The sequence below is a fragment of the Melopsittacus undulatus genome, unplaced genomic scaffold (genome assembly GCF_012275295.1).
Source record: "Melopsittacus undulatus isolate bMelUnd1 unplaced genomic scaffold, bMelUnd1.mat.Z mat_scaffold_199_arrow_ctg1, whole genome shotgun sequence".
NCBI classification, from domain to species: domain Eukaryota; kingdom Metazoa; phylum Chordata; class Aves; order Psittaciformes; family Psittaculidae; genus Melopsittacus; species Melopsittacus undulatus.
In genome coordinates this window covers 16,712-86,586 of record NW_022994154.1, presented here as the reverse complement: position 1 = coordinate 86,586, position 69,875 = coordinate 16,712, and the positions used below count along the sequence as shown (strand labels likewise).

At 56.1% G+C, this 69,875-nt stretch overlaps 1 protein-coding gene across 4 annotated transcripts; it reads left to right on the top strand.

Annotated features, from left to right (window-relative positions):
* The first annotated feature begins 48,155 nt into the window (after window positions 1-48,155).
* On the top strand, window positions 48,156-53,542 carry LOC117438388 (ribosomal oxygenase 2-like). Of its 4 annotated transcripts, XR_004550741.1 has the most exons (5): window positions 48,156-48,343; window positions 51,310-51,385; window positions 52,560-52,676; window positions 53,324-53,384; window positions 53,510-53,542. XR_004550741.1 is itself a non-coding variant. In XM_034073927.1 (4 exons), exons 1-4 carry the CDS (start codon window positions 50,903-50,905, stop codon window positions 53,372-53,374), a joined length of 336 nt encoding a protein of 111 aa, XP_033929818.1. In that variant the 5' UTR covers window positions 50,869-50,902; the 3' UTR covers window positions 53,375-53,486. The 4 variants fall into 4 exon arrangements, 2 of the variants coding, with proteins under 2 accessions (XP_033929818.1, XP_033929817.1); XR_004550740.1 differs by lacking the exon at window positions 53,510-53,542 and having other exon boundaries at window positions 53,324-53,486; XM_034073927.1 differs by lacking the exons at window positions 48,156-48,343; window positions 53,510-53,542 and adding an exon at window positions 50,869-50,997 and having other exon boundaries at window positions 53,327-53,486.
* Window positions 53,543-69,875: the final 16,333 nt, after the last annotated feature.

The following is a 69,875-nucleotide window of genomic DNA, read 5'->3' as shown; positions in this document are numbered from 1 at the left end:
GCCCTCAGTCTGTCATTATGGCTGGGGTGCCCCCTGCCCGACATTAGGGTTAGGGTACCCACTTTCCGGCCTTAGGCTTATTGTCCCCCCTTTCCGACATTAGGGTTAGGGCCCCCCCCCCCCCCCATTCTCCGACATTAGGGCTAGGGGTGCCCTCTTCCCGACATTAGGGTTAGGGTGCCCTCAGTCTGACATTATGGCTGGGGTGCCCCCTGCCCGACATTAGGGTTAGGGTACCCACTTTCCGGCCTTAGGCTTATTGTCCCCCCTTTCCGACATTAGGGTTAGGGCCCCCCCCCCCCCCCTATCTCCGACATTAGGGCTAGGGGTGCCCTCTTCCCGACATTAGGGTTAGGGTGCCCTCAGTCTGACATTATGGCTGGGGTGCCCCCTGCCCGACATTAGGGTTAGGGTACCCACTTTCCGGCCTTAGGCTTATTGTCCCCCCTTTCCGACATTAGGGTTAGGGCCCCCCCCCCCCCCTATCTCCGACATTAGGGCTAGGGGTGCCCTCTTCCCGACATTAGGGTTAGGGTGCCCTCAGTCTGACATTATGGCTGGGGTGCCCCCTGCCCGACATTAGGGTTAGGGTACCCACTTTCCGGCCTTAGGCTTATTGTCCCCCCTTTCCGACATTAGGGTTAGGGCCCCCCCCCCCCCCCTATCTCCGACATTAGGGCTAGGGGTGCCCTCTTCCCGACATTAGGGTTAGGGTGCCCTCAGTCTGACATTATGGCTGGGGTGCCCCCTGCCCGACATTAGGGTTAGGGTACCCACTTTCCGGCCATTAGGCTTATTGTCCCCCCTTTCCGACATTAGGGTTAGGGCCCCCCCCCCCCCCCCCTCTCCGACATTAGGGCTAGGGGTGCCCTCTTCCCGACATTAGGGTTAGGGTGCCCTCAGTCTGACATTATGGCTGGGGTGCCCCCTGCCCGACATTAGGGTTAGGGTACCCACTTTCCGGCCATTAGGCTTATTGTCCCCCCTTTCCGACATTAGGGTTAGGGCCCCCCCCCCCCCCCTATCTCCGACATTAGGGCTAGGGGTGCCCTCTTCCCGACATTAGGGTTAGGGTGCCCTCAGTCTGACATTATGGCTGGGGTGCCCCCTGCCCGACATTAGGGTTAGGGTACCCACTTTCCGGCCTTAGGCTTATTGTCCCCCCTTTCCGACATTAGGGTTAGGGCCCCCCCCCCCCCCTATCTCCGACATTAGGGCTAGGGGTGCCCTCTTCCCGACATTAGGGTTAGGGTGCCCTCAGTCTGACATTATGGCTGGGGTGCCCCCTTCCCGACATTAGGGTTAGGGTACCCACTTTCCGGCCTTAGGCTTATTGTCCCCCCTTTCCGACATTAGGGTTTGGGCCCCCCCCCCCCCCCTATCTCCGACATTAGGGCTAGGGTGCCCTCTTCCCGACATTAGGGTTAGGGTGCCCTCAGTCTGACATTATGGCTGGGGTGCCCCCTGCCCGACATTAGGGTTAGGGTACCCACTTTCCGGCCTTTAGGCTTATTGTCCCCCCTTTCCGACATTAGGGTTCGGGCCCCCCCCCCCCCCTATCTCCGACATTAGGGCTAGGGGTGCCCTCTTCCCGACATTAGGGTTAGGGTGCCCTCAGTCTGACATTATGGCTGGGGTGCCCCCTGCCCGACATTAGGGTTAGGGTACCCACTTTCCGGCCATTAGGGCTTATTGTCCCCCCTTTCCGACATTAGGGTTAGGGCCCCCCCCCCCCCTATCTCCGACATTAGGGCTAGGGGTGCCCTCTTCCCGACATTAGGGTTAGGGTGCCCTCAGTCTGACATTATGGCTGGGGTGCCCCCTGCCCGACATTAGGGTTAGGGTACCCACTTTCCGGCCTTAGGCTTATTGTCCCCCCTTTCCGACATTAGGGTTCGGGCCCCCCCCCCCCCCTATCTCCGACATTAGGGCTAGGGGTGCCCTCTTCCCGACATTAGGGTTAGGGTGCCCTCAGTCTGACATTATGGCTGGGGTGCCCCCTGCCCGACATTAGGGTTAGGGTACCCACTTTCCGGCCTTAGGCTTATTGTCCCCCCTTTCCGACATTAGGGTTAGGGCCCCCCCCCCCCCCTATCTCCGACATTAGGGCTAGGGGTGCCCTCTTCCCGACATTAGGGTTAGGGTGCCCTCAGTCTGACATTATGGCTGGGGTGCCCCCTGCCCGACATTAGGGTTAGGGTACCCACTTTCCGGCCATTAGGCTTATTGTCCCCCCTTTCCGACATTAGGGTTAGGGCCCCCCCCCCCCCCTATCTCCGACATTAGGGCTAGGGGTGCCCTCTTCCCGACATTAGGGTTAGGGTGCCCTCAGTCTGACATTATGGCTGGGGTGCCCCCTGCCCGACATTAGGGTTAGGGTACCCACTTTCCGGCCTTAGGCTTATTGTCCCCCCTTTCCGACATTAGGGTTAGGGCCCCCCCCCCCCCCTATCTCCGACATTAGGGCTAGGGGTGCCCTCTTCCCGACATTAGGGTTAGGGTGCCCTCAGTCTGACATTATGGCTGGGGTGCCCCCTGCCCGACATTAGGGTTAGGGTACCCACTTTCCGGCCTTAGGCTTATTGTCCCCCCTTTCCGACATTAGGGTTAGGGCCCCCCCCCCCCCCTATCTCCGACATTAGGGCTAGGGGTGCCCTCTTCCCGACATTAGGGTTAGGGTGCCCTCAGTCTGACATTATGGCTGGGGTGCCCCCTGCCCGACATTAGGGTTAGGGTACCCACTTTCCGGCCTTAGGCTTATTGTCCCCCCTTTCCGACATTAGGGTTAGGGCCCCCCCCCCCCCCCTATTTCCGACATTAGGGCTAGGGGTGCCCTCTTCCCGACATTAGGGTTAGGGTGCCCTCAGTCTGACATTATGGCTGGGGTGCCCCCTGCCCGACATTAGGGTTAGGGTACCCACTTTCCGGCCTTAGGCTTATTGTCCCCCCTTTCCGACATTAGGGTTAGGGCCCCCCCCCCCCCCCTATTTCCGACATTAGGGCTAGGGGTGCCCTCTTCCCGACATTAGGGTTAGGGTGCCCTCAGTCTGACATTATGGCTGGGGTGCCCCCTGCCCGACATTAGGGTTAGGGTACCCACTTTCCGGCCATTAGGCTTATTGTCCCCCCTTTCCGACATTAGGGTTAGGGCCCCCCCCCCCCCTATCTCCGACATTAGGGCTAGGGGTGCCCTCTTCCCGACATTAGGGTTAGGGTGCCCTCAGTCTGACATTATGGCTGGGGTGCCCCCTGCCCGACATTAGGGTTAGGGTACCCACTTTCCGGCCATTAGGCTTATTGTCCCCCCTTTCCGACATTTGGGTTAGGGCCCCCCCCCCCCCCCTATCTCCGACATTAGGGCTAGGGGTGCCCTCTTCCCGACATTAGGGTTAGGGTGCCCTCAGTCTGACATTATGGCTGGGGTGCCCCCTGCCCGACATTAGGGTTAGGGTACCCACTTTCCGGCCATTAGGCTTATTGTCCCCCCTTTCCGACATTAGGGTTAGGGCCCCCCCCCCCCCCTATCTCCGACATTAGGGCTAGGGGTGCCCTCTTCCCGACATTAGGGTTAGGGTGCCCTCAGTCTGACATTATGGCTGGGGTGCCCCCTGCCCGACATTAGGGTTAGGGTACCCACTTTCCGGCCTTAAGGCTTATTGTCCCCCCTTTCCGACATTAGGGTTAGGGCCCCCCCCCCCCCCTATCTCCGACATTAGGGCTAGGGGTGCCCTCTTCCCGACATTAGGGTTAGGGTGCCCTCAGTCTGACATTATGGCTGGGGTGCCCCCTGCCCGACATTAGGGTTAGGGTACCCACTTTCCGGCCTTAGGCTTATTGTCCCCCCTTTCCGACATTAGGGTTAGGGCCCCCCCCCCCCCCCTATTCCGACATTAGGGCTAGGGTGCCCTCTTCCCGACATTAGGGTTAGGGTGCCCTCAGTCTGACATTATGGCTGGGGTGCCCCCTTCCCGACATTAGGGTTAGGGTACCCACTTTCCGGCCATTAGGGCTTATTGTCCCCCCTTTCCGACATTAGGGTTAGGGCCCCCCCCCCCCCCCGATCTTCCGACATTAGGGCTAGGGGTGCCCTCTTCCCGACATTAGGGTTAGGGTGCCCTCAGTCTGACATTATGGCTGGGGTGCCCCCTGCCCGACATTAGGGTTAGGGTACCCACTTTCCGGCCTTAGGCTTATTGTCCCCCCTTTCCGACATTAGGGTTAGGGCCCCCCCCCCCCCCCCCTATTTCCGACATTAGGGCTAGGGTGCCCTCTTCCCGACATTAGGGTTAGGGTGCCCTCAGTCTGACATTATGGCTGGGGTGCCCCCTGCCCGACATTAGGGTTAGGGTACCCACTTTCCGGCCTTAGGCTTATTGTCCCCCCTTTCCGACATTAGGGTTAGGGCCCCCCCCCCCCCCCTATTTCCGACATTAGGGCTAGGGGTGCCCTCTTCCCGACATTAGGGTTAGGGTGCCCTCAGTCTGACATTATGGCTGGGGTGCCCCCTGCCCGACATTAGGGTTAGGGTACCCACTTTCCGGCCTTAGGCTTATGGTCCCCCCTTTCCGACATTAGGGTTAGGGCCCCCCCCCCCATCTCCGACATTAGGGCTAGGGTGCCCTCTTCCCGACATTAGGGTTAGGGTGCCCTCAGTCTGACATTATGGCTGGGGTGCCCCCTTCCCGACATTAGGGTTAGGGTACCCACTTTCCGGCATTAGGGTTATTGTCCCCCCTTTCCGACATTAGGGTTAGGGCCCCCCCCCCCCCCTATCTCCGACATTAGGGCTAGGGTGCCCTCTTCCCGACATTAGGGTTAGGGTGCCCTCAGTCTGACATTATGGCTGGGGTGCCCCCTTCCCGACATTAGGGTTAGGGTACCCACTTTCCGGCCATTAGGGTTATTGTCCCCCCTTTCCGACATTAGGGTTAGGGCCCCCCCCCCCCCCTATCTCCGACATTAGGGCTAGGGTGCCCACTTCCCGACATTAGGGTTAGGGTGCCCTCAGTCTGACATTATGGCTGGGGTGCCCCCTTCCCGACATTAGGGTTAGGGTACCCACTTTCCGCCATTAGGGTTTTTGTCCCCCCTTTCCGACATTAGGGTTAGGGCCCCCCCCCCCCCCTATCTCCGACATTAGGGCTAGGGTGCCCTCTTCCCGCCATTAGGGTTAGGGTGCCCTCAGTCTGACATTATGGCTGGGGTGCCCCCTTCCCGACATTAGGGTTAGGGTACCCACTTTCCGGCATTAGGGTTATTGTCCCCCCTTTCCGACATTAGGGTTAGGGCCCCCCCCCCCCCTATTCCGACATTAGGGCTAGGGTGCCCTCTTCCCGACATTAGGGTTAGGGTGCCCTCAGTCTGACATTATGGCTGGGGTGCCCCCTTCCCGACATTAGGGTTAGGGTACCCACTTTCCGGCATTAGGCTTATGGTCCCCCCTTTCCGACATTAGGGTTAGGGCCCCCCCCCCCCCTATTCCGACATTAGGGCTAGGGTGCCCTCTTCCCGACATTAGGGTTAGGGTGCCCTCAGTCTGACATTATGGCTGGGGTGCCCCCTTCCCGACATTAGGGTTAGGGTACCCACTTTCCGGCATTAGGCTTATTGTCCCCCCTTTCCGACATTAGGGTTAGGGCCCCCCCCCCCTTCCCGACATTAGGGCTAGGGTGCCCTCTTCCCGACATTAGGGTTAGGGTGCCCTCAGTCTGACATTATGGCTGGGGTGCCCCCTTCCCGACATTAGGGTTAGGGTACCCACTTTCCGGCATTAGGGTTATTGTCCCCCCTTTCCGACATTAGGGTTAGGGCCCCCCCCCCCCCCTATCTCCGACATTAGGGCTAGGGTGCCCTCTTCCCGACATTAGGGTTAGGGTGCCCTCAGTCTGACATTATGGCTGGGGTGCCCCCTTCCCGACATTAGGGTTAGGGTACCCACTTTCCGGCATTAGGGTTATGGTCCCCCCTTTCCGACATTAGGGTTAGGGCCCCCCCCCCCCCCCCTATCTCCGACATTAGGGCTAGGGTGCCCTCTTCCCGACATTAGGGTTAGGGTGCCCTCAGTCTGACATTATGGCTGGGTGCCCCCTTCCCGACATTAGGGTTAGGGTACCCACTTTCCGGCCATTAGGGTTATTGGTCCCCCCTTTCCGACATTAGGGTTCGGGCCCCCCCCCCCCCCTATTCCGACATTAGGGCTAGGGTGCCCTCTTCCCGACATTAGGGTTAGGGTGCCCTCAGTCTGACATTATGGCTGGGGTGCCCCCTTCCCGACATTAGGGTTAGGGTACCCACTTTCCGGCATTAGGGTTATTGTCCCCCCTTTCCGACATTAGGGTTAGGGCCCCCCCCCCCCCTATCTCCGACATTAGGGCTAGGGTGCCCTCTTCCCGACATTAGGGTTAGGGTGCCCTCAGTCTGACATTATGGCTGGGGTGCCCCCTTCCCGACATTAGGGTTAGGGTACCCACTTTCCGGCATTAGGGTTATGGTCCCCCCTTTCCGACATTAGGGTTAGGGCCCCCCCCCCCCCTTCTCCGACATTAGGGCTAGGGGTGCCCTCTTCCCGACATTAGGGTTAGGGTGCCCTCAGTCTGACATTATGGCTGGGGTGCCCCCTTCCCGACATTAGGGTTAGGGTACCCACTTTCCGGCCATTAGGGCTTATGGTCCCCCCTTTCCGACATTAGGGTTAGGGCCCCCCCCCCCCCCCTTTCCGACATTAGGGCTAGGGTGCCCTCTTCCCGACATTAGGGTTAGGGTGCCCTCAGTCTGACATTATGGCTGGGGTGCCCCCCTTCCCGACATTAGGGTTAGGGTACCCACTTTCCGGCATTAGGGTTATTGTCCCCCCTTTCCGACATTAGGGTTAGGGCCCCCCCCCCCCCCTTCTCCGACATTAGGGCTAGGGGTGCCCTCTTCCCGACATTAGGGTTAGGGTGCCCTCAGTCTGACATTATGGCAGGGGGCCCCCTTCCCGACATTAGGGTTAGGGTACCCACTTTCCGCCATTAGGCTTATTGTCCCCCCTTTCCGACATTAGGGTTAGGGCCCCCCCCCCCCCTATCTCCGACATTAGGGCTAGGGGTGCCCTCTTCCCGACATTAGGGTTAGGGTGCCCTCAGTCTGACATTATGGCTGGGGTGCCCCCTTCCCGACATTAGGGTTAGGGTACCCACTTTCCGGCATTAGGGCTTATGGTCCCCCCTTTCCGACATTAGGGTTAGGGCCCCCCCCCCCCCCTTCTCCGACATTAGGGCTAGGGTGCCCTCTTCCCGACATTAGGGTTAGGGTGCCCTCAGTCTGACATTATGGCTGGGGTGCCCCCTTCCCGACATTAGGGTTAGGGTACCCACTTTCCGGCATTAGGGTTATTGTCCCCCCTTTCCGACATTAGGGTTAGGGCCCCCCCCCCCCCTTCTCCGACATTAGGGCTAGGGTGCCCTCTTCCCGACATAGGGTTAGGGTGCCCTCAGTCTGACATTATGGCTGGGGTGCCCCCTTCCCGATACATTAGGGTTAGGGTACCCACTTTCGGCATTAGGGTTAGGGTTCCCCCCTTTCCGACATTAGGGTTCGGCCCCCCCCCCCCTTTCCGACATTAGGGCTAGGGTGCCCTCTTCCCGACTTTAGGGTTAGGGTGCCCTCAGTCTGACATTATGGCTGGGGTGCCCCCCTTCCGACATTAGGGTTAGGGTACCCCACTTTCCGGCCATTAGGTTAGGGTCCCCCCCTTTCCGACATTAGGGTTAGGGCCCCCCCCCCCCCCCTATTCCGACATTTAGGGCTAGGGTGCCCTCTTCCCGACATTAGGGTTAGGGTGCCCTCAGTCCTGACATTATGGCTGGGGTGCCCCCTTCCCGACATTAGGGTTAGGGTACCCACTTTCCGGCCATTAGGGTTAGGGTCCCCCCCTTTCCGGACATTAGGGTTAGGGCCCCCCCCCCCCCTTTCCGACTTTAGGGCTAGGGTGCCCTCTTCCCGACATTAGGGTTAGGGTGCCCTCAGTCTGACATTATGGCTGGGGTGCCCCCTTCCCGACATTAGGGTTAGGGTACCCCACTTTCCCGGCATTAGGGTTAGGGTCCCCCCTTTCCGACATTAGGGTTAGGGCCCCCCCCCCCCCTTTCCGACATTAGGGCTAGGGTGCCCTCTTCCCGACATTAGGGTTAGGGTGCCCTCAGTCTGACATTATGGCTGGGGTGCCCCCTTCCCGACATTAGGGTTAGGGTACCCACTTTCCGGCATTAGGGTTAGGGTCCCCCCTTTCCGACATTAGGGTTAGGGCCCCCCCCCCCCCCCTTTCCCGACATTAGGGCTAGGGTGCCCTCTTCCCGACATTAGGGTTAGGGTGCCCTCAGTCTGACATTATGGCTGGGGTGCCCCCTTCCCGACATTAGGGTTAGGGTACCCACTTTCCGGCATTAGGGTTAGTGTCCCCCCTTTCCGACATTAGGGTTAGGGCCCCCCCCCCCCCATCTCCGACATTAGGGCTAGGGTGCCCTCTTCCCGACATTAGGGTTAGGGTGCCCTCAGTCTGACATTATGGCTGGGGTGCCCCCTTCCCGACATTAGGGTTAGGGTACCCACTTTCGGGATTTGGGTTAGGGTCCCCCCTTTCCGACATTAGGGTTAGGGCCCCCCCCCCCCCCCATTTCCGACATTAAGGGCTAGGGTGCCCTCTTCCCGACATTAGGGTTAGGGTGCCCTCAGTCTGACATTATGGCTGGGGTGCCCCCTTCCCGACATTAGGGTTAGGGTACCCACTTTCCGGCATTAGGCTTAGGGTCCCCCCTTTCCGACATTAGGGTTAGGGCCCCCCCCCCCCCCATTTCCGACATTAGGGCTAGGGTGCCCTCTTCCCGACATTAGGGTTAGGGTGCCCTCAGTCCTGACATTATGGCTGGGGTGCCCCCTTCCGACATTAGGGTTAGGGTACCCACTTTCCGGCATTAGGGTTAGGGTCCCCCCTTTCCGACATTAGGGTTAGGGCCCCCCCCCCCCTTTCCGACATTAGGGCTAGGGTGCCCTCTTCCCGACATTAGGGTTAGGGTGCCCTCAGTCTGACATTATGGCTGGGTGCCCCCTTCCCGACATTAGGGTTAGGGTACCCACTTTCCGGCATTAGGGTTAGGGTCCCCCCTTTCCGACATTAGGGTTAGGCCCCCCCCCCCCTTCTCCGACATTAGGGCTAGGGTGCCCTCTTCCCGACATTAGGGTTAGGGTGCCCTCAGTCTGACATTATGGCTGGGGTGCCCCCTTCCCGACATTAGGGTTAGGGTACCCACTTTCCGGCATTAGGGTTAGGGTCCCCCCTTTCCGACATTAGGGTTAGGGCCCCCCCCCCCCTTCCGACATTAGGGCTAGGGTGCCCTCTTCCCGACATTAGGGTTAGGGTGCCCTCAGTCTGACATTATGGCTGGGGTGCCCCCTTCCCGACACTAGGGTTAGGGTACCACTTTCCGGCATTAGGGTTAGGGTCCCCCCTTTCCGACATTAGGGTTAGGGCCCCCCCCCCCTTCCCCGACATTAGGGCTAGGGTGCCCTCTTCCCGACATTAGGGTTAGGGTGCCCTCAGTCTGACATTATGGCTGGGGTGCCCCCTTCCCGACATAGGGTTAGGGTACCCACTTTCCGGCATTAGGGTTAGGGTCCCCCCTTTCCGACATTAGGGTTAGGGCCCCCCCCCCCCTTCCCGACATTAGGGCTAGGGTGCCCTCTTCCCGACATTAGGGTTAGGGTGCCCTCAGTCTGACATTATGGCTGGGGTGCCCCCTTCCCGACATTAGGGTTAGGGTACCCACTTTCCGGCATTAGGGTTAGGGTCCCCCTTTCCGACATTAGGGTTAGGGCCCCCCCCCCCATCTCCGACATTAGGGCTAGGGTGCCCTCTTCCCGACATTAGGGTTAGGGTGCCCTCAGTCTGACATTATGGCTGGGGTGCCCCCTTCCCGACATTAGGGTTAGGGTACCCACTTTCCGGCATTAGGGTTAGGGTCCCCCCTTTCCGACATTAGGGTTAGGGCCCCCCCCCCCCCGTCCGACAATAGGGCTAGGGTGCCCTCTTCCCGACATTAGGGTTAGGGTGCCCTCAGTCTGACATTATGGCTGGGGTGCCCCCTTCCCGACATTAGGGTTAGGGTACCCACTTTCCGGCATTAGGGTTAGGGTCCCCCCTTTCCGACATTAGGGTTAGGGCCCCCCCCCCCCTTTCCGACATTAGGGCTTAGGGTGCCCTCTTCCCGACATTAGGGTTAGGGTGCCCTCAGTCTGACATTATGGCTGGGGTGCCCCCTTCCCGACATTAGGGTTAGGGTACCCACTTTCCGGCATTAGGGTTAGGGTCCCCCCTTTCCGACATTAGGGTTAGGGCCCCCCCCCCCCCCTTTCCGACATTAGGGCTAGGGTGCCCTCTTCCCGACATTAGGGTTAGGGTGCCCTCAGTCTGACATTATGGCTGGGGTGCCCCCTTCCCGACATTAGGGTTAGGGTACCCACTTTCCGGCATTAGGGTTAGGGTCCCCCTTTCCGACATTAGGGTTAGGGCCCCCCCCCCCCTTTCCGACATTAGGGCTAGGGTGCCCTCTTCCCGACATTAGGGTTAGGGTGCCCTCAGTCTGACATTATGGCTGGGGTGCCCCCTTCCCGACATTAGGGTTAGGGTACCCACTTTCCGGCATTAGGGTTAGGGTCCCCCCTTTCCGACATTAGGGTTAGGGCCCCCCCCCCCCCTTTCCGACATTAGGGCTAGGGTGCCCTCTTCCCGACATTAGGGTTAGGGTGCCCTCAGTCTGACATTATGGCTGGGGTGCCCCCTTCCCGACATTAGGGTTAGGGTACCCACTTTCCGGCATTAGGGTTAGGGTCCCCCCTTTCCGACATTAGGGTTTGGGCCCCCCCCCCCCCCTTTCCGACATTAGGGCTAGGGTGCCCTCTTCCCGACATTAGGGTTAGGGTGCCCTCAGTCTGACATTATGGCTGGGGTGCCCCCTTCCCGACATTAGGGTTAGGGTACCCACTTTCCGGCATTAGGGTTAGGGTCCCCCCTTTCCGACATTAGGGTTAGGGCCCCCCCCCCCCCTATTCTCCGACATTAGGGCTAGGGGTGCCCTCTTCCCGACATTAGGGTTAGGGTGCCCTCAGTCTGACATTATGGCTGGGGTGCCCCCTTCCCGACATTAGGGGTAGGGTACCCACTTTCCGGCATTAGGGTTATTGTCCCCCCTTTCCGACATTAGGGTTAGGGCCCCCCCCCCCCCATCTTCGACATTAGGGCTAGGGTGCCCTCTTCCCGACATTAGGGTTAGGGTGCCCTCAGTCTGACATTATGGCTGGGGTGCCCCCTTCCCGACATTAGGGTTAGGGTACCCACTTTCCGGCCATTAGGGTTATTGGTCCCCCCTTTCCGACATTAGGGTTAGGGGCCCCCCCCCCCCCTATCTCCGACATTAGGGCTAGGGTGCCCTCTTCCCGACATTAGGGTTAGGGTGCCCTCAGTCTGACATTATGGCTGGGGTGCCCCCTTCCCGACATTAGGGTTAGGGTACCCACTTTGCGGCCATTAGGGTTATTGTCCCCCCTTTCCGACATTAGGGTTAGGGCCCCCCCCCCCCCTTTCCCGACATTAGGGCTAGGGTGCCCTCTTCCCGACATTAGGGTTAGGGTGCCCTCAGTCTGACATTATGGCTGGGGTGCCCCCTTCCCGACATTAGGGTTAGGGTACCCACTTTCCGGCATTAGGGTTAGGGTCCCCCCTTTCCGACATTAGGGTTAGGGCCCCCCCCCCCCCTTCTCCGACATTAGGGCTAGGGTGCCCTCTTCCCGACATTAGGGTTAGGGTGCCCTCAGTCTGACATTATGGCTGGGGTGCCCCCTTCCCGACATTAGGGTTAGGGTACCCACTTTCCGGCATTAGGGTTAGGGTCCCCCCTTTCCGACATTAGGGTTAGGGCCCCCCCCCCCCTTCCCGACATTAGGGCTAGGGTGCCCTCTTCCCGACATTAGGGTTAGGGTGCCCTCAGTCTGACATTATGGCTGGGGTGCCCCCTTCCCGACATTAGGGTTAGGGTACCCACTTTCCGGCATTAGGGTTAGGGTCCCCCCTTTCCGACATTAGGGTTAGGGCCCCCCCCCCTTCCCGACATTAGGGCTAGGGTGCCCTCTTCCCGACATTAGGGTTAGGGTGCCCTCAGTCTGACATTATGGCTGGGGTGCCCCCTTCCCGACATTAGGGTTAGGGTACCCACTTTCCGGCATTAGGGTTAGGGTCCCCCCTTTCCGATATTAGGGTTAGGCCCCCCCCCCCCTTCCCGACATTAGGGCTAGGGTGCCCTCTTCCCGACATTAGGGTTAGGGTGCCCTCAGTCTGACATTATGGCTGGGTGCCCCTTCCAGACATTAGGGTTAGGGTACCCACTTTCCGGCATTAGGATTAGGGCCCCCCCCCCTTCCCGACATTAGGGCTAGGGTGCCCTCTTCCCGACATTAGGGTTAGGGTGCCCCTCAGTCTGACATTATGGCTGGGGTGCCCCCTTCCCGACATTAGGGTTAGGGTACCCACTTTCCGCCATTAGGGTTAGGGTCCCCCCCTTTCCGACATTAGGGTTAGGGCCCCCCCCCCCCCTTTCCGACATTAGGGCTAGGGTGCCCTCTTCCCGACATTAGGGTTAGGGTGCCCTCAGTCTGACATTATGGCTGGGGTGCCCCCTTCCCGACATTAGGGTTAGGGTACCCACTTTCCGCCATTAGGGTTAGGGTCCCCCCTTTCCGACATTAGGGTTAGGGCCCCCCCCCCCCTTTCCCGACATTAGGGCTAGGGTGCCCTCTTCCCGACATTAGGGTTAGGGTGCCCTCAGTCTGACATTATGGCTGGGGTGCCCCCTTCCCGACATTAGGGTTAGGGTACCCACTTTCCGGCATTAGGGTTAGGGTCCCCCCTTTCCGACATTAGGATTAGGGCCCCCCCCCCCCCTTCCCGACATTAGGGCTAGGGTGCCCTCTTCCCGACATTAGGGTTAGGGTGCCCTCAGTCTGACATTATGGCTGGGGTGCCCCCTTCCCGACATTAGGGTTAGGGTACCCACTTTCCGGCCTTAGGGTTATTGTCCCCCCTTTCCGACATTAGGGTTAGGGCCCCCCCCCCCCTTCCCGACATTAGGGCTAGGGTGCCCTCTTCCCGACATTAGGGTTAGGGTGCCCTCAGTCTGACATTATGGCTGGGGTGGCCCCCTTCCCGACATTACGGTTAGGGTACCCACTTTCCGGCATTAGGGTTAGGGCCCCCCCCCCTTCCCGACATTAGGGCTAGGGTGCCCTCTTCCCGACATTAGGGTTAGGGTCCCCCCTTTCCGACATTAGGGTTAGGGCCCCCCCCCCCCTTCCCGACATTAGGGCTAGGGTGCCCTCTTCCCGACATTAGGGTTAGGGTGCCCTCAGTCTGACATTATGGCTGGGGTGCCCCCTTCCCGACATTAGGGTTAGGGTACCCACTTTCCGGCATTAGGGTTAGGGTCCCCCCCTTTCCGACATTAGGGTTAGGGCCCCCCCCCCTTCCCGACATTAGGGCTAGGGTGCCCTCTTCCCGACATTAGGGTTAGGGTGCCCTCAGTCTGACATTATGGCTGGGGTGCCCCCATCCCGACATTAGGGTTAGGGTACCCACTTTCCGGCATTAGGGTTAGGGTCCCCCCTTTCCGACATTAGGGTTAGGGCCCCCCCCCCCTTCCCGACATTAGGGCTAGGGTGCCCTCTTCCCGACATTAGGGTTAGGGTGCCCTCAGTCTGACATTATGGCTGGGGTGCCCCCTTCCCGACATTAGGGTTAGGGTACCCACTTTCCGGCATTAGGGTTAGGGTCCCCCCTTTCCGACATTAGGGTTAGGGCCCCCCCCCCCCACTCCGACATTAGGGCTAGGGTGCCCTCTTCCCGACATTAGGGTTAGGGTGCCCTCAGTCTGACATTATGGCTGGGGTGCCCCCTTCCCGACATTAGGGTTAGGGTACCCACTTTCTGGCATTAGGGTTAGGGTCCCCCCTTTCCGACATTAGGGTTAGGGCCCCCCCCCCCCCCCTTCCGACATTAGGGATAGGGTGCCCTCTTCCCGACATTAGGGTTAGGGTGCCCTCAGTCTGACATTATGGCTGGGGTGCCCCCTTCCCGACACTAGGGTTAGGGTACCCACTTTCCGGCATTAGGGTTAGGGTCCCCCCTTTCCGACATTAGGGTTAGGGCCCCCCCCCCCCTTCCCAACATTAGGGCTAGGGTGCCCTCTTCCTGACATTAGGGTTAGGGTGCCCTCAGTCTGACATTATGGCTGGGGTGCCCCCTTCCCGACACTAGGGTTAGGGTACCCACTTTCCGGCATTAGGGTTAGGGTCCCCCAATTTCCGACATTAGGGTTAGGAGCCCCCCCCCCCCTTCCCGACATTAGGGCTAGGGTGCCCTCTTCCCGACATTAGGGTTAGGGTGCCCTCAGTCTGACATTATGGCTGGGGTGCCCCCTTCCCGACACTAGGGTTAGGGTACCCACTTTCCGGCATTAGGGTTAGGGTCCCCCCTTTCCGACATTAGGGTTAGGGCCCCCCCCCCCTTCCCGACATTAGGGCTAGGGTGCCCTCTTCCCGACATTAGGGTTAGGGTGACCTCAGTCTGACATTATGGCTGGGGTGCCCCCTTCCCGACATTAGGGTTAGGGTACCCACTTTCCGGCATTAGGGTTAGGGTCCCCCCCTTTCCGACATTAGGGTTAGGGCCCCCCCCCCCCTTCCCGACATTAGGGCTAGGGTGCCCTCTTCCCGACATTAGGGTTAGGGTGCCCTCAGTCTGACATTATGGCTGGGGTGCCCCCTTCCCGACATTAGGGTTAGGGTACCCACTTTCCGGCATTAGGGTTAGGGTCCCCCCTTTCCGACATTAGGGTTAGGCCCCCCCCCCCCCCTTCCGACATTAGGGCTAGGGTGCCCTCTTCCCGACATTAGGGTTAGGGTGCCCTCAGTCTGACATTATGGCTGGGGTGCCCCCTTCCCGACACTTAGGGTTAGGGTACCCACTTTCCGGCATTAGGGTTAGGGTCCCCCCTTTCCGACATTAGGGTTAGGGCCCCCCCCTCCCCCTTCCCAACATTAGGGCTAGGGTGCCCTCTTCCTGACATTAGGGTTAGGGTGCCCTCAGTCTGACATTATGGCTGGGGTGCCCCCTTCCCGACACTAGGGTTAGGGTACCCACTTTCCGGCATTAGGGTTAGGGTCCCCCAATTTCCGACATTAGGGTTAGGAGCCCCCCCCCCCCTTCCCGACATTAGGGCTAGGGTGCCCTCTTCCCGACATTAGGGTTAGGGTGCCCTCAGTCTGACATTATGGCTGGGGGGCCCCCTTCCCGACACTAGGGTTAGGGTACCCACTTTCCGGCATTAGGGTTAGGGTCCCCCCTTTCCGACATTAGGGTTAGGGCCCCCCCCCCCCTTCCCGACATTAGGGCTAGGGTGCCCTCTTCCCGACATTAGGGTTAGGGTGACCTCAGTCTGACATTATGGCTGGGGTGCCCCCTTCCCGACATTAGGGTTAGGGTACCCACTTTCCGGCATTAGGGTTAGGGTCCCCCCTTTCCGACATTAGGGTTAGGGCCCCCCCCCCCTTCCCGACATTAGGGCTAGGGTGCCCTCTTCCCGACATTAGGGTTAGGGTGCCCTCAGTCTGACATTATGGCTGGGGTGCCCCCTTCCCGACATTAGGGTTAGGGTACCCACTTTCCGGCATTAGGGTTAGGGTCCCCCCTTTCCGATATTAGGGTTAGGCCCCCCCCCCCCGTTCCCGACATTAGGGCTAGGGTGCCCTCTTCCCGACATTAGGGTTAGGGTGCCCTCAGTCTGACATTATGGCTGGGGTGCCCCCTTCCAGACATTAGGGTTAGGGTACCCACTTTCCGGCTTTAGGATTTGGGTCCCCCCTTCCCGACATTAGGGCTATTGTGCCCTCTTCCCGACATTAGGGTTAGGGTGCCCTCAGTCTGACATTATGGCTGGGGTGCCCCCTTCCCGACATTAGGGTTAGGGTACCCACTTTCCGGCATTAGGGTTAGGGTCCCCCCTTTCCGACATTAGGGTTAGGGCCCCCCCCCCCTTTCCGACATTAGGGCTAGGGTGCCCTCTTCCCGACATTAGGGTTAGGGTGCCCTCAGTCTGACATTATGGCTGGGGTGCCCCCTTCCCGACATTAGGGTTAGGGTACCCACTTTCCGGCATTAGGGTTAGGGTCCCCCCTTTCCGACATTAGGGTTAGGGCCCCCCCCCCCCCCTTTCCCGACATTAGGGCTAGGGTGCCCTCTTCCCGACATTAGGGTTAGGGTGCCCTCAGTCTGACATTATGGCTGGGGTGCCCCCTTCCCGACATTAGGGTTAGGGTACCCACTTTCCGGCATTAGGGTTAGGGTCCCCCCTTTCCGACATTAGGGTTAGGGCCCCCCCCCCCTTCCCGACATTAGGGCTAGGGTGCCCTCTTCCCGACATTAGGGTTAGGGTGCCCTCAGTCTGACATTATGGCTGGGGTGCCCCCTTCCCGACATTAGGGTTAGGGTACCCACTTTCAGGCATTAGGGTTATTGTCCCCCCTTTCCGACATTAGGGTTAGGGCCCCCCCCCCCCTTCCCGACATTAGGGCTAGGGTGCCCTCTTCCCGACATTAGGGTTAGGGTGCCCTCAGTCTGACATTATGGCTGGGGTGGCCCCTTCCCGACATTACGGTTAGGGTACCCACTTTCCGGCATTAGGGTTAGGGCCCCCCCCCCCTTCCCGACATTAGGGCTAGGGTGCCCTCTTCCCGACATTAGGGTTAGGGTCCCCCCTTTCCGACATTAGGGTTTGGGCCCCCCCCCCCCCTTCCCGACATTAGGGCTAGGGTGCCCTCTTCCCGACATTAGGGTTAGGGTGCCCTCAGTCTGACATTATGGCTGGGGTGCCCCCTTCCCGACATTAGGGTTAGGGTACCCACTTTCCGGCATTAGGGTTAGGGTCCCCCCTTTCCGACATTAGGGTTAGGGCCCCCCCCCCTTCCCGACATTAGGGCTAGGGTGCCCTCTTCCCGACTTTAGGGTTAGGGTGCCCTCAGTCTGACATTATGGCTGGGGTGCCCCCTTCCCGACATTAGGGTTAGGGTACCCACTTTCCGGCATAAGGGTTAGGGTCCCCCCTTTCCGACATTAGGGTTAGGGCCCCCCCCCCCCCTTCCCGACATTAGGGCTAGGGTGCCCTCTTCCCGACATTAGGGTTAGGGTGCCCTCAGTCTGACATTATGGCTGGGGTGCCCCCTTCCCGACATTAGGGTTAGGGTACCCACTTTCCGGCATTAGGGTTAGGGTCCCCCCTTTCCGACATAAGTGTTAGGGCCCCCCCCCCCCCGTCCCGACCTTAGGGCTAGGGTGCCCTCTTCCCGACATTAGGGTTAGGGTGCCCTCAGTCTGACATTATGGCTGGGGTGCCCCGTTCCCGACATTAGGGTTCGGGTACCCACTTTCCGGCATTAGGGTTAGGGTCTCCCCTTTCCGACATTAGGGTTAGGGCCCCCCCCCCCCTCCGACGTTAGGGATAGGGTGCCCTCTTCCCGACATTAGGGTTAGGGTGCCCTCAGTCTGACATTATGGCTGGGGTGCCCCCTTCCCGACACTAGGGTTAGGGTACCCACTTTCCGGCATTAGGGTTAGGGTCCCCCCTTTCCGACATTAGGGTTAGGGCCCCCCCCCCCCTTCCCAACATTAGGGCTAGTGTGCCCTCTTCCTGACATTAGGGTTAGGGTGCCCTCAGTCTGACATTATGGCTGGGGTGCCCCCTTCCCGACACTAGGGTTAGGGTACCCACTTTCCGGCATTAGGGTTAGGGTCCCCAATTTCCGACATTAGGGTTAGGAGCCCCCCCCCCCCTTCCCGACATTAGGGCTAGGGTGCCCTCTTCCCGACATTAGGGTTAGGGTGCCCTCAGTCTGACATTATGGCTGGGGTGCCCCCTTCCCGACACTAGGGTTAGGGTACCCACTTTCCGGCATTAGGGTTAGGGTCCCCCCTTTCCGACATTAGGGTTAGGGCCCCCCCCCCCCTTCCCGACATTAGGGCTAGGGTGCCCTCTTCCCGACATTAGGGTTAGGGTGACCTCAGTCTGACATTATGGCTGGGGTGCCCCCTTCCCGACATTAGGGTTAGGGTACCCACTTTCCGGCATTAGGGTTAGGGTCCCCCCTTTCCGACATTAGGGTTAGGGCCCCCCCCCCCCTTCCCGACATTAGGGCTAGGGTGCCCTCTTCCCGACATTAGGGTTAGGGTGCCCTCAGTCTGACATTATGGCTGGGGTGCCCCCTTCCCGACATTAGGGTTAGGGTACCCACTTTCCGGCATTAGGGTTAGGGTCCCCCCTTTCCGACATTAGGGTTAGGCCCCCCCCCCCCCCTCCGACGTTAGGGATAGGGTGCCCTCTTCCCGACATTAGGGTTAGGGTGCCCTCAGTCTGACATTATGGCTGGGGTGCCCCCTTCCCGACACTAGGGTTAGGGTACCCACTTTCCGGCATTAGGGTTAGGGTGCCCCCTTTCCGACATTAGGGTTAGGGTCCCCCTCCCCTTCCCAACATTAGGGCTAGGGTGCCCTCTTCCTGACATTAGGGTTAGGGTGACCTCAGTCTGACATTATGGCTGGGGTGCCCCCTTCCCGACACTAGGGTTAGGGTACCCACTTTCCGGCATTAGGGTTAGGGTCCCCAATTTCCGACATTAGGGTTAGGAGCCCCCCCCCCCTTCCCGACATTAGGGCTAGGGTGCCCTCTTCCCGACATTAGGGTTAGGGTGCCCTCAGTCTGACATTATGGCTGGGGTGCCCCCTTCCCGACACTAGGGTTAGGGTACCCACTTTCCGGCATTAGGGTTAGGGTCCCCCCTTTCCGACATTAGGGTTAGGGCCCCCCCCCCCTTCCCGACATTAGGGCTAGGGTGCCCTCTTCCCGACATTAGGGTTAGGGTGACCTCAGTCTGACATTATGGCTGGGGTGCCCCCTTCCCGACATTAGGGTTAGGGTACCCACTTTCCGGCATTAGGGTTAGGGTCCCCCCTTTCCGACATTAGGGTTAGGGCCCCCCCCCCCTTCCCGACATTAGGGCTAGGGTGCCCTCTTCCCGACATTAGGGTTAGGGTGCCCTCAGTCTGACATTATGGCTGGGGTGCCCCCTTCCCGACATTAGGGTTAGGGTACCCACTTTCCGGCATTAGGGTTAGGGTCCCCCCTTTCCGATATTAGGGTTAGGCCCCCCCCCCCCCTTCCCGACATTAGGGCTAGGGTGCCCTCTTCCCGACATTAGGGTTAGGGTGCCCTCAGTCTGACATTATGGCTGGGGTGCCCCCTTCCAGACATTAGGGTTAGGGTACCCACTTTCCGGCATTAGGATTAGGGCCCCCCCCCCCCCTTCCCGACATTAGGGCTAGGGTGCCCTCTTCCCGACATTAGGGTTAGGGTGCCCTCAGTCTGACATTATGGCTGGGGTGCCCCCTTCCCGACATTAGGGTTAGGGTACCCACTTTCCGGCATTAGGGTTAGGGTCCCCCCTTTCCGACATTAGGGTTAGGGCCCCCCCCCCCTTTCCGACATTAGGGCTAGGGTGCCCTCTTCCCGACATTAGGGTTAGGGTGCCCTCAGTCTGACATTATGGCTGGGGTGCCCCCTTCCCGACATTAGGGTTAGGGTACCCACTTTCCGGCATTTGGGTTAGGGTCCCCCCTTTCCGACATTAGGGTTAGGGCCCCCCCCCCCCTTTCCCGACATTAGGGCTAGGGTGCCCTCTTCCCGACATTAGGGTTAGGGTGCCCTCAGTCTGACATTATGGCTGGGGTGCCCCCTTCCCGACATTAGGGTTAGGGTACCCACTTTCCGGCATTAGGGTTAGGGTCCCCCCTTTCCGACATTAGGATTAGGGCCCCCCCCCCCTTCCCGACATTAGGGCTAGGGTGCCCTCTTCCCGACATTAGGGTTAGGGTGCCCTCAGTCTGACATTATGGCTGGGGTGCCCCCTTCCCGACATTAGGGTTAGGGTACCCACTTTCAGGCATTAGGGTTATTGTCCCCCCTTTCCGACATTAGGGTTAGGGCCCCCCCCCCCCTTCCCGCCCTTAGGGCTAGGGTGCCCTCTTCCCGACATTAGGGTTAGGGTGCCCTCAGTCTGACATTATGGCTGGGGTGGCCCCTTCCCGACATTACGGTTAGGGTACCCACTTTCCGGCATTAGGGTTAGGGCCCCCCCCCCTTCCCGACATTAGGGCTAGGGTGCCCTCTTCCCGACATTAGGGTTAGGGTCCCCCCTTTCCGACATTAGGGTTAGGGCCCCCCCCCCCTTCCCGACATTAGGGCTAGGGTGCCCTCTTCCCGACATTAGGGTTAGGGTGCCCTCAGTCTGACATTATGGCTGGGGTGCCCCCTTCCCGACATTAGGGTTAGGGTACCCACTTTCCGGCATTAGGGTTAGGGTCCCCCCTTTCCGACATTAGGGTTAGGGCCCCCCCCCCCTTCCCGACATTAGGGCTAGGGTGCCCTCTTCCCGACTTTAGGGTTAGGGTGCCCTCAGTCTGACATTATGGCTGGGGTGCCCCCTTCCCGACATTAGGGTTAGGGTACCCACTTTCCGGCATTAGGGTTAGGGTCCCCCCTTTCCGACATTAGGGTTAGGGCCCCCCCCCCCCTTCCCGACATTAGGGCTAGGGTGCCCTCTTCCCGACATTAGGGTTAGGGTGCCCTCAGTCTGACATTATGGCTGGGGTGCCCCCTTCCCGACATTAGGGTTAGGGTACCCACTTTCCGGCATTAGGGTTAGGGTCCCCCCTTTCCGACATAAGTGTTAGGGCCCCCCCCCCCCCTTCCCGACCTTAGGGCTAGGGTGCCCTCTTCCCGACATTAGGGTTAGGGTGCCCTCAGTCTGACATTATGGCTGGGGTGCCCCGTTCCCGACATTAGGGTTCGGGTACCCACTTTCCGGCATTAGGGTTAGCGTCTCCCCTTTCCGACATTAGGGTTAGGGCCCCCCCCCCCTTCCCGACATTAGGGCTAGGGTGCCCTCTTCCCGACATTAGGGTTAGGGTGCCCTCAGTCTGACATTATGGTTGGGGTGCCCCCTTCCCGCCATTAGGGTTAGGGTACCCACTTTCAGGCATTAGGGTTAGGGTCCCCGCTTTCCGACATTAGGGTTAGAGCCCCCCCCCCCCTTCCCGACATTAGGTCTAGGGTGCCCTCTTCCCGACATTAGGGTTAGGGTGCCCTCAGTCTGACATTATGGCTGGGGTGCCCCCTTCCCGACATTAGGGTTAGGGTACCCACTTTCCGGCATTAGGGTTAGGGTCCCCCCTTTCCGACATTAGGGTTAGGCCCCCCCCCCCCCCCTCCGACGTTAGGGATAGGGTGCCCTCTTCCCGACATTAGGGTTAGGGTGCCCTCAGTCTGACATTATGGCTGGGGTGCCCCCTTCCCGACACTAGGGTTAGGGTACCCACTTTCCGGCATTAGGGTTAGGGTCCCCCCTTTCCGACATTAGGGTTAGGGCCCCCCCCCCCCCTTCCCGACATTAGGGCTAGGGTGCCCTCTTCCTGACATTAGGGTTAGGGTGCCCTCAGTCTGACATTATGGCTGGGGTGCCCCCTTCCCGACACTAGGGTTAGGGTACCCACTTTCCGGCATTAGGGTTAGGGTCCCCCAATTTCCGACATTAGGGTTAGGAGCCCCCCCCCCCTTCCCGACATTAGGGCTAGGGTGCCCTCTTCCCGACATTAGGGTTAGGGTGCCCTCAGTCTGACATTATGGCTGGGGTGCCCCCTTCCCGACACTAGGGTTAGGGTACCCACTTTCCGGCATTAGGGTTAGGGTCCCCCCTTTCCGACATTAGGGTTAGGGCCCCCCCCCCCCTTCCCGACATTTGGGCTAGGGTGCCCTCTTCCCGACATTAGGGTTAGCGTGACCTCAGTCTGACATTATGGCTGGGGTGCCCCCTTCCCGACATTAGGGTTAGGGTACCCACTTTCCGGCATTAGGGTTAGGGTCCCCCCTTTCCGACATTAGGGTTAGGGCCCCCCCCCCCTCCCGACATTAGGGCTAGGGTGCCCTCTTCCCGACATTAGGGTTAGGGTGCCCTCAGTCTGACATTATGGCTGGGGTGCCCCCTTCCCGACACTAGGGTTAGGGTACCCACTTTCCGGCATTAGGGTTAGGGTCCCCCCTTTCCGACATTAGGGTTAGGGCCCCCCCCCCTTCCCGACATTAGGGCTAGGGTGCCCTCTTCCCGACATTAGGGTTAGGGTGACCTCAGTCTGACATTATGGCTGGGGTGCCCCCTTCCCGACATTAGGGTTAGGGTACCCACTTTCCGGCATTAGGGTTAGGGTCCCCCCTTTCCGATATTAGGGTTAGGCCCCCCCCCCCTTCCCGACATTAGGGCTAGGGTGCCCTCTTCCCGACATTAGGGTTAGGGTGCCCTCAGTCTGACATTATGGCTGGGGTGCCCCCTTCCAGACATTAGGGTTAGGGTACCCACTTTCCGGCATTAGGATTAGGGCCCCCCCCCCCCTTCCCGACATTAGGGCTAGGGTGCCCTCTTCCCGACATTAGGGTTAGGGTGCCCTCAGTCTGACATTATGGCTGGGGTACCCCCTTCCCGACATTAGGGTTAGGGTACCCACTTTCCGGCATTAGGGTTAGGGTCCCCCCTTTCCGACATTAGGGTTAGGGCCCCCCCCCCCCCTTTCCGACATTAGGGCTAGGGTGCCCTCTTCCCGACATTAGGGTTAGGGTGCCCTCAGTCTGACATTATGGCTGGGGTGCCCCCTTCCCGACATTAGGGTTAGGGTACCCACTTTCCGGCATTAGGGTTAGGGTCCCCCCTTTCCGACATTAGGGTTAGGGCCCCCCCCCCTTTCCCGACCTTAGGGCTAGGGTGCCCTCTTCCCGACATTAGGGTTAGGGTGCCCTCAGTCTGACATTATGGCTGGGGTGCCCCCTTCCCGACATTAGGGTTAGGGTACCCACTTTCCGGCATTAGGGTTAGGGTCCCCCCTTTCCGACATTAGGATTAGGGCCCCCCCCCCCTTCCCGACATTAGGGCTAGGGTGCCCTCTTCCCGACATTAGGGTTAGGGTGCCCTCAATCTGACATTATGGCTGGGGTGCCCCCTTCCCGACATTAGGGTTAGGGTACCCACTTTCAGGCATTAGGGTTATTGTCCCCCCTTTCCGACATTAGGGTTAGGGCCCCCCCCCCCTTCCCGACATTAGGGCTAGGGTGCCCTCTTCCCGACATTAGGGTTAGGGTGCCCTCAGTCTGACATTATGGCTGGGGTGGCCCCTTCCCGACATTACGGTTAGGGTACCCACTTTCCGGCATTAGGGTTAGGGCCCCCGCCCCTTCCCGACATTAGGGCTAGGGTGCCCTCTTCCCGACATTAGGGTTAGGGTCCCCCCTTTCCGACATTAGGGTTAGGGCAACCCCCCCCCCCTTCCCGACATTAGGGCTAGGGTGCCCTCTTCCCGACATTAGGGTTAGGGTGCCCTCAGTCTGACATTATGGCTGGGGTGCCCCCTTCCCGACATTAGGGTTAGGGTACCCACTTTCCGGCATTAGGGTTAGGGTCCCCCCTTTCCGACATTAGGGTTAGGGCCCCCCCCCCCTTCCCGACATTATGGCTAGGGTGCCCTCTTCCCGACATTAGGGTTAGGGTGCCCTCAGTCTGACATTATGGCTGGGGTGCCCCCTTCCCGACATTAGGGTTAGGGTACCCACTTTCCGGCATTAGGGTTAGGGTCCCCCCTTTCCGACATTAGGGTTAGGGCCCCCCCCCCCCTTCCCGACATTAGGGCTAGGGTGCCCTCTTCCCGACATTAGGGTTAGGGTGCCCTCAGTCTGACATTATGGCTGGGGTGCCCCCATCCCGACATTAGGGTTAGGGTACCCACTTTCCGGCATTAGGGTTAGGGTCCCCCCTTTCCGACATTAGGGTTAGGGCCCCCCCCCCCTTTCCGACATTAGGGCTAGGGTGCCCTCTTCCCGACATTAGGGTTAGGGTGCCCTCAGTCTGACATTATGGCTGGGGTGCCCCCTTCCCGACATTAGGGTTAGGGTACCCACTTTCCGGCATTAGGGTTAGGGTCCCCCCTTTCCGACATAAGTGTTAGGGCCCACCCCCCCTTCCCGACCTTAGGGCTAGGGTGCCCTCTTCCCGACATTAGGGTTAGGGTGCCCTCAGTCTGACATTATGGCTGGGGTGCCCCGTTCCCGACATTAGGGTTAGGGTACCCACTTTCCGGCATTAGGGTTAGGGTCTCCCCTTTCCGACATTAGGGTTAGGGCCCCCCCCCCCCCTTCCCGACATTAGGGCTAGGGTGCCCTCTTCCCGACATTAGGGTTAGGGTGCCCTCAGTCTGACATTATGGTTGGGGTGCCCCCTTCCCGCCATTAGGGTTAGGGTACCCACTTTCAGGCATTAGGGTTAGGGTCCCCGCTTTCCGACATTAGGGTTAGGGCCCCCCCCCCCTTCCCGACATTAGGTCTAGGGTGCCCTCTTCCCGACATTAGGGTTAGGGTGCCCTCAGTCTGACATTATGGCTGGGGTGCCCCCTTCCCGACATTAGGGTTAGGGTACCCACTTTCCGGCATTAGGGTTAGGGTCCCCCCTTTCCGACATTAGGGTTAGGACCCCCCCCCCCCTCCGACGTTAGGGATAGGGTGCCCTCTTCCCGACATTAGGGTTAGGGTGCCCTCAGTCTGACATTATGGCTGGGGTGCCCCCTTCCCGACACTAGGGTTAGGGTACCCACTTTCCGGCATTAGGGTTAGGGTCCCCCCTTTCCGACATTTGGGTTAGGGCCCCCCCCCCCCCCCAACATTAGGGCTAGGGTGCCCTCTTCCTGACATTAGGGTTAGGGTGCCCTCAGTCTGACATTATGGCTGGGGTGCCCCCTTCCCGACACTAGGGTTAGGGTACCCACTTTCCGGCATTAGGGTTAGGGTCCCCCCTTTCCGACATTAGGGTTAGGGCCCCCCCCCCCTTCCCGACATTAGGGCTAGGGTGCCCTCTTCCCGACATTAGGGTTAGCGTGACCTCAGTCTGACATTATGGCTGGGGTGCCCCCTTCCCGACATTAGGGTTAGGGTACCCACTTTCCGGCATTAGGGTTAGGGTCCCCCCTTTCCGACATTAGGGTTAGGGCCCCCCCCCCTTCCCGACATTAGGGCTAGGGTGCCCTCTTCCCGACATTAGGGTTAGGGTGCCCTCAGTCTGACATTATGGCTGGGGTGCCCCCTTCCCGACATTAGGGTTAGGGTACCCACTTTCCGGCATTAGGGTTAGGGTCCCCCCTTTCCGATATTAGGGTTAGGCCCCCCCCCCCCCTTCCCGACATTAGGGCTAGGGTGCCCTCTTCCCGACATTAGGGTTAGGGTGCCCTCAGTCTGACATTATGGCTGGGGTGCCCCCTTCCAGACATTAGGGTTAGGGTACCCACTTTCCGGCATTAGGATTAGGGCCCCCCCCCCCCCTTCCCGACATTAGGGCTAGGGTGCCCTCTTCCCGACATTAGGGTTAGGGTGCCCTCAGTCTGACATTATGGCTGGGGTGCCCCCTTCCCGACATTAGGGTTAGGGTACCCACTTTCCGGCATTAGGGTTAGGGTCCCCCCTTTCCGACATTAGGGTTAGGGCCCCCCCCCCCCTTTCCGACATTAGGGCTAGGGTGCCCTCTTCCCGACATTAGGGTTAGGGTGCCCTCAGTCTGACATTATGGCTGGGGTGCCCCCTTCCCGACATTAGGGTTAGGGTACCCACTTTCCGGCATTAGGGTTAGGGTCCCCCCTTTCCGACATTAGGGTTAGGGCCCCCCCCCCCTTTCCCGACATTAGGGCTAGGGTGCCCTCTTCCCGACATTAGGGTTAGGGTGCCCTCAGTCTGACATTATGGCTGGGGTGCCCCCTTCCCGACATTAGGGTTAGGGTACCCACTTTCCGGCATTAGGGTTAGGGTCCCCCATTTCCGACATTAGGATTAGGGCCCCCCCCCCTTCCCGACATTAGGGCTAGGGTGCCCTCTTCCCGACATTAGGGTTAGGGTGCCCTCAGTCTGACATTATGGCTGGGGTGCCCCCTTCCCGACATTAGGGTTAGGGTACCCACTTTCAGGCATTAGGGTTATTGTCCCCCCTTTCCGACATTAGGGTTAGGGCCCCCCCCCCCTTCCCGACATTAGGGCTAGGGTGCCCTCTTCCCGACATTAGGGTTAGGGTGCCCTCAGTCTGACATTATGGCTGGGGTGGCCCCTTCCCAACATTACGGTTAGGGTACCCACTTTCCGGCATTAGGGTTAGGGCCCCCCCCCCTTCCCGACATTAGGGCTAGGGTGCCCTCTTCCCGACATTAGGGTTAGGGTCCCCCCTTTCCGACATTAGGGTTAGGGCCCCCCCCCCCTTCCCGACATTAGGGCTAGGGTGCCCTCTTCCCGACATTAGGGTTAGGGTGCCCTCAGTCTGACATTATGGCTGGGGTGCCCCCATCCCGACATTAGGGTTAGGGTACCCACTTTCCGGCATGAGGGTTAGGGTCCCCCCTTTCCGACATTAGGGTTAGGGCCCCCCCCCCTTCCCGACATTAGGGCTAGGGTGCCCTCTTCCCGACATTAGGGTTAGGGTGCCCTCAGTCTGACATTATGGCTGGGGTGCCCCCTTCCCGACATTAGGGTTAGGGTACCCACTTTCCGGCATTAGGGTTTGGGTCCCCCCTTTCCGACATTAGGGTTAGGGCCCCCCCCCCCCTTCCCGACATTAGGGCTAGGGTGCCCTCTTCCCGACATTAGGGTTAGGGTGCCCTCAGTCTGACATTATGGCTGGGGTGCCCCCATCCCGACATTAGGGTTAGGGTACCCACTTTCCGGCATTAGGGTTAGGGTCCCCCCTTTCCGACATTAGGGTTAGGGCCCCCCCCCCCTTTCCGACATTAGGGCTAGGGTGCCCTCTTCCCGACATTAGGGTTAGGGTGCCCTCAGTCTGACATTATGGCTGGGGTGCCCCCTTCCCGACATTAGGGTTAGGGTACCCACTTTCCGGCATTAGGGTTAGGGTCCCCCCTTTCCGACATTAGGGTTAGGGCCCCCCCCCCCCTCTCCGACATTAGGGCTAGGGTGACCTCTTCCCGACATTAGGGTTAGGGTGCCCTCAGTCTGACATTATGGCTGGGGTGCCCCCTTCCCGACATTAGGGTTAGGGTACCCACTTTCCGGCATTAGGGTTAGGGTCCCCCCTTTCCGACATTAGGGTTAGGCCCCCCCCCCCCTCCGACGTTAGGGATAGGGTGCCCTCTTCCCGACATTAGGGTTAGGGTGCCCTCAGTCTGACATTATGGCTGGGGTGCCCCCTTCCCGACACTAGGGTTAGGGTACCCACTTTCCGGCATTAGGGTTAGGGTCCCCCCTTTCCGACATTAGGGTTAGGGCCCCCCCCCCCCTTCCCAACATTAGGGCTAGGGTGCCCTCTTCCTGACATTAGGGTTAGGGTGCCCTCAGTCTGACATTATGGCTGGGGTGCCCCCTTCCCGACATTAGGGTTAGGGTACCCACTTTCCGGCATTAGGGTTAGGGTCCCCAATTTCCGACATTAGGGTTAGGAGCCCCCCCCCCCTTCCCGTGATTAGGGCTAGGGTGCCCTCTTCCCGACATTAGGGTTAGGGTGCCCTCAGTCTGACATTATGGCTGGGGTGCCCCCTTCCCGACACTAGGGTTAGGGTACCCACTTTCCGGCATTAGGGTTAGGGTCCCCCCTTTCCGACATTAGGGTTAGGGCCCCCCCCCCTTTTCCCGACATTAGGGCTAGGGTGCCCTCTTCCCGACATTAGGGTTAGGGTGACCTCAGTCTGACATTATGGCTGGGGTGCCCCCTTCCCGACATTAGGGTTAGGGTACCCACTTTCCGGCATTAGGGTTAGGGTCCCCCCTTTCCGACATTAGGGTTAGGGCCCCCCCCCCCTTCCCGACATTAGGGCTGGGGTGCCCTCTTCCCGACATTAGGGTTAGGGTGCCCTCAGTCTGACATTATGGCTGGGGTGCCCCCTTCCCGACATTAGGGTTAGGGTACCCACTTTCCGGCATTAGGGTTAGGGTCCCCCCTTTCCGACATTAGGGTTAGGGCCCCCCCCCCTTCCCGACATTAGGGCTAGGGTGCCCTCTTCCCGACATTAGGGTTAGGGTGCCCTCAGTCTGACATTATGGCTGGGGTGCCCCCTTCCCGACATTAGGGTTAGGGTACCCACTTTCCGGCATTAGGGTTAGGGTCCCCCCTTTCCGATATTAGGGTTAGGCCCCCCCCCCCCCTTCCCGACATTAGGGCTAGGGTGCCCTCTTCCCGACATTAGGGTTAGGGTGCCCTCAGTCTGACATTATGGCTGGGGTGCCCCCTTCCAGACATTAGGGTTAGGGTACCCACTTTCCGGCATTAGGATTAGGGCCCCCCCCCCCCTTCCCGACATTAGGGCTAGGGTGCCCTCTTCCCGACATTAGGGTTAGGGTGCCCTCAGTCTGACATTATGGCTGGGGTGCCCCCTTCCCGACATTAGGGTTAGGGTACCCACTTTCCGCCATTAGGGTTAGGGTCCCCCCTTTCCGACATTAGGGTTAGGGCCCCCCCCCCCCTTTCCGACATTAGGGCTAGGGTGCCCTCTTCCCGACATTAGGGTTAGGGTGCCCTCAGTCTGACATTATGGCTGGGGTGCCCCCTTCCCGACATTAGGGTTAGGGTACCCACTTTCCGGCATTAGGGTTAGGGTCCCCCCTTTCCGACATTAGGGTTAGGGCCCCCCCCCCCTTTCCCGACATTAGGGCTAGGGTGCCCTCTTCCCGACATTAGGGTTAGGGTGCCCTCAGTCTGACATTATGGCTGGGGTGCCCCCTTCCCGACATTAGGGTTAGGGTACCCACTTTCCGGCATTAGGGTTAGGGTCCCCCATTTCCGACATTAGGATTAGGGCCCCCCCCCCTTCCCGACATTAGGGCTAGGGTGCCCTCTTCCCGACATTAGGGTTAGGGTGCCCTCAGTCTGACATTATGGCTGGGGTGCCCCCTTCCCGACATTAGGGTTAGGGTACCCACTTTCAGGCATTAGGGTTATTGTCCCCCCTTTCCGACATTAGGGTTAGGGCCCCCCCCCCCGTCCCGACATTAGGGGTAGGGTGCCCACATCCCGACATTAGGGGTAGGGTGCCCTCAGTCTGACATTATGGCTGGGGTGGCCCCTTCCCGACATTACGGTTAGGGTACCCACTTTCCGGCATTAGGGTTAGGGCCCCCCCCCCTTCCCGACATTAGGGCTAGGGTGCCCTCTTCCCGACATTAGGGTTAGGGTCCCCCCTTTCCGACATTAGGGTTAGGGCCCCCCCCCCCCTTCCCGACATTAGGGCTAGGGTGCCCTCTTCCCGACATTAGGGTTAGGGTGCCCTCAGTCTGACATTATGGCTGGGGTGCCCCCATCCCGACATTACGGTTAGGGTACCCACTTTCCGGCATGAGGGTTAGGGTCCCCCCTTTCCGACATTAGGGTTAGGGCCCCCCCCCCTTCCCGACATTAGGGCTAGGGTGCCCTCTTCCCGACATTAGGGTTAGGGTGCCCTCAGTCTGACATTATGGCTGGGGTGCCCCCTTCCCGACATTAGGGTTAGGGTACCCACTTTCCGGCATTAGGGTTAGGGTCCCCCCTTTCCGACATTAGGGTTAGGGCCCCCCCCCCCCTTCCCGACATTAGGGCTAGGGTGCCCTCTTCCCGACATTAGGGTTAGGGTGCCCTCAGTCTGACATTATGGCTGGGGTGCCCCCATCCCGACATTAGGGTTAGGGTACCCACTTTCCGGCATTAGGGTTAGGGTCCCCCCTTTCCGACATTAGGGTTAGGGCCCCCCCCCCCTTCCCGACATTAGGGCTAGGGTGCCCTCTTCCCGACATTAGGGTTAGGGTGCCCTCAGTCTGACATTATGGCTGGGGTGCCCCCTTCCCGACATTAGGGTTAGGGTACCCACTTTCCGGCATTAGGGTTAGGGTCCCCCCTTTCCGACATTAGGGTTAGGGCCCCCCCCCCCCTCTCCGACATTAGGGCTAGGGTGCCCTCTTCCCGACATTAGGGTTAGGGTGCCCTCAGTCTGACATTATGGCTGGGGTGCCCCCTTCCCGACATTAGGGTTAGGGTACCCACTTTCCGGCATTAGGGTTAGGGTCCCCCCTTTCCGACATTAGGGTTAGGCCCCCCCCCCCCCTCCGACGTTAGGGATAGGGTGCCCTCTTCCCGACATTAGGGTTAGGGTGCCCTCAGTCTGACATTATGGCTGGGGTGCCCCCTTCCCGACACTAGGGTTAGGGTACCCACTTTCCGGCATTAGGGTTAGGGTCCCCCCTTTCCGACATTAGGGTTAGGGCCCCCCCCCCCCTTCCCAACATTAGGGCTAGGGTGCCCTCTTCCTGACATTAGGGTTAGGGTGCCCTCAGTCTGACATTATGGCTGGGGTGCCCCCTTCCCGACACTAGGGTTAGGGTACCCACTTTCCGGCATTAGGGTTAGGGTCCCCAATTTCCGACATTAGGGTTAGGAGCCCCCCCCCCTTCCCGACATTAGGGCTAGGGTGCCCTCTTCCCGACATTAGGGTTAGGGTGCCCTCAGTCTGACATTATGGCTGGGGTGCCCCCTTCCCGACACTAGGGTTAGGGTACCCACTTTCCGGCATTAGGGTTAGGGTCCCCCCTTTCCGACATTAGGGTTAGGGCCCCCCCCCTTTTCCCGACATTAGGGCTAGGGTGCCCTCTTCCCGACATTAGGGTTAGGGTGACCTCAGTCTGACATTATGGCTGGGGTGCCCCCTTCCCGACATTAGGGTTAGGGTACCCACTTTCCGGCATTAGGGTTAGGGTCCCCCCTTTCCGACATTAGGGTTAGGGCCCCCCCCCCTTCCCGACATTAGGGCTAGGGTGCCCTCTTCCCGACATTAGGGTTAGGGTGCCCTCAGTCTGACATTATGGCTGGGGTGCCCCCTTCCCGACATTAGGGTTAGGGTACCCACTTTCCGGCATTAGGGTTAGGGTCCCCCCTTTCCGACATTAGGGTTAGGGCCCCCCCCCCCTTTCCGACATTAGGGCTAGGGTGCCCTCTTCCCGACATTAGGGTTAGGGTGCCCTCAGTCTGACATTATGGCTGGGGTGCCCCCTTCCCGATATTAGGGTTAGGGTACCCACTTTCCGGCATTAGATTTAGGGTCCCCCCTTTCCGACATTAGGGTTAGGGCCCCCCCCCCTTTCCCGACATTAGGGCTAGGGTGCCCTCTTCCCGACATTAGGGTTAGGGTGCCCTCAGTCTGACATTATGGCTGGGGTGCCCCCTTCCCGACATTAGGGTTAGGGTACCCACTTTCCGGCATTAGGGTTAGGGTCCCCCATTTCCGACATTAGGATTAGGGCCCCCCCCCCCTTCCCGACATTAGGGCTAGGGTGCCCTCTTCCCGACATTAGGGTTAGGGTGCCCTCAGTCTGACATTATGGCTGGGGTGCCCCCTTCCCGACATTAGGGTTAGGGTACCCACTTTCAGGCATTAGGGTTATTGTCCCCCCTTTCCGACATTAGGGTTAGGGCCCCCCCCCCCTTCCCGACATTAGGGCTAGGGTGCCCGCTTCCCGACATTAGGGTTAGGGTGCCCTCAGTCTGACATTATGGCTGGGGTGGCCCCTTCCCGACATTACGGTTAGGGTACCCACTTTCCGGCATTAGGGTTAGGGCCCCCCCCCCTTCCCGACATTAGGGCTAGGGTGCCCTCTTCCCGACATTAGGGTTAGGGTCCCCCCTTTCCGACATTAGGGTTAGGGCCCCCCCCCCCTTCCCGACATTAGGGCTAGGGTGCCCTCTTCCCGACATTAGGGTTAGGGTGCCCTCAGTCTGACATTATGGCTGGGGTGCCCCCATCCCGACATTAGGGTTAGGGTACCCACTTTCCGGCATTAGGGTTAGGGTCCCCCCTTTCCGACATTAGGGTTAGGGCCCCCCCCCCTTCCCGACATTAGGGCTAGGGTGCCCTCTTCCCGACATTAGGGTTAGGGTGCCCTCAGTCTGACATTATGGCTGGGGTGCCCCCTTCCCGACATTAGGGTTAGGGTACCCACTTTCCGGCATTAGGGTTAGGGTCCCCCCTTTCCGACATTAGGGTTAGGGCCCCCCCCCCCCGTCCCGACATTAGGGCTAGGGTGCCCTCTTCCCGACATTAGGGTTAGGGTGCCCTCAGTCTGACATTATGGCTGGGGTGCCCCCATCCCGACATTAGGGTTAGGGTACCCACTTTCCGGCATTAGGGTTAGGGTCCCCCCTTTCCGACATTAGGGTTAGGGCCCCCCCCCCCTTCCCGACATTAGGGCTAGGGTGCCCTCTTCCCGACATTAGGGTTAGGGTGCCCTCAGTCTGACATTATGGCTGGGGTGCCCCCTTCCCGACATTAGGGTTAGGGTACCCACTTTCCGGCATTAGGGTTAGGGTCCCCCCTTTCCGACATTAGGGTTAGGGCCCCCCCCCCCCTCCGACATTAGGGCTAGGGTGCCCTCTTCCCGACATTAGGGTTAGGGTGCCCTCAGTCTGACATTATGGCTGGGGTGCCCCCTTCCCGACATTAGGGTTAGGGTACCCACTTTCCGGCATTAGGGTTAGGGTCCCCCCTTTCCGACATTAGGGTTAGGCCCCCCCCCCCCTCCGACGTTAGGGATAGGGTGCCCTCTTCCCGACATTAGGGTTAGGGTGCCCTCAGTCTGACATTATGGCTGGGGTGCCCCCTTCCCGACACTAGGGTTAGGGTACCCACTTTCCGGCATTAGGGTTAGGGTCCCCCCTTTCCGACATTAGGGTTAGGGCCCCCCCCCCCCTTCCCAACATTAGGGCTAGGGTGCCCTCTTCCTGACATTAGGGTTAGGGTGCCCTCAGTCTGACATTATGGCTGGGGTGCCCCCTTCCCGACACTAGGGTTAGGGTACCCACTTTCCGGCATTAGGGTTAGGGTCCCCAATTTCCGACATTAGGGTTAGGAGCCCCCCCCCCCTTCCCGACATTAGGGCTAGGGTGCCCTCTTCCCGACATTAGGGTTAGGGTGCCCTCAGTCTGACATTATGGCTGGGGTGCCCCCTTCCCGACACTAGGGTTAGGGTACCCACTTTCCGGCATTAGGGTTAGGGTCCCCCCTTTCCGACATTAGGGTTAGGGCCCCCCCCCCTTTTCCCGACATTAGGGCTAGGGTGCCCTCTTCCCGACATTAGGGTTAGGGTGACCTCAGTCTGACATTATGGCTGGGGTGCCCCCTTCCCGACATTAGGGTTAGGGTACCCACTTTCCGGCATTAGGGTTAGGGTCCCCCCTTTCCGACATTAGGGTTAGGGCCCCCCCCCCCTTCCCGACATTAGGGCTAGGGTGCCCTCGTCCCGACATTAGGGTTAGGGTGCCCTCAGTCTGACATTATGGCTGGGGTGCCCCCTTCCCGACATTAGGGTTAGGGTACCCACTTTCCGGCATTAGGGTTAGGGTCCCCCCTTTCCGATATTAGGGTTAGGCCCCCCCCCCCCCCTTCCCGACATTAGGGCTAGGGTGCCCTCTTCCCGACATTAGGGTTAGGGTGCCCTCAGTCTGACATTATGGCTGGGGTGCCCCCTTCCAGACATTAGGGTTAGGGTACCCACTTTCCGGCATTAGGATTAGGGCCCCCGCCCCCCTTCCCGACATTAGGGCTAGGGTGCCCTCTTCCCGACATTAGGGTTAGGGTGCCCTCAGTCTGACATTATGGCTGGGGTGCCCCCTTCCCGACATTAGGGTTAGGGTACCCACCTTCCGGCATTAGGGTTAGGGTCCCCCCTTTCCGACATTAGGGTTAGGGCCCCCCCCCCCTTTCCGACATTAGGGCTAGGGTGCCCTCTTCCCGACATTAGGGTTAGGGTGCCCTCAGTCTGACATTATGGCTGGGGTGCCCCCTGCACGACATTAGGGTTAGGGTACCCACTTTCCGGCATTAGGGTTAGGGTCCCCCCTTTCCGACATTAGGGTTAGGGCCCCCCCCCCTTTCCCGACATTAGGGCTAGGGTGCCCTCTTCCCGACATTAGGGTTAGGGTGCCCTCAGTCTGACATTATGGCTGGTTTGCCCCCTTCCCGACATTAGGGTTAGGGTACCCACTTTCCGGCATTAGGGTTAGGGTCCCCCCTTTCCGACATTAGGATTAGGGCCCCCCCCCCTTCCCGACATTAGGGCTAGGGTGCCCTCTTCCCGACATTAGGGTTAGGGTGCCCTCAGTCTGACATTATGGCTGGGGTGCCCCCTTCCCGACATTAGGGTTAGGGTACCCACTTTCCGGCATTAGGGTTAGGGTCCCCCCTTTCCGACATTAGGGTTAGGGCCCCCCCCCCCTTTCCGACATTAGGGCTAGGGTGCCCTCTTCCCGACATTAGGGTTAGGGTGCCCTCAGTCTGACATTATGGCTGGGGTGCCCCCTTCCCGATATTAGGGTTAGGGTACCCACTTTCCGGCATTAGATTTAGGGTCCCCCCTTTCCGACATTAGGGTTAGGGCCCCCCCCCCCTTTCCCGACATTAGGGCTAGGGTGCCCTCTTCCCGACATTAGGGTTAGGGTGCCCTCAGTCTGACATTATGGCTGGGGTGCCCCCTTCCCGACATTAGGGTTAGGGTACCCACTTTCCGGCATTAGGGTTAGGGTCCCCCATTTCCGACATTAGGATTAGGGCCCCCCCCCCTTCCCGACATTAGGGCTAGGGTGCCCTCTTCCCGACATTAGGGTTAGGGTGCCCTCAGTCTGACATTATGGCTGGGGTGCCCCCTTCCCGACATTAGGGTTAGGGTACCCACTTTCAGGCATTAGGGTTATTGTCCCCCCTTTCCGACATTAGGGTTAGGGCCCCCCCCCCCTTCCCGACATTAGGGCTAGGGTGCCCTCTTCCCGACATTAGGGTTAGGGTGCCCTCAGTCTGACATTATGGCTGGGGTGGCCCCTTCCCGACATTACGGTTAGGGTACCCACTTTCCGGCATTAGGGTTAGGGCCCCCCCCCCTTTCCGACATTAGGGCTAGGGTGCCCTCTTCCCGACATTAGGGTTAGGGTCCCCCCTTTCCGACATTAGGGTTAGGGCCCCCCCCCCCCTTCCCGACATTAGGGCTAGGGTGCCCTCTTCCCGACATTAGGGTTAGGGTGCCCTCAGTCTGACATTATGGCTGGGGTGCCCCCATCCCGACATTAGGGTTAGGGTACCCACTTTCCGGCATGAGGGTTAGGGTCCCCCCTTTCCGACATTAGGGTTAGGGCCCCCCCCCCTTCCCGACATTAGGGCTAGGGTGCCCTCTTCCCGACATTAGGGTTAGGGTGCCCTCAGTCTGACATTATGGCTGGGGTGCCCCCTTCCCGACATTAGGGTTAGGGTACCCACTTTCCGGCATTAGGGTTAGGGTCCCCCCTTTCCGACATTAGGGTTAGGGCCCCCCCCCCCTTCCCGACATTAGGGCTAGGGTGCCCTCTTCCCGACATTAGGGTTAGGGTGCCCTCAGTCTGACATTATGGCTGGGGTGCCCCCATCCCGACATTAGGGTTAGGGTACCCACTTTCCGGCTTTAGGATTAGGGTCCCCCCCCCCCTTCCCGACATTAGGGCTATTGTGCCCTCTTCCCGACATTAGGGTTAGGGTGCCCTCAGTCTGACATTATGGCTGGGGTGCCCCCTTCCCGACATTAGGGTTAGGGTACCCACTTTCCGGCATTAGGGTTAGGGTCCCCCCTTTCCGACATTAGGGTTAGGCCCCCCCCCCCCGCCGACGTTAGGGATAGGGTGCCCTCTTCCCGACATTAGGGTTAGGGTGCCCTCAGTCTGACATTATGGCTGGGGTGCCCCCTTCCCGACACTAGGGTTAGGGTACCCACTTTCCGGCATTAGGGTTAGGGTCCCCCCTTTCCGACATTAGGGTTAGGGCCCCCCCCCCCTTCCCAACATTAGGGCTAGGGTGCCCTCTTCCTGACATTAGGGTTAGGGTGCCCTCAGTCTGACATTATGGCTGGGGTGCCCCCTTCCCGACACTAGGGTTAGGGTACCCACTTTCCGGCATTAGGGTTAGGGTCCCCCATTTCCGACATTAGGGTTAGGAGCCCCCCCCCCTTCCCGACATTAGGGCTAGGGTGCCCTCTTCCCGACATTAGGGTTAGGGTGCCCTCAGTCTGACATTATGGCTGGGGTGCCCCCTTCCCGACACTAGGGTTAGGGTACCCACTTTCCGGCATTAGGGTTAGGGTCCCCCCTTTCCGACATTAGGGTTAGGGCCCCCCCCCCTTTTCCCGACATTAGGGCTAGGGTGCCCTCTTCCCGACATTAGGGTTAGGGTGACCTCAGTCTGACATTATGGCTGGGGTGCCCCCTTCCCGACATTAGGGTTAGGGTACCCACTTTCCGGCATTAGGGTTAGGGTCCCCCCTTTCCGACATTAGGGTTAGGGCCCCCCCCCCCCTTCCCGACATTAGGGCTAGGGTGCCCTCTTCCCGACATTAGGGTTAGGGTGCCCTCAGTCTGACATTATGGCTGGGGTGCCCCCTTCCCGACATTAGGGTTAGGGTACCCACTTTCCGGCATTAGGGTTAGGGTCCCCCCTTTCCGATATTAGGGTTAGGCCCCCCCCCCCCCTTCCCGACATTAGGGCTAGGGTGCCCTCTTCCCGACATTAGGGTTAGGGTGCCCTCAGTCTGACACTATGGCTGGGGTGCCCCCTTCCAGACATTAGGGTTAGGGTACCCACTTTCCGGCATTAGGATTAGGGCCCCCGCCCCCCTTCCCGACATTAGGGCTAGGGTGCCCTCTTCCCGACATTAGGGTTAGGGTGCCCTCAGTCTGACATTATGGCTGGGGTGCCCCCTTCCCGACATTAGGGTTAGGGTACCCACCTTCCGGCATTAGGGTTAGGGTCCCCCCTTTCCGACATTAGGGTTAGGGCCCCCCCCCCCTTTCCGACATTAGGGCTAGGGTGCCCTCTTCCCGACATTAGGGTTAGGGTGCCCTCAGTCTGACATTATGGCTGGGGTGCCCCCTGCACGACATTAGGGTTAGGGTACCCACTTTCCGGCATTAGGGTTAGGGTCCCCCCTTTCCGACATTAGGGTTAGGGCCCCCCCCCCCTTTCCCGACATTAGGGCTAGGGTGCCCTCTTCCCGACATTAGGGTTAGGGTGCCCTCAGTCTGACATTATGGCTGGTTTGCCCCCTTCCCGACATTAGGGTTAGGGTACCCACTTTCCGGCATTAGGGTTAGGGTCCCCCCTTTCCGACATTAGGATTAGGGCCCCCCCCCCCTTCCCGACATTAGGGCTAGGGTGCCCTCTTCCCGACATTAGGGTTAGGGTGCCCTCAGTCTGACATTATGGCTGGGGTGCCCCCTTCCCGACATTAGGGTTAGGGTACCCACTTTCAGGCATTAGGGTTATTGTCCCCCCTTTCCGACATTAGGGTTAGGGCCCCCCCCCCCCTTCCCGACATTAGGGCTAGGGTGCCCTCTTCCCGACATTAGGGTTAGGGTGCCCTCAGTCTGACATTATGGCTGGGGTGGCCCCTTCCCGACATTACGGTTAGGGTACCCACTTTCCGGCATTAGGGTTAGGGCCCCCCCCCCTTCCCGACATTAGGGCTAGGGTGCCCTCTTCCCGACATTAGTGTTAGGGTCCCCCCTTTCCGACATTAGGGTTAGGGCCCCCCCCCCCGTCCCGACATTAGGGCTAGGGTGCCCTCTTCCCGACATTAGGGTTAGGGTGCCCTCAGTCTGACATTATGGCTGGGGTGCCCCCTTCCCGACATTAGGGTTAGGGTACCCACTTTCCGGCATTAGGGTTAGGGTCCCCCCTTTCCGACATTAGGGTTAGGGCCCCCCCCCTTCCCGACATTAGGGCTAGGGTACCCACTTTCCGGCATTAGGGTTAGGGTCCCCCCTTTCCGACATTAGGGTTAGGGCCCCCCCCCTTCCCGACATTAGGGCTAGGGTGCCCTCTTCCCGACATTAGGGTTAGGGTGCCCTCAGTCTGACATTATGGCTGGGGTGCCCCCTTCCAGACATTAGGGTTAGGGTACCCACTTTCCGGCATTAGGATTAGGGCCCCCCCCCCCCCTTCCCGACATTAGGGCTAGGGTGCCCTCTTCCCGACATTAGGGTTAGGGTGCCCTCAGTCTGACATTATGGCTGGGGTGCCCCCTTCCCGACATTAGGGTTAGGGTACCCACCTTCCGGCATTAGGGTTAGGGTCCCCCCTTTCCGACATTAGGGTTAGGGCCCCCCCCCCCTTTCCGACATTAGGGCTAGGGTGCCCTCTTCCCGACATTAGGGTTAGGGTGCCCTCAGTCTGACATTATGGCTGGGGTGCCCCCTTCCCGACATTAGGGTTAGGGTACCCACTTTCCGGCATTAGGGTTAGGGTCCCCCCTTTCCGACATTAGGGTTAGGGCCCCCCCCCCTTTCCCGACATTAGGGCTAGGGTGCCCTCTTCCCGACATTAGGGTTAGGGTGCCCTCAGTCTGACATTATGGCTGGTTTGCCCCCTTCCCGACATTAGGGTTAGGGTACCCACTTTCCGGCATTAGGGTTAGGGTCCCCCCTTTCCGACATTAGGATTAGGGCCCCCCCCCCTTCCCGACATTAGGGCTAGGGTGCCCTCTTCCCGACATTAGGGTTAGGGTGCCCTCAGTCTGACATTATGGCTGGGGTGCCCCCTTCCCGACATTAGGGTTAGGGTACCCACTTTCCGGCATTAGGGTTATTGTCCCCCCTTTCCGACATTAGGGTTAGGGCCCCCCCCCCCCTTCCCGACATTAGGGCTAGGGTGCCCTCTTCCCGACATTAGGGTTAGGGTGCCCTCAGTCTGACATTATGGCTGGGGTGGCCCCTTCCCGACATTACGGTTAGGGTACCCACTTTCCGGCATTAGGGTTAGGGCCCCCCCCCCTTCCCGACATTAGGGCTAGGGTGCCCTCTTCCCGACATTAGTGTTAGGGTCCCCCCTTTCCGACATTAGGGTTAGGGCCCCCCCCCCCTTCCCGACATTAGGGCTAGGGTGCCCTCTTCCCGACATTAGGGTTAGGGTGCCCTCAGTCTGACATTATGGCTGGGGTGCCCCCTTCCCGACATTAGGGTTAGGGTACCCACTTTCCGGCATTAGGGTTAGGGTCCCCCCTTTCCGACATTAGGGTTAGGGCCCCCCCCCCTTCCCGACATTAGGGCTAGGGTGCCCTCTTCCCGACATTAGGGTTAGGGTGCCCTCAGTCTGACATTATGGCTGGGGTGCCCCCTTCCCGACATTAGGGTTAGGGTACCCACTTTCCGGCATTAGGGTTAGGGTCCCCCCTTTCCGACATTAGGGTTAGGGCCCCCCCCCCCTTCCCGACATTAGGGCTAGGGTGCCCTCTTCCCGACATTAGGGTTAGGGTGCCCTCAGTCTGACATTATGGCTGGGGTGCCCCCATCCCGACATTAGGGTTAGGGTACCCACTTTCCGGCATTAGGGTTAGGGTCCCCCCTTTCCGACATTAGGGTTAGGGCCCCCCCCCCCCTTTCCGACATTAGGGCTAGGGTGCCCTCTTCCCGACATTAGGGTTAGGGTGCCCTCAGTCTGACATTATGGCTGGGGTGCCCCCTTCCCGACATTAGGGTTAGGGTAACCACTTTCCGGCATTAGGGTTAGGGTCCCCCCTTTCCGACATAAGTGTTAGGGCCCCCCCCCCCCTTCCCGACATTAGGGCTAGGGTGCCCTCTTCCCGACATTAGGGTTAGGGTGCCCTCAGTCTGACATTATGGCTGGGGTGCCCCGTTCCCGACATTAGGGTTAGGGTACCCACTTTCCGGCATTAGGGTTAGGGTCTCCCCTTTCCGACATTAGGGTTAGGGCCCCCCCCCCCCTTCCCGACATTAGGGCTAGGGTGCCCTCTTCCCGACATTAGGGTTAGGGTGCCCTCAGTCTGACATTATGGTTGGGGTGCCCCCTTCCCGCCATTAGGGTTAGGGTACCCACTTTCAGGCATTATGGTTAGGGTCCCCGCTTTCCGACATTAGGGTTAGGGCCCCCCCCCCCCTTCCCGACATTAGGTCTAGGGTGCCCTCTTCCCGACATTAGGGTTAGGGTGCCCTCAGTCTGACATTATGGCTGGGGTGCCCCCTTCCCGACATTAGGGTTAGGGTACCCACTTTCCGGCATTAGGGTTAGGGTCCCCCCTTTCCGACATTAGGGTTAGGGCCCCCCCCCCCTTCCCAACATTAGGGCTAGGGTGCCCTCTTCCCGACATTAGGGTTAGGGTGCCCTCAGTCTGACATTATGGCTGGGGTGCCCCCTTCCCGACATTAGGGTTAGGGTACCCACTTTCCGGCATTAGGGTTAGGGTCCCCCCTTTCCGACATTAGGGTTAGGGCCCCCCCCCCCTTCCCGACATTAGGGCTAGGGTGCCCTCTTCCCGACATTAGGGTTAGGGTGCCCTCAGTCTGACATTATGGCTGGGGTGCCCCCTTCCCGACATTAGGGTTAGGGTACCCACTTTCCGGCATTAGGGTTAGGGTCCCCCCTTTCCGACATTAGGATTAGGGCCCCCCCCCCCCTTCCCGACATTAGGGCTAGGGTGCCCTCTTCCCGACATTAGGGTTAGGGTGCCCTCAGTCTGACATTATGGCTGGGGTGCCCCCTTCCCGACATTAGGGTTAGGGTACCCACTTTCAGGCATTAGGGTTATTGTCCCCCCTTTCCGACATTAGGGTTAGGGCCCCCCCCCCCTTCCCGACATTAGGGCTAGGGTGCCCTCTTCCCGACATTAGGGTTAGGGTGCCCTCAGTCTGACATTATGGCTGGGGTGGCCCCTTCCCGACATTACGGTTAGGGTACCCACTTTCCGGCATTTGGGTTAGGGTCCCCCCTTTCCGACATTAGGGTTAGGGCCCCCCCCCCCTTCCCGACATTAGGGCTAGGGTGCCCTCTTCCCGACATTAGGGTTAGGGTGCCCTCAGTCTGACATTATGGCTGGGGTGCCCCCTTCCCGCCATTAGGGTTAGGGTACCCACTTTCCGGGATTAGGGTTAGGGTCCCCCCTTCCCGACATTAGGGCTAGGGTGCCCTCTTCCCGACATTAGGGTTAGGGTGCCCTCAGTCTGACATTATGGCTGGGGTGCCCCCTTCCCGACATTAGGGTTAGGGTACCCACTTTCCGGCATTAGGGTTAGGGTCCCCCCTTTCCGACATTAGGGTTAGGGCCCCCCCCCCCTTCCCGACATTAGGGCTAGGGTGCCCTCTTCCCGACATTAGGGTTAGGGTGCCCTCAGTCTGACATTATGGCTGGGGTGCCCCGTTCCCGACATTAGGGTTAGGGTACCCACTTTCCGGCATTAGGGTTAGGGTCTCCCCTTTCCGACATTAGGGTTAGGGCCCCCCCCCCCCTTCCCGACATTAGGGCTAGGGTGCCCTCTTCCCGACATTAGGGTTAGGGTGCCCTCAGTCTGACATTATGGCTGGGGTGCCCCCTTCCCGACATTAGGGTTAGGGTACCCACTTTCCGGCATTAGGGTTAGGGTCCCCGCTTTCCGACATTAGGGTTAGGGCCCCCCCCCCCCTTCCCGACATTAGGGCTAGGGTGCCCTCTTCCCGACATTAGGGTTAGGGTGCCCTCAGTCTGACATTATGGCTAGGGTGCCCCCTTCCCGACATTAGGGTTAGGGTACCCACTTTCCGGCATTAGGGTTAGGGTCCCCCCTTTCCGACATTAGGGTTAGGGCCCCCCCCCCCTTCCCGACATTAGGGCTAGGGTGCCCTCTTCCCGACATTAGGGTTAGGGTGCCCTCAGTCTGACATTATGGCTGGGGTCCCCCCTTCCTGACATTAGGGTTAGGGTACCCACTTTCCGGCATTAGGGTTAGGGTCCCCCCCCCCTTCCCGACATTAGGGTTAGGCCCCCCCCCCCCGTTCCGACATTAGGGCTAGGGTGCCCTCTTCCCGACATTAGGGTGAGGGTGCCCTCAGTCTGACATTATGGCTGGGGTGCCCCGTTCCCGACATTAGGGTTAGGGTACCCACTTTCCGGCATTAGGGTTAGGGTCTCCCCTTTCCGACATTAGGGTTAGGGCCCCCCCCCCCCTTCCCGACATTAGGGCTAGTGTGCCCTCTTCCCGACATTAGGGTTAGGGTGCCCTCAGTCTGACATTATGGCTGGGGTGCCCCCTTCCCGACATTAGGGTTAGGGTACCCACTTTCCGGCATTAGGGTTAGGCCCCCCCCCCCTTTCCGACATTAGGGCTAGGGTGCCCTCTTCCCGACATTAGGGTGAGGGTGCCTCAGTCTGACATTATGGCTGGGGTGCCCCCTTCCCGACATTAGGGTTAGGGTACCCACTTTCCGGCATTAGGGTTAGGGTCCCCCCTTTCCGACATTAGGGTTAGGGCCCCCCCCCCCACCCGACATTAGGGCTAGGGTGCCCTCTTCCCGACATTAGGGTTAGGGTGCCCTCAGTCTGACATTATGGCTGGGGTGCCCCCTTCCCGACATTAGGGTTAGGGTACCCACTTTCCGGCATTAGGGTTAGGGTGCACTCTTCCCGACATTAGGGTTAGGGTACCCACTTTCCGACATTAGGGTTAGGGTGCACTCTTCCCGACATTAGGGTTAGGGTGCCCTCAGTCTGACATTATGGCTGGGGTGCCCCCTTCCCGACATTAGGGTTAGGGTACCCACTTTCCGGCATTAGGGTTAGGGTGCACTCTTCCCGACATTAGGGTTAGGGTACCCACTTTCCGACATTAGGGTTAGGGTGCACTCTTCGCGACATTAGGGTTAGGGTACCCACTTTGGGTTAGGGTTAGGGTTAGGGAAAGCGGCTGGGGGCCACTGTCCGGTTCTACCGTGTGTCCTTCGGGGGGCAATCCGCGGCAAACCCGGTCGGGAAAGCGGAGGTGCGGCGCCGAGAGACGACTGATGCTGCCATCGTGTGGCCAATGTTCGGTACTGCACACGGTGACGAAAGGCGGCTGCGCGGGTGGCGCCTCAGCCAATCAGAGGAGTGGGGGGGCGCCGCCCACGAGGGGCGTGGCTAGCAGCTTGTCACGTGCACAGCAGCCAATCAGAGGAGTGGGGGGGCGCCGCCGGAGCCGGGCAGGACTAAGAGTGATTGACAAGCGCCGCAGCCAGTCAGAGGAGTGGGGAGGCCCGTGTAGAAGCCGAACGGAAGCGGGGCGGGACTAAGAGTGACTGACAGGCGTCCCAGCCAATCGGGGTGTGGAGGGGTGCCGCCGAGCCGGGGCGGGACCGTACCGGACCGAGCCGAGGTGAATCATGGCAGGTAATGGGACTCGGCGGAGGCACACTGGGGGGAATGGCAGCTGTCGGCTCCCCGGGGACCCCATGGAAGCCACTCTGGTCCCTCCGGTCGGCTCCGTCCCCCTCAGGCGGCTTCGGCTCCGCTCGGTTCCCTTCGGGCGGCTTCGCGCTCTTGTGGTGCACTTCGTAGTTTTGGCCACAGGAGGGCGGCAGCTCCCGTTGCTCTGAGCCACCCCTTTGCTTCCCCTCCCGCATCTCCGGCACCTGCAGTACCGAGCTTTGGACACAGGATGGCAGCAGCGAGCAGTGCCCCGAGCTACGCCGTGCCCCCCCCCCACCTCCAGCTCCTGCAGTACCGACGCTTAGACACGAGGTGGCAGCACACGCTGCAGAAGCAACGGCCTGAGAGCAACGGCCGCTCCCCTCCCCGTTGACAGCCTCCGGGGACCCCAGCTGCTGAGTGGTGACAGTTTGCAATATTGGGGCTGGGGCAAAGTTGCTCAGGGAACTTTTATTCGAGTCTCTTTCAGACTTTTATTGCTTTGTGGGGATTTATAATCACATTCTTCTCTTTTGCTTTTTATTTTCTTTACGCGTTTTATTTATTTCCTTTTTCATTCATGTTTTTTCCAGCTGTCCTTGTCTTTTATTCTCTTTCAGTAACGTTTTTTAGGCGTCCCATACCTAAAATGAGGTAAGAAATGGGCAAACATGGGTTAGAAAATTAAAAAAATGGTTCAAAACACCTTACAAATGGTCCAAAGTGGAACACAAGTGGCCCAAAATGGATTAAAACAAGCAAGAAATGGGTAAAAATGGGTTAGAAGTGGGCAAAAATGGCTTACAATGCAGGAGATGTGGATAAATTTGGGACAGAAACAGCCACAGACTGGTCAGAAATAGCCCCAAAAAAAGATTTAAAGGGGTTAGAAAAGGGAAAGATGGGTTAGAAATTGCCAAAAACGGCTTAAAACTGGTAAGAAATGGGCAAAACTGGGATAGAAATGGCCATGAATTGTTTAGAAATACACTAAAATGGCTTAAATAGGGTAGAAATGGGGGAAAATGGCTTAAACCAGGTTCAGAAATGGGCAAAAATGTGTTTGAAGTGGCAAAAAAATTGGTTAGAAGAAAAAATAGTTTAGAAATGGACAAAATGGCTTAAACCAGGTTAGAATTGGACACATAAGGGTTGCAAATGGCTAAAAATGGGTTTAAATCTAGTTAGAAGTGGCCAAAATTGTGTTAGAAATGGTCAAAAATGGCTTAAAGCTGCTGACAAATGGGAAAAAATGGGTTAGAAAAATAAAAAAGTTGCTTAAACAGAGTGAGAAAAGGGCCAAAAAAAGAGGGAAATTTTAAGAAATGGCTTTAAAAGGGTTAGAAGTCACCAAACAAGTGGTCATAAATTAGTTAGAAACAGCCATGTTACGGCATCTTCTTGGAATCAGGGGCTAAGTACACACCTCATACATACAGGAGTTAAACCAAGCTAGGAAAGGGCAAGACCAGGCTAGAAATGGGTAGGAAATGGACCAAAATGATTTGGAAACTGCCAGAATGGCTTCAGAAGAATTAGAAATGGGCATCAAGAGGTTAGAAATAGCCTGAAGCAGATTAGAAATAGGCAGGAGCAGCCTAAAACAGGACAGAAATGGCCATAAATACTTAAGTAACCAAAAATAGCTTAAAACTAGTCAGGAATGGGATGAAGTAAAATGGAAATGCCTGTTAATTGTTTAGAATTAGTCTTACTGAGGCTTACCTGAACCTAGCGACCGTTTCTCACTGTGCAGCTTCTCAGACAGCCAACATGCAAGATCCATTCCCTGGGCATGATGCTCCAGCTTCTCAGCTGTTGGGACTCTGCTCTGGGAGGGGCCGTTTCTGCCTGACCTGGATACTGCTGGTTCTCTTTCTCCCTGCCATCTGGGCTTGCTTCTTCCCCGTGCTCTTCTTTATCTATCTCTGCCACGGATTCTGCTGCTTCCTGCTCTCACAGCCAAGCAGTGGAGAAAAGAGAACAGTGAGGGATTTTTTAATGGACAAATCCCATGCAAGCATTTCACAGGAGAGACAATCCCCTACAAAGATTCTTACCTATGAAACCCAACAGCCGCAGCCACTGCAGCCATTAGCGAGGGCCTGTGCTTGAGCTGCCTCTGCATCTGGAATAGGAAGCATTTATGAAGAAACCTGATGGCTTTACTGGAGCTAAGCAGTTGTCCAAAGACGGGAGAAAGCAGGAGAGCAACAGCAGCAACTGAAGTCCTTAACAGAAAGGCTGGGATGAGCTGGCCTCCCCCAGGGCTCAGCCCAGCAAGGTCTGTGTGCAGAACAAAAGGAGGGCAATGCACCCTTCCCCCTTCTCATTTCTCCGAGAATCCCAGTCTCCAGATCCTTCAGCACCTTAAAGCTACAGTCAACAGTCTCATTTCCCAACTAAGTACAAGATTAGATCAGAAAAAAAAAGCAGGGAACGCCTTGGCTGCTTTAGAAACGGCTATTTCAACACTGGCCCCTTTCCCTCCCAATGCAGGTACAGTGTGAATTACGGACCTCCAGGTAACCGCCCCCCCCCCCCCCCGTGCCTTCACTCCCCTCAGTACTGAGCACCGAGAGGCTTCCCGTGCCGAGCGGCCAGCAGGCAGGAGAGGCCCCTCTGCGCACGCCCAAGGCACGGCCGGGCAGCCGGGCCCGCTCCCCTCCCCGGTAAGCCCGGCCCCGCGGTGGGCTCGGCTGTCACCTGCTGCTGCCGGGACCCGGACCTGGACCCGGACCCTGCCCGCCGCCATGCTGCTCCCGGGGGCTGCGCCTGCCACACCAAAACGGCGCGGAGGGACCGGAGCCGGCGGGCGGCCACCGGACTGCGGACGCATGGAGCCGCGCTTGCTACAGCCCGCCGGAAACCGGCGGGCACCACGTGACACCAGCCACTTCCGGGGACAGGGAGCACCACGGCTCATGCGCGGAGGCAGGGCTGCAGTACCTAACCTGGACACAAGATGGCAACAGCAAGCGGCGCCCACAGCCGAAACGCCCCCCCCCACCCTCCCAGCCCCCCGATCATTGTCATGTCATCCTTATGGGATCACTGTGGGGGCGGCAAGAGTGTCTGCCGGCTGCTCTGCATCTCTGCCACAGAGCCTTGCTTCAAGCCTCTGCAGATTAGAAATAGGCAAGAGCAGCTTAAAACAGGCCAGAAATGACCACAAATATTGAAGAAGGAGCCAAAACCAGCTTAAAACTAGTAAGGAATGGGCAGAATAAGATGGAAAAGCCTCTCCATTGTTTACAATTTGCCAAAAGAATCTAAAAAAGGTTTAGAAATGGAGAAGAGTAAGATAAAAAATGACCATACAGGAGTTAAACCAAGCTAGGAAAGGGCAAGAACAGGTTAGAAATGGGTAGCCTGAAGCAGATTAGAAATAGGCAAGAGCAGCTTAAAACAGGACAGAAAAGACCATAAATATCTAAGAGGTAACCAAAACCAGTTTAAAACTAGTAAGGAATGGGTAGAATAAAAATTCTGTCTTAAATTTCTATTCAGATCTGAATGGAAAGTGAACACCTTACTTCATTGTAGGGTGAAATTAATGTGGAATAAACAGTACAGGGGCTATTAGGAACTGCCCATTCAGAATGGTGTGTGCCTTCCTGAGGGTTGTGTTTATGTACCCACTCTTCCAAAGTCTCCCATAGCTGAACAGAATCATAAAGTCTCCAAGAGGATTTACTGAATCACACACAAATGAAGTGGTTGCGTGGTTGTGTCTTCTCATGCACAGAACATTCATTTGATAGAATGTCTCTGGGGCTAGGTGAGGAAGAAGACCAACCAGCTAACAGATGGAACAAAACCCCATCACAACACTGCAATCACACCTCACTCTGTGGGCCCTGTGGATAGAACTAGAATTTTCCATTGCTCTCAGGTGCCTCGTTAAGGCACTGAGGGCATTAGTAAGCCTTAATGACCCTAAACAGCCTCACCTGTGCACCAGACCACACCCAGGAGCCCTATTTAAACCGAGCTCTGTGCCTCAGTTTTCTTTAGAACTCTGTTGGAGGAATGCTCTTCAGCTCTGTCCCTGCCTGTGAAGATTCTTAATCTGGACTTCAGATTGACTGCCCGGCTTGATCTTCTCTATGATTATAGAGCAGCTTGGCCATTGCTGGACCTGATGGTGATTTGTGGACTGGATTGCTGCTTGTTCACAAGCCTGATAGACTCCTGGCTGGACTTGGCTGCTGCTGGACCTTCTCTTCTTGGATACCTTGAAATTGGGCCTAGGCTGGCAGAGGTCTCTTCTCCTGCTGTGGGAGCCCAGAGGTGGCCTGGTCTGCTCTTGTTTCCTGAGGGCCATGGAGATCCCTGCAAGGTTTGTGGGCAGTGTGGAGGACACGGCTTTGAGGGTGAGCCTGTGCTACGGCACCAGAGGGGCCTCCTGCCAGGGAGCCGGGAGTGCTGTGTGCTCTGCCTCACCAACTGCCTCATCCACAGAGAACAGCTGGGCTTCTCTGGGCCTTTTGCACGGATTCCTTTGCCTTGAGCAAAATATTTGGCTGCTGAGTTATGAACTAACTCTTTAGACCTGTTTGAGGCACTACAGTGAAGAGCTGCAGGTAAAGGCCTGCAGTCTGAGGAGCAAATTATGTTTGTTTTCCAAGTGCCATGAAGTGCTGCCCCAGAAGTACCACTGCAAGGCAAAGTATGTGGGGCTGGTGTGCCCTTTCTCTGCTATATGTGTGATTGGAGTTGGAAATGGCTTTTAATTGCAATGTTTCATATCGAGCTTGTGGGGGTAGTCTTGCTGAGGCTGACACAACTCCCAGTTTGACTGAGTTAACTGGCTAATTGGAGAGACATGGGAAGATGTACATCGAAAGAGAGTAAGAGGCTTCTGAAACAGGAGGTGGAGAAAGAGAACTCCGTTCAAAATCCATTACCAGGAGCTTCAGCCAGCCTCAAGCAGTCATCTGTAATGCAGCTAAACCAAGGTAAGTGTTGAGCCTTACTGCTTTTACTGATAAGACTTTACTTTTTAAAGCAGTGTGCTGAACATGTTTAAGCGTTTCTATGTATATTTGCAAACATAACTTCTATTGATGTGTCTCAAATGCATTTGGAAGCTAGTTTGTGTGTTTGTGTGCTCTAGTGCTCCTCAGGGTTGCTACAAGTACCAGGTGCTAAAAGCCCTTCAGAATAAGACTAAGCAGGAGCTGCAAGGATATTAAAAGCAAACATTCAGATACTAATCAAACTTCCTACATGTCTCAATAACTGAACAAGTACTATTGTGTGTGCACAGCTACGCAATAGTGCACTTTCTGGGTTTGGCTAGGAAAAGATGTCTTAGCATGGTGTTTGCTCTCTCAGGTAAATTAAAGGCCTGCTAGAGCTGATTGAACCAGTGATGCAGGTGTTGGTCCATCTTATTCAGCCTGGTGAGGTTTCTGTTACTTTGCTTCAGGGCAGTGAGTGAATCATTTTGTCTGGGAGGCTGCAGCTGTGTCTAACCCTGTTTCTATGCTGGTTGGGGAAGGAATGCCTTATGGAAAGGAAGTATACCTGTGTGGTGGTAATGATTACATTGCTGAAGAGATGTTTAAGGCTATACAGCAGTGGTGCTAGATTTAATGCATTGAGACCCTTTGTTATATGTATATGATGTAGTTAAAAAGTATGTCTTGTGATTATTTGTATATGTACAGTTGTATAAAGTTAGTCCTTGTTACAATAGCCTATTTTGTGCTTCTGCATTGGCTCTAGATAACTTGGACCTTCTATCGAATTGATTTTGGCCCAGGTTCACAGGGTTAGTCATAAAACTGAGTTCTTCATAGGACTGGGGCTCCTGAGATATTTTTGAGTCTTTGTGCCCTCTAAGTGAGCATAACCTGCACACAGCATGGTATTCTCAGCTTCTAGAAACAAGTGCTAGAGGATTAGCCTATTAAGTTATGGGGAGAGAGAGGAAAACAGTACCAAGTACTAGCTCTTGTTACATTTGGTTCTAACTGTGCATGTCATTAGAAATTAGAAATAACAAAAAGCTTTTTTTTTTTTTTTTTTCCCCTGCCAAGATGGTCAGAAGCAGAGAGCAATTTTCTTGGATTTAGTACTTGTCAGACTTTTACCCAATTCAGTATTTGATCCTTTCTTAACCCATGGAGGGGAGCTGAGCAGTTTTGTTGGCATTCAGCTTCTGAGCTGCTCTTTTCTTCATCAGGAGAAAACCTTTAAATCACTCACAGACTAATAGAAAATAAACAAACACAGGGTTTAATTTTTATACTTAACTGCTCCACATCTCACTTGAAAAGTTCATGATCATGTTTTAAGAGACTTGCTCATCTCTGGGGGGTGGCCATTTTCCTCCCTGCATGGAGAAGTTCCCTTAGGGTGAAAAGAGGGGAAATTTTAATGGGTTACAGAATGATCTTTCTAAATTCTTGATTACTTTCAATTTTGGGTATGTAATATCTACTGGAGTTCTTAATCAATTGGTGTTTCTAGGTCTTTATTGAAGCTAGAGAGCTGAGTTAGTTTTTTTGTGCGATGTCATGCTAACTGTTGGGTGATGGCTTTTCATAGACATGTTTGAGTCAGCTGTCTGCATAGTGGCTGCCTAGTTTCTCCCATAGGGCAATGCAATGAAGTGTAGTATGTTCTAGAAAGCCTACATGTAGGATGTATGGATTTTGATGGCTGCTGCAGGAGAGGAGTATTTGTTGTTATTGTGGAAATTTGTTGCTGGGTTTTATACTTGCTTGAGTTTGGTGTGTTTTCATCTGGAAAAAGCAGGTTGTATGCTTGGAACAAGAATTTAGCAAAGCTGGAGAGACAGAAGTGCAAATGCTAAATGAAAAAAGCAGAACCTGATGGGTGGTACCTGTTAAATAATGTTCTGTACTGGTGCCAATCAGGGCAGTGTAATGATCAGGGCTTCTATGCATGAGCTTCCTAGGATGTAACATGCTCTATCTGTGCTCTCCTGGCAATATGCTCTACTTTGCTCTTAAAGTCTTCAATTTTTACATGAGTACTTTTTTGACTTTTTTTACCCCATTGAAGTGGATGATTAAATAAAAGCTGTTGTCACTTATCACCAGTCTTAACCTCTCAACACCCTTGTGGTAATAGCACTACTATAAGACTTAATCCTCTTGTTTCATGCCAGCTTCGTGTTGGAGGAGTTACTGTCCCAGAGTCTGTACTCAGTTTATACCAGAGCACAGAGCTCTAAGCTACTAGTAGTAGTCACAGAAACTGAAATCATGAACACTTCCCAGTGATGCTTAATCAAATCTGTGTTAAGGAAGCTGTGGTAGAAAAATGTTTGAGAGCAAAATTTAACAGTGATGGTTTCTGAGGTGTATGGGTAGGTTTAAGTTTTGGTTACTGTAAAATGAAATACATAAACCCATGTATCTATCAGCCTTTCTATAAGGAGTGTAATTAGATCCTTGCCTAGTTAATTGAAGTACCTGTGTGCCAAAGCTTTGTTGTGAAACTGGGAGAAGGTTCTTCCTGTGTGTCAGGCAGTGGCCTTTAACATGGAACTTGCCATTTTAGTATGGAAATTGGAGGCAGCAATCTTAAATTTGCTTTCAGATGACATTTATGAGCTAAACTCAATCATTTATTTGTGGTAAGCTGACACTGAGAGAACTTGTCTTTAGACTAGAGTGGATACTTGGGAAACTTTTTTTCCATTAGAATACCTCTATTTATCGGATGGGTTTACATGGGGAACCTGGAAAATTGCTTCAGAAGTACAAATCACTGGAATTATGGTCATTTTGTGCATATCTTCTCACTTGAACATCATATCTATAAGATATTGATTATAATAGGGGACCTGGTTATTTATAAATGTATAGCCACATTTTAAGGGATTTTAAGGTTTATTTCTTTCTTGAAGAAGCAAAGAACTTTTATTTTTGTGTAATTTTGCATGTAGCCTGACCTTGGAAGATCAAAAAAGAAGAGGCTGCATGTCAAGAGAAGAGAGAAGAGGTGGCGTGTGTAACGGCGAGGTGAGGAGCGGCGTCGGGCAGAAGAGGGGGCATGAGAAAGGCACCCTGGGCAAAGGGAATCCCTGTGGGCACAGGGCGAGGTCACGTAAGAGCATGATGGCACCTTTGGGGGGCCCTGAGGAGCGTTGTGTGCTGGGCGACCTCCCTGTAAGCAGGGCTCAGGTCTTTGCTACTCTTGGTTTTGGCCTTTGGCCGTCTTGCTCCTTTGGCTGCCCGGAGAGCGTGGCAACCCTGTAAGGAGGGTGAGAGCCAGCGTCTCCGCACCCGAGGGGGAAATAGAGCTCTCTTGGACCCCCAGGCCACCCTGTAAGCAGGGGAGGGCCATTTCCCTGTCCCTCTCCTCTGCCCCAGCAGCTCTCTGCCTGCTGGTGGCCTACCCAGCCTGACCCCCTGTTGTCAGGGCGTGTCACAGCATCTGGCCCTTGGCCTGTTGAAGCTCTCCGGCTTCCATGCAGCCCTGGGCATGGTCTGAGGCTCTCCTCTCTTGCTTGGTGAGTAGGGTGACTCCCCGGACAGTGGCTGCACAGAGACCGTCTCCCTTTTTGGGACGTTTTGGTTTGTGTTTGTCTTGTCCTTGTCTATCAATGTGAGGGAGTGAGTGAGCTTGTCCTTTAGGCACCTGTTAAAATTGCTGCAGCTTAGCTTAAGCCTCCCTGGAAGGAGAGCAGGTCTCTGTGCAGTAACAGGGGCGTCTTCCCTAAGTCCACGAGCGGAGGGATGGTCTGGACTCGCCCCTTCTTTCCAAAGACGGCGCCAAGCCACTTAGTCGTGGTGCAGGCAATGCGACCTGCCTGTAGTCAGGATCTGGGTCTCTGCCTGCATGGCTGCCTGTGCTGCTGGTGGCCTGGCAGCGTGACCCCCTGTTGTCAGGGCGTGTCACAGTATTTTCCCCTTTGTGCCTGGAAGCCGGAGAGCTTCAATACGCCGTCACCATAATGAGAACAAACCAGACCTTGTCAAGCCCCAGTCCATTCCCTCTGTACCACTGACCTGGAGCTAGTGAGAATGCATGTACAGTTTAGAGTGAGCTACTGCGTGGGGCTGCAGAGTGGTAATGGAAGGGCTAAAGGCATGAAGCAGATTTGGGATTGGAGCACTGTGTTTCCAGCTTTGACATCAGTTTTCTGTTTTACTTCAGTGCAACTATTTTAGTAATTATTTTTTTTCTTATTAGTTCCTGTCCTTCACCTCTTGGGGAGTTTACTTACTGGATGCACTTCCTGGCCTTGTGTTTGACGCAGCAAAAGAAGATGTGGCACTGTGGACGAGCATACTGAGGAAGCTGCTTCTGGTAAGTAGGTGGAAGTAGAGAGAATAACAGTGCATTCAGCTGGAACTTCAGCACTGAGGCAAGCATGTATCTTGCTGATCTGCTTTGAAAGCTCAGGGCAAAGGCACTACCTTGTCCAGCAGCATAATCACTTCTTTTGAAGTCATTGACTTTTCAGAGGTTTGCTCCATCTGAAGCATTGTCTGCTTTTTTGCACTGCCTTTCTTTGGTATCACAGTGTCCTTGGATAGGTTGCTTCCTTATAAATGTAATGGTGTTTGCTTTGGAACAGTCAGACAAGCTTAGCTCCTGTTGGGCCAAGCTCTTGAATCTTTAAAAGTCAGCTAAGCTGTAAATTGTTCTGCGATTTCCTTGCGATAGTCTGGTTGTGCTGCCGGTCAGCACACAGAAAGAACAGGTCCCTTTTTCAGCTACACTAGCAAGTCTTTTAGCACAGCAGGGAGCTGTGGAGCAGGAGAAAATGAACGTCGGGTTTGGTGTGTGAATAGCTCTTGGGGAATGGGTAGAAGAAAGGGTTGTGTTGGGAGTAAATGTTAGGCTCTGCAAAGCTGAGAAATGTCCAGGTTTTTGCTGCGATACTGAACCTCTTTCTCTTTAGGCTAATCTATTTAGCTTGAATTCATGTGGGTAACTCTGTGCATGTTTAGCAGGTGGATGTAGCTGACTCAAGGGGAAAGCTGAGCAACCTTGGATACTGAGCTCTAATTGGTGAGTCTAGAGGTTACTACTGTTTACAAAGCTAATGTTTATAACTTGTTTGTTCTTGTATTTGTAAAATTGCATTTGTGTATTTTGTAATACTGTATTTGTAAAAACACCGTGGGAAACTACAGCCTTGGCAGAGATCATTCTCTGCACGAAAACATGGGAAATTACAGAAGCATAACAAGACAATTGACCTTGCTTATGCCTGCCAAGAATCTTCTTGTCCAGCAACAAGGCTCAGGGTATTGGGATCGCTCACTGCGTGGCCTTGGCTCTGCAAGAATTGCACGAGTGCGGACTTGTAGAAATGCTTTTTGTTGTGTTAATAAAAAAATGGAGAGGGTGAGGGTGGATGAGAGGGACTATTGATTTTGTACTTGTATGGGTTGTTTCTGTACCCCTATGATGTTTTCCTCCCTGACTGTAACTTGTTAGAATAGTTGCCTTAACTGAAAAAGGAGAGGGTGAGGCTGGATGGGAGGGACTATTGATCTTGTATGGTGCCGCGGCCAGGTGGAGGGGAGAAAACACCGATACGATGTAGGTTCACAAAATGCTCCGTTTATTGATTACAAAGCTGCTCTTAATATACTGTCTTACACGTGATCACGCATTACTTGATTGGCTGCTTCACTTTGCCCACGAGGGATACACGCTCCCCTTTACCTCTCCTGATTGGTTTCACGCCTTCGCTTCAGCTTAGCGTTACATCATGCTTCTGCAATTACTGGCATCCTGTTATTGCATTCCTGTTTTGCTGATCTTGACACTTCTTCTTCTTTTAACCTGGGGTCATAAGTTCACTTTCTCACAGGTTGCTGTAGGCCTCTTCAAGCGCCCATGCTCGACCCCCAACATCTCCCCCTCTTTTTTCAAATAAGGCGTTTGTCATCTGCTGCATGCGTTGCATAATACATTGTAACAGACAAGGTCCAAAAAACAAAATTAACAACATAATCATTATTGGTCCGCTAAACATCATGATTAAACTCCTTAACCAACTACTTATTCCTAACGATTTTAACCAAGAGTCTATAGGATTTGTTTCTACAGTAAGTTCTTTCATATTTTCTTTAAGTTCAAACAAATTCTTGTGAATAGATTCAGAATGATCAGAAAGATTCATACAACACATGCCCAGAAGCATTCTAATGCAAAGGGGATGTGAAGCAGCTGCAGAAGTAAACTGTACAGTGTTAACAGTCAAGGAGTTACACTCCCCCCCCTTTTTTTTTTTTTTTTTTGATCAGACAAAAAGCCATTTATTGCAAAGCTTTAACTCCTTATATACTATTGCTTACACACACCTACAGCAATTTGGCATATCATGATTGGATACTTGTCGTGAAGACCCTTAGTGACTAACATATAATTGGTTAAACACAGGTGTGAGAACTTGACCTCGAATGCTTGCCAACAGTCCACAGTTCTCATAACTCAGTGAATTACAGCTTCTTCTTATCTTGCTTGCTTAGGCTTCCTCGGGCCTCCCATGGCCTTGCTGTATCCCTCAGAGTTATTCAGAGCTCATGTACCAAATATTCATTTTCCTGTGAGAACACTGTCTCCACATCTCCCCCTTTTTAGTTTTACGAAAAGTTTTTGACAATTTATTGTGTCTGCTCTATCACTGCTTGACTTGTGTAATATAACAACCCACTACTCTAGGTAGCATTATTTCAGTAAGATTAGTCTGATTTGAAGTCACTTGAACCTTTATAACATGTGGCATATCAGTGAATCCTACACACCATGTAACAGGTTGGAATAGTTGGGATTTAACAGATATGCTCAGTATACTTTTCCATTACCCATGGTCACACATAATGGCACAGATATTACAAAGATTTTACAAAGATTTCTACCATTGCTGTTTCTTTATGTGGTTGAGTTCTGCGGCTTGGTATGTTTTGCTGGCAGCCAGTATGGTCCTGTTGATAGCTGTACACAGCTGGGCCTACCCTTTTTCTCCTGGATGGCTCTCTGATAACAGCGGAGGCCATCCCTCACATCAAGGTCTGGCATGACATGTGTCTCCACTGCTCTACGCCTGCTGGGTTGCAGCCAGCAGCGAAGCTAAAGGTTCTTCTTGGTGGCAATCACAGAGGCCAACCCAGTCTTGCCCTTGACTGTGGTAGCAGGCATTTGGTCAATCTCTGTCCTTGCACCTTGTTGTCAATGCAGAGTTTCACCTGCTTCACCCACTAACAAGTCACTACTACAGCAAAGCACACACAGATTTACATTAGCAGAGTAACTATCACAGAGTGCATCAGCATGTTGAAGATGCTAATGGCAGCGAGGGACTAACCAAAGAAACTTCTTACCAGTGGAGTTCTCCCACCCTCTTAATTTGTTCCATTACTTGCTTTATAACAGTACCATCATCTTAGAATCTTTCTAGCTTTTGCCTTAGTATTTTCTAGCAGCTACTGCAAATTTGCTTTCTTTAACATCTCTTTTACAAGTGACAAATCCATACAATACAACGTATAGTTTCTTATTAGCAACTGGCTAGTAAATACAGGTGGTTTTATACACAAAATCACAACCTCTAATAATAGCTACTTTACAAGCATGCATATTCAAGCTGTTAATTTTCAGTTGCCCTCAAGTGATTTTTTTTGTTGTTGTTTTTTTTTTTGTTGTTGTTGGTTTTTTTTTTCAAAGTTGCTCACCCTGCTTTGCACAGCTAAAACCACCGGCCTATCGGCAACTGCGCTTTTGCATTAACCTTTTCTTGCCCGAAAGGTTAAACTGCTACCTGTTAAAACTTTTACATGAACCTGACAACAAAAAATATACAGAACACTGTCTGCCCTCATCACACACACACACAGACACACACACACACACATATGGGATCCCGCAAGCACACTCCACACAACTACAATATTTGAAACACAAAATCCAGACAATCATTGTTCCCACTACACAGTCCCACATACAGGACGTGGCACAAGGACCCTGTAAAGACTATCAGGAAACCAGCTCCGAGAAGCATCATCACAGTGCAAGGTGGCAGGCTCAACCTTAGCGGGCGTCCCCACAGAGGCTCTGCCTCCCTCACATCGCATGAGGCTTGGGCTTTTTTACTGACCAAAATGCACACTCGTTCCTACACAGGTGGCCAGCCTATGTTGGAGGAAGTTGCCAGCAATATCTATAAAGGTTTCCAAGGGTAGATAGAAACGTGGACATACTTATATTTACCAACTTCTAGTACATGAGTGTCACAGAGAGACTGTATCAAAGGAGTAGTATACGGGGTCCCAACTCCACGGTCTTACACATTCTGCCCGATACCCCTGATAAGAGCATACAAGAGACCATCCCATCTTGGGTGGGAAGCACACACACCATGGGAAACCGTGCAATACATCCACATCCCCCACCCATCTCACTTCTCCCTTTACAGCTACCCATTTATCATGAGGATATGGGGGATATAAATCAGGCTTCTTTTCCGGATGAATAGGCTCCAGGTCAAAAGCACCATCCAGGTCAGCATCGGCATTATCAGGCATCAGAATCTCAGGAGCAGCAACAGCAAACTGATAAACGTGCACAGGCTCCATCTCGGGGTCAATAGGGCTCAGGTCGAAAGGATCGTCTTCATCCCCGTCCTCAGTCTTCGCTGCTGCAGCGGCAACCAGTGGAGGTTCGGGGGGGGGAGGGGGGGGGGGCACGCTGATCTCCATGATCTCATTTTTTTTTTTACTTTAACATCTCTAAAACAGTTCTCCAAATGACTAACAAACTTTTCACAGCATCATTGCCTTTCGTGGCTGCATTCCACAGCTTAACTCCTGCCCCATTCCACAAGGATATCTCAAATCCGGTAGACTCATAAATCTCTGGGTAACGTGTCTTCAACCATTTCAACATTAACTTTAGGTCTGTCTCTTTAAGGGTTGCTCCCTTCACCTTAGGAAGGACTGAAAACATCCATAAATCAGGGGCTTCTTCCTTAGTAATTTTCTCCCAAGTCTCGAGATTAAAAGCTTCACCGACTCCCACAATTCTTCCCCTATCTTACGCCATTGATCTTTGGAGAATAACTGTCCAGTATTTTCTAACAACCCCCTTCGTCGGCACCAAAATAAAAAGTCCACAAGTTCCTGTCGGGGTATCGAGTACCCTGTTTTCTTCGCTACGCATAGCACTCCTTCTGTCGTAGCCTTTTCTATCGCTGATACAGCGAAACCCATCCCGAAACAGACCGCAGTCTGCCTGACTCACCGGTCAGCCGTGGCCACGTAATTTGACCTCTTTTCCTGCCTCTCTCGGGCAGCCTGCCTCTCTCAGGCAGCCGGGATCTCCACCTTCTCTCGTCCACGGTCTCTCTCTCTCCTGGTATCACGTCGGTGTCACCAAAATGCCGCGGCCAGGTGGAGGGGAGAAAACACCGATATGATGTAGGTTCACAAAATGCTCCGTTTATTGATTACAAGGCTGCTCTTAATATACTGTCTTACGATCACGCATTACTTGATTGGCTGCTTCACTTTGCCCACGAGGGATACACGCTCCCCTTTACCTCTCCTGATTGGTTTCACACCTTCGCTTCAGCTTAGCATTACATCATGCTTCTGCAATTACTGGCATCCTGTTATTGCATTCCTGTTTTGCTGATCTTGACACTTCTTCTTCTTTTAACCTGGGGTCATAAGTTCACTTTCTCACAGCTTGCTGTAGGCCTGTTCAAGCGCCCATGCTCGACCCCCAACAGTATGGGTTGTTTCTGTACCACTATGATGTTTTTCTCCCAGGCTATAACTTGTTGTACTTGTTGTCTGAACTGAAAAAGGAGAGGGTGAGGGTGGATGGGACTGGCCATTGATGTTGTACTTGTATGGGTTGTTTCTGTACCCCTATGATGTTTTCCTCCCTGATTATAACTTGTTATAATTGTTGCCTTAAAAAGGGAGAGGGTGAGTGTGGATGGGATGGACTATTGATCTTGTATGGGTTGATTCTGTACCCCTATAATGTTTCCCTCCCTGACTATAACTTGTTATAATTGTTGCCTTAACTGAAAACGGAGTGGCCGGGGGTGGATGGGAGGGACTATTGATCTTGTATGGGTTGTTTTTGTACCTCTATAATGTTTTTCTCCCAGACTTTAACTTGTTGTACTTATTGTCTGAACTGAAAAGGGAGAGGGAGAGGGTGAGGGTGGATGGGACTGGCCATTGATGTTGTACTTGTATGGCTTGTTTCTGTACCCCTATGATGTTTTCCTGCCTGATTATAACTTGTTATAATTGTTGCCTTAAAGAGGGAGAGGGTGAGTGTGGATGGGATGGACTATTCATCTTGTATAGGTTGTTTCTGTACCCCTATGTTTTCCTCCCTGACTGTAACTTGTTATGATTGTTGTGTTAATTGAAAAAGAGGGTGAGGGTGGATGGGATGGACTATTAATCTTGTATGGATTGTTTCTGTACCACTATGATGTTTTTCTCCCTGAATATAACTTGTTGTAATTGTTGTGTTAATTGAAAAAGGAGAGGGTGAGGGTGGATGGGATGGACTATTGATCTTGTACTTGTATTGGTTGTTCCTGTACCCCTATGATTTTTTCCTCCCTGACTGTAACTTGTTGTAATTGTTGCCTTAACTGAAAAAGCAGAGGGTGGGGGTGGATGGGAGGGACTATTGATCTTGTACTTGTATGGGTTGTTTGTGTACCCCTATGATGTTTTCCTGCCTGATTATAACTTGTTATAATTGTTGCCTTAAAAAGGGAGAGGGTGAGTGTGGATGGGATGGACTATTGATCTTGTGCTTGTATTGGTTGTTTCTGTACCCCAATGATTTTTTCCTCCCTGACTGTAACTTGTTGTAATTGTTGCCTTAACTGAAAAAGCAGAGGGTGAGGGTGGATGGGAGGGACTATTGATCTTGTACTTGTATTGGTTGTTTCTGCACCCCTTATGATTTTTTCCTCCCATGACTGTAACTTGTTGTAATTGTTGTGTTAATTGAAAAAGGAGAGGGTGAGGGTGGATGGGATGGACTATTGATCTTGTATGGGTTGTTTCTGTACCCCTATGATGTTTTCCTCCCTGACTGTAACTTTTTATATTTGTTGTGTTAATTGAAAAAGAGGGTGAGGGTGGATGGGATGGACTATTGATCTTGTATGGGTTGTTTCTGTATCCCTATGATGTTTTCCTCCCTGACTGTAACTTGTTATGATTGTTGTGTTAATTGAAAAAGGAGAGGGTGAGGGTGGATGGGATGGAATATTGATCTTGTACTTGTATTGGTTGTTTCTGTACCCCTATGATTTTTTCCTCCCTGACTGTAACTTGTTGTAATTGTTGTGTTAATTGAAAAAGGAGAGGGTGAGGGTGGATGGGATGGACTATTGATCTTGTATAGGTTGTTTCTGTACCCCTATGATGTTTTCCTCCCTGACTGTAACTTGTTGTAATTGTTGTGTTAATTGAAAAAGGAGAGGGTGAGGGTGGATGGGACTGGCCATTGATGTTGTACTTGTATGGGTTGTTTCTGTACCCCTATGATGTTTTCCTCCCTGATTGTAACTTGTTATAATTGTTGCCTTAAAAAGGGAGAGGGTGAGTGTGGATGGGATGGACTATTGATCTTGTATAGGTTGTTTCTGTACCCCTATGATGTTTTCCTCCCTGAATATAACTTGTTATAATTGTTGCCTTAACTGAAAAAGCAGAGGGTGGGGGGGGATGGGAGGGACTATGTATCTTGTACTTGTATGGGTTGTTTCTGTACCCCTATGATGTTTTGGCAGGTAAGTCAATTTTCCAGGTAAGTCAATTTTCCAGGTAAGTCAATGCTAGATGATAGATGGGTACATGATCCATGGTAGATGATAGATGATGACAGTTGGGTACATGATAGATGGCAGATGATAGATGGCAGTTGAGAGATGGCAGATGAGACATGATAGATGACAGCAAGGCAAGGCAAATTAGGCGCTAGGTAGATCCGTTCCGGGTCGCCGCTAGGGCTAGGGTCGTCACTAGGGTTAGGGTACACTCTTCCTGACATCATTAGGTTTAGGGTGCACTCTTCCCGACATTAGGGTTAGGGTACCCACTTTCCGACATTAGGGTTAGGGTGCACTCTTCCCGACATTAGGGTTAGGGTGCACTCAATCTGACATTATGGCTGGGGTGCACTCCTCCCGACATTAGGGTTAGGGTACCCACTTTCCGACATTAGGGTTAGGGTGCACTCTTCCCGACATTAGGGTTAGGGTGAACTCAATCTGACATTATGGCTGGGGTGCACTCTTCCCGACATTAGGGTTAGGGTACCCACTTTCCGACATTAGGGTTAGGGTGCACTCTTCCCGACATTAGGGTTAGGGTACCCCCTTTCCGACATTAGGGTTAGGGTGCCCTCTTCCCGACATTAGGGTTAGGGTGCACTCAATCTGACATTATGGCTGGGGTGCACTCTTCCCGACATTAGGGTTAGGGTACCCACTTTTCGACATTAGGGTTAGGGTGCACTCTTCCCGACATTAGGGTTAGGGTGCCCTCTTCCCGACATTAGGGTTAGGGTGCACTCAATCTGACATTATGGCTGGGGTGCACTCTTCCCGACATTAGGGTTAGGGTACCCACTTTTCGACATTAGGGTTAGGGTGCACTCTTCCCGACATTAGGGTTAGGGTACCCCCTTTCCGACATTAGGGTTAGGGTGCCCTCTTCCCGACATTAGGGTTAGGGTGCACTCAATCTGACATTATGGCTGGGGTGCACTCTTCCCGCCATTAGGGTTAGGGTACCCTCAGTCTGACATTATGGCTGGGTTGCCCCCTTCCCGACATTAGGGTTAGGGTACCCACTTTCCGCCATTAGGGTTATTGTCCCCCCTTTCCGACATTAGGGTTAGGGCCCCCCCCCCCCCCCCATCTCCGACATTAGGGCTAGGGTGCCCTCTTCCCGCCATTAGGGTTAGGGTGCCCTCAGTCTGACATTATGGCTGGGGTGCCCCCTTCCCGACATTAGGGTTAGGGTACCCACTTTCCGCCATTAGGGTTATTGTCCCCCCTTTCCGACATTAGGGTTAGGGCCCCCCTCCCCCCCCCATCTCCGACATTAGGGCTAGGGTGCCCTCTTCCCGCCATTAGGGTTAGGGTGCCCTCAGTCTGACATTATGGCTGGGGTGCCCCCTTCCCGACATTAGGGTTAGGGTACCCACTTTCCGCCATTAGGGTTATTGTCCCCCCTTTCCGACATTAGGGTTAGGGCCCCCCCCCCCCCCCCATCTCCGACATTAGGGCTAGGGTGCCCTCTTCCCGCCATTAGGGTTAGGGTGCCCTCAGTCTGACATTATGGCTGGGGTGCCCCCTTCCCGACATTAGGGTTAGGGTACCCACTTTCCGCCATTAGGGTTATTGTCCCCCCTTTCCGACATTAGGGTTAGGGCCCCCCCCCCCCCCCCCTATCTCCGACATTAGGGCTAGGGTGCCCTCTTCCCGCCATTAGGGTTAGGGTGCCCTCAGTCTGACATTATGGCTGGGGTGCCCCCTTCCCGACATTAGGGTTAGGGTACCCACTTTCCGCCATTAGGGTTATTGTCCCCCCTTTCCGACATTAGGGTTAGGGCCCCCCCTATCTCCGACATTAGGGCTAGGGTGCCCTCTTCCCGCCATTAGGGTTAGGGTGCCCTCAGTCTGACATTCTGGCTGGGGTGCCCCCTTCCCGACATTAGGGTTAGGGTACCCACTTTCCGCCATTAGGGTTATTGTCCCCCCTTTCCGACATTAGGGTTAGGGCCCCCCCTATCTCCGACATTAGGGCTAGGGTGCCCTCTTCCCGCCATTAGGGTTAGGGTGCCCTCAGTCTGACATTCTGGCTGGGGTGCCCCCTTCCCTACATTAGGGTTAGGGTACTCACTTTCCGCCATTAGGGTTATTGTCCCCCCTTTCCGACATTAGGGTTAGGGCCCCCCCCCCCCCCCCTATCTCCGACATTAGGGCTAGGGTGCCCTCTTCCCGCCATTAGGGTTAGGGTGCCCTCAGTCTGACATTCTGGCTGGGGTGCCCCCTTCCCGACATTAGGGTTAGGGCACCCACTTTCCGCCATTAGGGTTATTGTCCCCCCTTTCCGACATTAGGGTTAGGGCCCCCCCCCCCCCCCCCTATCTCCGACATTAGGGCTAGGGTGCCCTCTTCCCGCCATTAGGGTTAGGGTGCCCTCAGTCTTACATTATGGCTGGGGTGCCCGCTTCGCGACATTAGGGTTAGGGTACCCACTTTCCGCCATTAGGGTTATTGTCCCCCCTTTCCGACATTAGGGTTAGGGCCCCCCCCCCCCCCCCCCCCATCTCCGACATTAGGGCTAGGGTGCCCTCTTCCCGCCATTAGGGTTAGGGTGCCCTCAGTCTGACATTATGGCTGGGGTGCCCCCTTCCCGGCATTAGGGTTAGGGTACCCACTTTCCGCCATTAGGGTTATTGTCCCCCCTTTCCGACATTAGGGTTAGGGCCCCCCCCCCCCCCCATCTCCGACATTGGGGCTAGGGTGCCCTCTTCCCGCCATTAGGGTTAGGGTGCCCTCAGTCTGACATTCTGGCTGGGGTGCCCCCTTCCCGACATTAGGGTTAGGGTACCCACTTTCCGCCATTAGGGTTATTGTCCCCCCTTTCCGACATTAGGGTTAGGGCCCCCCCCCCCCCCCCATCTCCGACATTAGGGCTAGGGTGCCCTCTTCCCGCCATTAGGGTTAGGGTGCCCTCAGTCTGACATTCTGGCTGGGGTGCCCCCTTCCCGACATTAGGGTTAGGGTACCCACTTTCCGCCATTAGGGTTATTGTCCCCCCTTTCCGACATTAGGGTTAGGGCCCCCCCCCCCCCCCCTATCTCCGACATTAGGGCTAGGGTGCCCTCTTCCCGCCATTAGGGTTAGGGTGCCCTCAGTCTGACATTCTGGCTGGGGTGCCCCCTTCCCGACATTAGGGTTAGGGTACCCACTTTCCGCCATTAGGGTTATTGTCCCCCCTTTCTGACATTAGGGTTAGGGCCCCCCCCCATCTCCGACATTAGGGCTAGGGTGCCCTCTTCCCGCCATTAGGGTTAGGGTGCCCTCAGTCTGACATTCTGGCTGGGGTGCCCCCTTCCCGACATTAGGGTTAGGGTACCCACTTTCCGCCATTAGGGTTATTGTCCCCCCTTTCCGACATTAGGGTTAGGGCCCCCCCTATCTCCGACATTAGGGCTAGGGTGCCCTCTTCCCGCCATTAGGGTTAGGGTGCCCTCAGTCTGACATTCTGGCTGGGGTGCCCCCTTCCCGACATTAGGGTTAGGGTACCCACTTTCCGCCATTAGGGTTATTGTCCCCCCTTTCCGACATTAGGGTTAGGGCCCCCCCCCCCCCCCCCATCTCCGACATTAGGGCTAGGGTGCCCTCTTCCCGCCATTAGGGTTAGGGTGCCCTCAGTCTGACATTATGGCTGGGGTGCCCCCTTCCCGGCATTAGGGTTAGGGTACCCACTTTCCGCCATTAGGGTTATTGTCCCCCCTTTCCGACATTAGGGTTAGGGCCCCCCCCCCCCCCCATCTCCGACATTAGGGCTAGGGTGCCCTCTTCCCGCCATTAGGGTTAGGGTGCCCTCAGTCTGACATTCTGGCTGGGGTGCCCCCTTCCCGACATTAGGGTTAGGGTACCCACTTTCCGCCATTAGGGTTATTGTCCCCCCTTTCCGACATTAGGGTTAGGGCCCCCCCCCCCCCCCCATCTCCGACATTAGGGCTAGGGTGCCCTCTTCCCGCCATTAGGGTTAGGGTGCCCTCAGTCTGACATTCTGGCTGGGGTGCCCCCTTCCCGACATTAGGGTTAGGGTACCCACTTTCCGCCATTAGGGTTATTGTCCCCCCTTTCCGACATTAGGGTTAGGGCCCCCCCCCCCCCCCCTATCTCCGACATTAGGGCTAGGGTGCCCTCTTCCCGCCATTAGGGTTAGGGTGCCCTCAGTCTGACATTATGGCTGGGGTGCCCCCTTCCCGACATTAGGGTTAGGGTACCCACTTTCCGCCATTAGGGTTATTGTCCCCCCTTTCTGACATTAGGGTTAGGGCCCCCCCCCCCCCCCCCATCTCCGACATTAGGGCTAGGGTGCCCTCTTCCCGCCATTAGGGTTAGGGTGCCCTCAGTCTGACATTCTGGCTGGGGTGCCCCCTTCCCGACATTAGGGTTAGGGTACCCACTTTCCGCCATTAGGGTTATTGTCCCCCCTTTCCGACATTAGGGTTAGGGCCCCCCCCCCATCTCCGACATTAGGGCTAGGGTGCCCTCTTCCCGCCATTAGGGTTAGGGTGCCCTCAGTCTGACATTCTGGCTGGGGTGCCCCCTTCCCGACATTAGGGTTAGGGTACCCACTTTCCGCCATTAGGGTTATTGTCCCCCCTTTCCGACATTAGGGTTAGGGCCCCCCCCCCCCCCCTATCTCCGACATTAGGGCTAGGGTGCCCTCTTCCCGCCATTAGGGTTAGGGTGCCCTCAGTCTGACATTCTGGCTGGGGTGCCCCCTTCCCGACATTAGGGTTAGGGTACCCACTTTCCGCCATTAGGGTTATTGTCCCCCCTTTCCGACATTAGGGTTAGGGCCCCCCCCCCCCCCCCATCTCCGACATTAGGGCTAGGGTGCCGTCTTCCCGCCATTAGGGTTAGGGTGCCCTCAGTCTGACATTGTGGCTGGGGTGCCCCCTTCCCGACATTAGGGTTAGGGTACCCACTTTCCGCCATTAGGGTTATTGTCCCCCCTTTCCGACATTAGGGTTCGGGCCCCCCCCCCCCCCCCTATCTCCGACATTAGGGCTAGGGTGCCCTCTTCCCGCCATTAGGGTTAGGGTGCCCTCAGTCTGACATTCTGGCTGGGGTGCCCCCTTCCCGACATTAGGGTTAGGGTACCCACTTTCCGCCATTAGGGTTATTGTCCCCCCTTTCCGACATTAGGGTTTGGGCCCCCCCCCCTATCTCCGACATTAGGGCTAGGGTGCCCTCTTCCCGCCATTAGGGTTAGGGTGCCCTCAGTCTGACATTCTGGCTGGGGTGCCCCCTTCCCGACATTAGGGTTAGGGTACCCACTTTCCGCCATTAGGGTTATTGTCCCCCCTTTCCGACATTAGGGTTAGGGCCCCCCCCCCCCCCCATCTCCGACATTAGGGCTAGGGTGCCCTCTTCCCGCCATTAGGGTTAGGGTGCCCTCAGTCTGACATTCTGGCTGGGGTGCCCCCTTCCCGACATTAGGGTTAGGGTACCCACTTTCCGCCATTAGGGTTATTGTCCCCCCTTTCCGACATTAGGGTTAGGGCCCCCCCCCCCCCCATCTCCGACATTAGGGCTAGGGTGCCCTCTTCCCGCCATTAGGGTTAGGGTGCCCTCAGTCTGACATTCTGGCTGGGGTGCGCCCTTCCCGACATTAGGGTTAGGGTACCCACTTTCCGCCATTAGGGTTATTGTCCCCCCTTTCCGACATTAGGGTTAGGGCCCCCCCCCCCCCCCCATCTCCGACATTAGGGCTAGGGTGCCCTCTTCCCGCCATTAGGGTTAGGGTGCCCTCAGTCTGACATTCTGGCTGGGGTGCCCCCTTCCCGACATTAGGGTTAGGGCACCCACTTTCCGCCATTAGGGTTATTGTCCCCCCTTTCCGACATTAGGGTTAGGGCCCCCCCCCCCCCCCCATCTCCGACATTAGGGCTAGGGTGCCCTCTTCCCGCCATTAGGGTTAGGGTGCCCTCAGTCTGACATTATGGCTGGGGTGCCCCCTTCCCGACATTAGGGTTAGGGTACCCACTTTCCGCCATTAGGGTTATTGTCCCCCCTTTCCGACATTAGGGTTTGGGCCCCCCCCCCCCCCCCCCATCTCCGACATTAGGGCTAGGGTGCCCTCTTCCCGCCATTAGGGTTAGGGTGCCCTCAGTCTGACATTGTGGCTGGGGTGCCCCCTTCCCGACATTAGGGTTAGGGCACCCACTTTCCGCCATTAGGGTTATTGTCCCCCCTTTCCGACATTAGGGTTAGGGGCCCCCCCCCCCCCCTATCTCCGACATTAGGGCTAGGGTGCCCTCTTCCCGCCATTAGGGTTAGGGTGCCCTCAGTCTGACATTGTGGCTGGGGTGCCCCCTTCCCGACATTAGGGTTAGGGCACCCACTTTCCGCCATTAGGGTTATTGTCCCCCCTTTCCGACATTAGGGTTAGGGCCCCCCCCCGCCCCCCCTATCTCCGACATTAGGGCTAGGGTGCCCTCTTCCCGCCATTAGGGTTAGGGTGCCCTCAGTCTGACATTGTGGCTGGGGTGCCCCCTTCCCGACATTAGGGTTAGGGCACCCACTTTCCGCCATTAGGGTTATTGTCCCCCCTTTCCGACATTAGGGTTAGGGCCCCCCCCCCCCCCCCATCTCCGACATTAGGGCTAGGGTGCCCTCTTCCCGCCATTAGGGTTAGGGTGCCCTCAGTCTGACATTATGGCTGGGGTGCCCCCTTCCCGACATTAGGGTTAGGGCACCCACTTTCCGCCATTAGGGTTATTGTCCCCCCTTTCCGACATTAGGGTTAGGGCCCCCCCCCCCCCCCCATCTCCGACATTAGGGCTAGGGTGCCCTCTTCCCGCCATTAGGGTTAGGGTGCCCTCAGTCTGACATTATGGCTGGGGTGCCCCCTTCCCGACATTAGGGTTAGGGCACCCACTTTCCGCCATTAGGGTTATTGTCCCCCCTTTCCGACATTAGGGTTAGGGCCCCCCCCCCCCCCCCTATCTCCGACATTAGGGCTAGGGTGCCCTCTTCCCGCCATTAGGGTTAGGGTGCCCTCAGTCTGACATTATGGCTGGGGTGCCCCCTTCCCGACATTAGGGTTAGGGCACCCACTTTCCGCCATTAGGGTTATTGTCCCCCCTTTCCGACATTAGGGTTAGGGCCCCCCCCCCCCCCATCTCCGACATTAGGGCTAGGGTGCCCTCTTCCCGCCATTAGGGTTAGGGTGCCCTCAGTCTGACATTCTGGCTGGGGTGCCCCCTTCCCGACATTAGGGTTAGGGTACCCACTTTCCGCCATTAGGGTTATTGTCCCCCCTTTCCGACATTAGGGTTAGGGCCCCCCCCCCCCCCCCTATCTCCGACATTAGGGCTAGGGTGCCCTCTTCCCGCCATTAGGGTTAGGGTGCCCTCAGTCTGACATTGTGGCTGGGGTGCCCCCTTCCCGACATTAGGGTTAGGGCACCCACTTTCCGCCATTAGGGTTATTGTCCCCCCTTTCCGACATTAGGGTTAGGGGCCCCCCCCCCCCCCCCTATCTCCGACATTAGGGCTAGGGTGCCCTCTTCCCGCCATTAGGGTTAGGGTGCCCTCAGTCTGACATTCTGGCTGGGGTGCCCCCTTCCCGACATTAGGGTTAGGGTACCCACTTTCCGCCATTAGGGTTATTGTCCCCCCTTTCCGACATTAGGGTTAGGGCCCCCCCCCCCCCCCCCTATCTCCGACATTAGGGCTAGGGTGCCCTCTTCCCGCCATTAGGGTTAGGGTGCCCTCAGTCTGACATTATGGCTGGGGTGCCCCCTTCCCGACATTAGGGTTAGGGCACCCACTTTCCGCCATTAGGGTTATTGTCCCCCCTTTCCGACATTAGGGTTAGGGCCCCCCCCCCCCCCCCATCTCCGACATTAGGGCTAGGGTGCCCTCTTCCCGCCATTAGGGTTAGGGTGCCCTCAGTCTGACATTATGGCTGGGGTGCCCCCTTCCCGACATTAGGGTTAGGGCACCCACTTTCCGCCATTAGGGTTATTGTCCCCCCTTTCCGACATTAGGGTTAGGGCCCCCCCCCCCCCCCCTATCTCCGACATTAGGGCTAGGGTGCCCTCTTCCCGCCATTAGGGTTAGGGTGCCCTCAGTCTGACATTAGTGGCTGGGGTGCCCCCTTCCCGACATTAGGGTTAGGGCACCCACTTTCCGCCATTAGGGTTATTGTCCCCCCTTTCCGACATTAGGGTTAGGGCCCCCCCCCCCCCCCCTATCTCCGACATTAGGGCTAGGGTGCCCTCTTCCCGCCATTAGGGTTAGGGTGCCCTCAGTCTGACATTGTGGCTGGGGTGCCCCCTTCCCGACATTAGGGTTAGGGCACCCACTTTCCGCCATTAGGGTTATTGTCCCCCCTTTCCGACATTAGGGTTAGGGCCCCCCCCCCCCCCCCTATCTCCGACATTAGGGCTAGGGTGCCCTCTTCCCGCCATTAGGGTTAGGGTGCCCTCAGTCTGACATTGTGGCTGGGGTGCCCCCTTCCCGACATTAGGGTTAGGGCACCCACTTTCCGCCATTAGGGTTATTGTCCCCCCTTTCCGACATTAGGGTTAGGGCCCCCCCCATCTCCGACATTAGGGCTAGGGTGCCCTCTTCCCGCCATTAGGGTTAGGGTGCCCTCAGTCTGACATTCTGGCTGGGGTGCCCCCTTCCCGACATTAGGGTTAGGGCACCCACTTTCCGCCATTAGGGTTATTGTCCCCCCTTTCCGACATTAGGGTTAGGGCCCCCCCCCCCCCCCCATCTCCGACATTAGGGCTAGGGTGCCCTCTTCCCGCCATTAGGGTTAGGGTGCCCTCAGTCTGACATTATGGCTGGGGTGCCCCCTTCCCGACATTAGGGTTAGGGCTACCCACTTTCCGCCATTAGGGTTATTGTCCCCCCTTTCCGACATTAGGGTTAGGGCCCCCCCCCCCCCCCCCATCTCCGACATTAGGGCTAGGGTGCCCTCTTCCCGCCATTAGGGTTAGGGTGCCCTCAGTCTGACATTATGGCTGGGGTGCCCCCTTCCCGACATTAGGGTTAGGGCACCCACTTTCCGCCATTAGGGTTATTGTCCCCCCTTTCCGACATTAGGGTTAGGGCCCCCCCCCCCCCCCCATCTCCGACATTAGGGCTAGGGTGCCCTCTTCCCGCCATTAGGGTTAGGGTGCCCTCAGTCTGACATTGCTGGCTGGGGTGCCCCCTTCCCGACATTAGGGTTAGGGCACCCACTTTCCGCCATTAGGGTTATTGTCCCCCCTTTCCGACATTAGGGTTAGGGCCCCCCCCCCCCCCCCCATCTCCGACATTAGGGCTAGGGTGCCCTCTTCCCGCCATTAGGGTTAGGGTGCCCTCAGTCTGACATTGTGGCTGGGGTGCCCCCTTCCCGACATTAGGGTTAGGGCACCCACTTTCCGCCATTAGGGTTATTGTCCCCCCTTTCCGACATTAGGGTTAGGGCCCCCCCCCCCCCCCTATCTCCGACATTAGGGCTAGGGTGCCCTCTTCCCGCCATTAGGGTTAGGGTGCCCTCAGTCTGACATTGTGGCTGGGGTGCCCCCTTCCCGACATTAGGGTTAGGGCACCCACTTTCCGCCATTAGGGTTATTGTCCCCCCTTTCCGACATTAGGGTTAGGGCCCCCCCCCCCCCCCCCTATCTCCGACATTAGGGCTAGGGTGCCCTCTTCCCGCCATTAGGGTTAGGGTGCCCTCAGTCTGAC

Excerpts from the sequence above, each read along its gene's own strand:
- LOC117438388 (XM_034073926.1), top strand. The coding sequence starts at position 50,903 with ATGGAACTTGCCATTTTAGTATGGAAATTGGAGGCAGCAATCTTAAAT. Across the intron at positions 50,998-51,309 it reads AACTCAATCATTTATTTGTG|CCTGACCTTGGAAGATCAAA; the intron begins GTAAGCTGACAC and ends TTTTGCATGTAG. Across the intron at positions 52,677-53,323 it reads TACTGAGGAAGCTGCTTCTG|CAGGTGGATGTAGCTGACTC; the intron begins GTAAGTAGGTGG and ends GTGCATGTTTAG.